General features: G+C 43.5%; 2 protein-coding genes across 3 annotated transcripts; one reads left to right on the forward strand and one right to left on the reverse strand.

Annotated features, from left to right (window-relative positions):
* Positions 1-25,633: 25,633 nt before the first annotated feature.
* SPG11 (SPG11 vesicle trafficking associated, spatacsin) lies at positions 25,634-53,114 on the reverse strand. Of its 2 annotated transcripts, XM_075207518.1 has the most exons (41): positions 52,871-53,114; positions 51,771-51,971; positions 49,747-49,919; positions 48,969-49,196; positions 48,680-48,854; positions 48,232-48,369; positions 47,631-47,986; positions 47,349-47,494; positions 47,113-47,230; positions 46,871-47,026; positions 45,412-45,566; positions 45,129-45,305; positions 44,108-44,179; positions 43,898-44,031; positions 43,646-43,806; positions 43,039-43,252; positions 41,622-41,825; positions 40,642-40,748; positions 40,336-40,481; positions 40,072-40,236; positions 39,862-39,928; positions 39,621-39,786; positions 39,303-39,511; positions 38,789-38,891; positions 37,706-37,850; positions 37,392-37,628; positions 36,487-36,684; positions 36,136-36,243; positions 35,862-36,027; positions 35,557-35,771; positions 34,107-34,836; positions 30,036-30,169; positions 29,697-29,895; positions 29,322-29,459; positions 28,997-29,130; positions 28,347-28,454; positions 28,076-28,244; positions 27,701-27,789; positions 26,956-27,111; positions 26,486-26,637; positions 25,634-26,261 (listed from the first exon to the last, which is right to left on the reverse strand). In XM_075207518.1, the coding sequence occupies exons 2-41, from the start codon at positions 51,962-51,964 to the stop codon at positions 26,081-26,083; spliced, it is 7,023 nt and encodes a 2,340-aa protein (XP_075063619.1). In that variant the 5' UTR covers positions 51,965-51,971; positions 52,871-53,114; the 3' UTR covers positions 25,634-26,080. The 2 variants fall into 2 exon arrangements, with proteins under 2 accessions (XP_075063619.1, XP_075063620.1); XM_075207519.1 differs by lacking the exons at positions 51,771-51,971; positions 52,871-53,114 and having other exon boundaries at positions 49,817-49,903.
* Positions 53,062-59,488, forward strand: CIAO2A (cytosolic iron-sulfur assembly component 2A). The gene is made up of 5 exons (XM_075207522.1): positions 53,062-53,205; positions 53,964-54,128; positions 55,212-55,261; positions 58,498-58,543; positions 59,013-59,488. The coding sequence occupies exons 1-5, from the start codon at positions 53,115-53,117 to the stop codon at positions 59,108-59,110; spliced, it is 450 nt and encodes a 149-aa protein (XP_075063623.1). The 5' UTR covers positions 53,062-53,114; the 3' UTR covers positions 59,111-59,488.
* The last annotated feature ends 1,460 nt before the right edge of the window (positions 59,489-60,948 follow it).

Here is a 60,948-nt window from a genome sequence, read left to right on the forward strand (position 1 = left end):
GTGGGTCAGGCCCCATGTTGGTTCTTTCCCAGCTCCTTACCGTTAGATCCCATAAGGAGACAAGCGATGTTGAGATTGCGTCGCTTCTCTGCTGTCCGCAGGGGTCATTTTGTGCAGTTCCGGAAGTGCAGGGACGACAGGGATTCTACTGAAACCTGTTCTTGGTCACAAAACCGGATGTTTTTCCTTCCGCCCAATTCTAAATCTAAAATCCTTAAAGTTTACATCTGCTGAAAGATTTTGCATCGAATCTCTTTGGACAGTAATAAATGGCCTGGAACCGCTACAATTCCTGGCGTCCATAGATATTCAAGATGCCTACTTGCACACCCTAATATGGGAGGGACATCAGTCCCTACTTCGCTTTACAAAAGGAGTCTCCCACTACCAGTTCAGGGCACTTCCATTTGGTCTTTCGTCAGCGCCAAGAGTTTTCACAAAGGTCATGTTGGTGATGGCCAGCTGTCTTCGTTCCAGGGGGGTCAGAATAGTGCCCTACCTGAACGATCTTCTCATCAAGGCGGCATCTGCTCATCTGTTGACGCATTATCTGCATCTTGCAATCAGGGTGTTAGATTCTCATGGCTGGATCTTAAATCTAAACAAGTCTCAGTTAATCACTTTGCCAAAGGATGAAATTCTTGGGTCTCATCATGGACTCCAGGGAACAGAAGATGTTCCTTCCGAGGACAAAGCCTGATCCATTCAAATCTTGACAACATGCGTCTTGTCCCAACGCAGTCCCTCCATACTCCTCTGCATGAAGCTCCTAAAGAAGATGGTCTCAACATTCAAGACTATACCTTACGGAAGATTTCACTCCAGATGGTTTCAGTGGGATCTTCTAACGAAGTGGTCAGGGTCTCAGACAGACAGCCTGGGAGTCCAATCTGAGGTATCTCAGGAGACCCGGTCTTCCCTTCACTGGTGGAGGGTTTGGGGACCATTTGATAGTAGGCAGGTTGTTTGCTCTAGTTCTGAATAATTGTCACGACGGACGCCAGTGTTCAGGACAGGGGGGCAGTGACCCTTCATCTTCACCTCCAGGGCCTTTGGTCACAATCAGATGCTTCATTTCCGATAAACATTCTGGCGTTGAAGGCTATGTTAATGGTGCTGAGGGGGACTCAGGCCCTTCAGGTATTTCCAGTTCGCCTCCAATCTGACAATGACACGGAAGTGGCAGACGTCAACAAACAGGGGTGAACTAAGAGTGCCAGGGCAATGCACGTGGCAACTCAGATTCTGGAATGGGCGGAACTATTTTGTTCCATTGCTTTCGGCAGTATTCATCCCAGGTGTGCTAAACTGGGAAGCAGACTTTATAAGTCGACGCACAACGCCAGGAGTATGGTCTCTCCATCCGAAAGTCTTCCAGATGCTTGTTCGCAGGTGGGGTCTTCTGGACCTGGCTCTCATGGCGTCAAGACACAACCGTCAGGTTCCCAGGTTCTGCTCAAGGGCCAGGGATCCCCTGGCGGTGGATGTAGACGTTATGACAATGCGCTGGAAGTTCAGGTTGGGATATTTATTTCCCCCAATCCCAGTTCTTCCACGCGTTGTCAGGAAGGTCAGACAGGGAGGTCGGCCATTTCTTCAGTGGGTGTTGCACATTCAGCCTCCCTATGTACCACCCACTGCTCCATGGGACCTTAATTTGGTACTTTCAATGCTTAAGTCTCCTCCTTCTGAGCCTTTACAGTCAACGGAGCTGAAGTTCTTAACATGGAAGGTGGTTTTTCTGTTAGAAATTGCCTCAGCTCGTACAGTGTCAGAACTTGGAGCTCTGTCATGCAGGGAACCATATCTTATTTGCCATGATAATAGGGCTCATCCGTACTGTTCTGTCTTTTCAACCTACGGTTGTATCAGGGTTCCACTTAAACCAAAAGATTGTACTTTGTTGAAGAACCTTCTTCTTCTTCTGGAGCTAACAAGACGGAGGTTTTGGATGTGATCAGGGCATTACGCATATATATATATATATATATTCATCGAACTGCACACATTAGACCAGGCCTGTCCAACCTGCGGCCCTCCAGGTGTTGTGAAACTACAAGCCCCAGCATGCTTTGCCAGTAGACAACCTGTTGATAGCTGGAAGGGCATGCTGGGACTTGTAGTTTACCAACATCTGGAGGGCCGCAGGTTGGACAGGCCTGCATTAGACGTTCAGATTCTCTTTTTCTACTATGTGATCCCCATAAACGGGGATGGCCTACTTCTAAGCAGAGCATTTCTAGATGGCTCATATCAACTATTAAGTATGCTTAAATCAGTGTGAACCGATCTGTGTCCAGTCGCATTACTGCCCATTCCAGCCAGTCAGTGGGTGCTTCTTGGGCAGCGCAGAATGGGGTCTCAGCGGAACAGCTAAGCCGAGCGGTTACCTGGTCCTCGGTATACACATTTACCAAATTTTACCAGTTCAATGTGTTTGCGTCTTCTGGCACTAGCTTTGGCCGTAGTGTTTTACAGGCCGGGCATTCAGAGCGTTCCCTCCCTGAGTGGGGCTGCTTTTGTAAGTCCCCATGGTACCAGTGTCCCCCATAAGGATGAAAGAGAAAACATAATTTTTATACTCACAATAAATCCTTTTCTCTGAGTCCATCTGAGGGACACTGCGTTCCCTCCCTTCTGCTCTTCTGCTGTGTGGTTTTTGGTTGGTTGACTCCCCTTACTTGGGGCTTTAGAATTACACTGAGGAGCTACAGGGGGGTTGCAGAGGGGAGGGGTCTGTCAGCATGTCACAAGTAACATCTTAACTAGTTAAGTGCTAACTCCCTCACTCCCCAACTACAACCCCATGGTAGCAGTGTCCCCCAGATGGAATCAGAGAAAAGGATTTATCGTGAGTATAAAAATCCTGTTTTTTTACAATGGTTAACAGAATTAAAAAGTCTATATAGGCATGGCTACAATGTCCTCTTATCCACATGTAATTAGAGACTGAATTTGTACTCTGGTGAGCTGGGGAATATTATCAGGGCTATAAAAAGTACATTTTGTTATGCTCCATATTTTGTGAGAAACGAGGGACAGGCTCATTGTGATATCAAACTTGTTTTGTCACAATTATATATTACATTGGGTAAGTTCCCTACTAGTTTAGGTAGAGAACAGGATAAATAAAAATGTCCCTATACAATATATAAAGTAGCTTCTCTTCCTCTGCATCTTTTCCTGTCTCTAGTTGGGTAGGTCAAATAGTGTTTGTTGTTTTCTGTAGAGCAGGGGCTTACCTACTTTGTGGTCCCGGCAATGCACCATCCATGGTGTAAGCTGAGGTCTGGCATGGCTACCTAGGGGAACACCAATCTGCTACCTTCAGAAGCAAATCTGGTGTGTTATTCAAAGCATGAGCCAGTTCACTGGCGTTTGTGCAGGAGCGTAACCACATTATGGGTCGCAGGGCGCCAAATCAGAGGAGCAGACAAGGATAGGACTTGGAACTGCTTTTAGCGTCACCTATTCCTGGAGGAAAGAGGGACTATACAGCAGCCAGATATCAGGAGCAGTATGGTGCCTGGGCCCAACCCCAAGCAGCTGATGAGAAACTATTCTAGGTAAGCCCCTAAGTTATGGGTGCTTTATTGTTTCCTGCATTGCTGTTAGCAGCATCCTTTGTACGCTTGTGTAAGAAAGAAGGAGAACAAAATACAACAGCATAGACTTTGTGGAAGTTGTGTTAAAACTTTAAATGAAATATTGCTCAAACACATATACAAATCTATGGGTATGGATGAGGAACTGCCACAGAGGCTCATAAATCCCTTTTTGAAGATTGCAGTAAAAAGGTAATAGTTTTTCTGGTAAATCAAGTGAAAGAACTTACCCATAAGGAATGGGCACAGTTCAAAAAGAATCAGTCTAATTGAGAGACAAGAAAGCATGTATCGATTTAGCGATGAAGAGGCATAGAAGTGGAGCTTGGTTCCAAAAGTGGAGGCACCTGTTGCTTGTATGTCATCAATAACAACTATGCCTCTTGAAGATTGTGGTCCTCTAAGAGACCCCATGGATAGGAAGATGGAGAGTTGTTTTAAAAAGCTTCAATATTTCATCTGGAACCACACTGAAGTGGCCAAGACTTCTAGGCTATGGGGAGAGACACTTCAAACAGTGTCCAAGAGAAAGGGAGCAGACAATAGCTGTTGAAAAATATTGGAGTTATGCAGAAAGGCATAGAATTTTTGTGTGAAGCATCTTTGGACACCATTGCATTTTCAGCAAGGTCGATGGCAGCAGCAGCTGGGGTAAGCAGAGCCCTCTGGTTGCGCGATCGGGCAGAAACCACAGAGTCCAAAAATAGTGTAGCCAATCTCCCAGATGAAGGGTCGCAACTCTTTGGAGACTAATTCGAGTTTGAGACCATGATATACAAGTCTGGGGTAAATCTAACCACTTGCCACAGTTTCAAAGGTCAAGATACCTTTACTCAACCTCGTCTTGTCAACACATCAAGAAAGTGCGATGTTATAGGCATGAAAGAATGTACACCAGACAGACTATTCTTACTACATCCAAATAGTTCTTTTGTGCATTTAATCTTAAAGAAGGGAGGACAAATCAGAGAATTCCTCAATGACTCTTGGCAGGATCAGTTCCCATTAACACCTGTAGGGGACAGAATCACCAAGTCCAGTTTCCCAACCATGCTTGTTATGTCTATATTTTTCGAGAGACAGCTTGGGAAGTTAATCAAAGACACAGAGGAAGAGGAGGAGCTGCCTTGTATCCTGTCTGGGGGTGTTTTCACTTATCCTCTACCTATACTAGAAGGGAACTTACCCATTGTAATGGCTGCCGTGGAGTATCTCAAGGAAAAGAAATTAACTAGCTATAATTCGCAATTTTTCAAGAGTGATCAAAGAAATTTAGTCTGTGAGCTATTAATCTTTATACCATCTGTAAAGTCCATGTCCCTACTGCCCTCCATCATAGTAAAATAATTGTTGAGGTTGAAATAAAGACAAATCAAGTTCAACCTATTTTGGACCTCCTGTGATCCCTCTCTTATATTTGAAATTGATCCAGATAAAGCAACTTACATTCTGTTTAAATCGGGAAATCCCTCCTGACCCAATATTTCAGTCCTATTTCTCCCTGGATCCACTACTGTCCTTTATTTTAATTAATGGTCATAACCCTGGATACCCTTTTCCGCTAAAAATTTGTCTAACCCTCTCTTAAATATATCAATTGAATCTGCCATCCTAAGCTTTCCGCCCCAGTGAATTCTATATCTTGATTGCTCTTATTGTAAAGAACTGCTTTTATTGCTGTTTGTGAAAATTCCTCTCCTCTAACCTTAGAGGGTGACTGCGTGTCCTGAGTACAGTCCTTGGGGTACAAGTTTCCATGAAAGTTCTCTTTATTGACCCTTAATGTACACTATATGGACAAAAGTATTTGGCCACACCTGTTAATTATTGAATTTAGATGTTTCAATCAGACCCGTTGCCACAGGTGTATAAAATCAAGCACCTAGCCGTGTAATCTCCATTTGCAAACATTGGTGATACAAAATGGGTTGTTCTGAAGAGGTCAGTGACTTCAAGCGTGGTACTGTGATAGGATGCCACCTTTGCAATAAGACGGTTTGTGAAATTTCACCCCTGCTGGATATTCCACGGTCAACTGTAAGTGATATTATTAGAAAGTGGAAGCGTTTAGGAACAACTTGCACTCAGCCACAAAGATGAAAACCATGTAAAATCACAGAGCAGGGTCAACATCACAGAGCAGGGTCAACAACTGCTAAGGCGCATGGTGTGTAAAAGTCGCCAATGCCCTGCTGATTCCATAGCTGAAGAGTTAAGAACTTAATGTAAGCACAGAAGCTGTGCGGCGGGAGCTTAATGAAATGGGTTTCCATGTCCGAGCAGTTGCATGCAAGCCTCACATCACCAAGACCAATGCCAAGCGTCGGGTGGAGTGGTGTAAAGCACACCAACACTGGCCTGTGGAGCAGTGGAAACGTGTTCTGTGGATTGATGAATCGCACTTCTATGTTTAGCAGTCAGGTGGGCGAGTCTGGGGTTGGTGGATGCTGGCAGAAGGTTACCTGCCTGCCTACATTATGCCAACTGTAAAGTTTGGTGGAGGAAGGGCTGTTTTTAACAGTTTGGGCCAGGCTCCTTATCTCCAGTGAAGTGCAATCTTAATACTTCCGCATACAAAGTCATTTTGGACAATGCTATGCTTCCAACTTTGTGGCAACAGTTTGCGGAAGGTCTTTTTCTATTCCAACATGACTGTGCCCCAGTGCACAAAGCATGGACTACAAAGACATGGTTTGATGAGTTAATTGTGAAAGAACTTGACTGGCCCGCACAGAGCCCTGACCTCAACCCCATCGTACACCTTTGGGATGAACTGGAATGGAGATTGTGAGCCAGGCCTTCTCATCCAACATCAGTGCCTGACCTCATAAATGCTCTACAGAATGAATGGGCACAAATTCCCACAAAAACACTCCAACATCTTGTGGAAAGCGTCCAAGAAGAGTGGAAGCTGTTATCGCTGCAAAATGTGGACAAACTCCATATTAAAGCATATGTATTTGAATACAATGTCATTACAGTCCATGTTATTGTAATGGTCAAGCGTCCGAATACGTTTGTCCATATAGTGCATTTGTACATAGTAATCATATCCTCTCTTAGATACTTCTTTTGTAAAGTAAACATGCCTTAACTGGTTAACCTTTTTTCATAACTTAATGACTTCATACCCTATCAATTTTGTCGCCCTTCTCTGAACCCTTTCTAGGTCCAAAATGTCTTTTTTTTTTTTTTTTTACAAAGTGGGGACCAGAACTGGACTCTGTATTCAAGAAGAGGTCTTACCAATGATTTATATAGTGGCAAAATTACACTATCTTCCCCTGCATCTATGCCCCTTTTATGCATGCCAATACTTTACTGGGCTTTGCAGCTCTACTGCTAAGTCTACAGTCTACGAACACTTCCAACTCCTTTTCTATTTTAGATTCCCCTAAATTTATATAATTTCATTTATAGATTGTGTGCTTGTTTTTGATCCCGAAGTGCATAACCTTACATTTATCTATGTTAAACATCATCTTCATTTTGGCCGACCATTCCTCCAGTTTATTCAAGTCCCTCTGCAAAGAAACTACATCTTGCTTTGATTTTATTATCTTACAAAGCTTGGTGTCATCTGCAAAAATTGAACTTTGCTCTCTAAACCATCACCAAGGTCAATAAATATATTAAAAAGTAATGGTCCCCTTGACGACTCCCTTTTGTTGGCCCAATCGACTCGTCAAGAAATTAAGGACGCAATCAAAGAATATTTTGAATTAAATACTTCAGAGGAAATTGCCCCAGGCATTGTATGGGAAGACCATAAGGCTACCATTCGAGGTAGATTGATAAGTAAAAGTTCGGCAGCTAAAAAACTAGCATCTCAAGAAATTAATTCCCTTGAGACCGAACTAACATAAACTCCACCCATCCACGACATTACTCACACAAATTTCTGCAGTAAGAGGCCAGCTAAATGCAATTCTTTCTCGCAGAGCAGCGAATACTCTCAAAAAATTAAATCAGCAATATTATGAAAAGGCTGACAAAGCCGACTCTATGCTCGCTAACAAACTGCGGCAGAAAAAATCTCGAGGACAGATTATACACTCAAAAAATCTTCTAACTCGCAGCCTATATATGACCCGATGCGAATCGCTCAAGAATTCCACGATTATTACAAAGCTTTATACAATCTCCCTGAGACCTCAGCCTCTGTCGAATCTCTTGATACAGAAATTACATCTTTTCTGTCATCTCTCTCACTACCACATCTCTCAGACACTGATATCACTTTCTTGAACGCGGATATCACCCAGACAGAAACAATCTCGGCTATAAAAATGATGAAATCATCATCGGCTCCAGGCCCAGATGGATTCACGGCACAATATTATAAGAAATTTGCCAGGGACCTTGCCCCACATATGACAGATTTATTTAACAATATCTTAATGGGTTCACTTTTTAACGAGGCGACGACCTTGGCCACTATCATTGTTATACCAAAACCAGATAAAGATCCTACCTCCTGTCCCAGTTATAGGCCTATATCCTTACTAAACGTGGATCTCAAAATCTATGCCAAAATTTTAGCTAACCGCTTGAATACTCTTCTCCCCTCTCTGATCCACCCAGATCAGGTTGGATTTATACCAAGCCGCCAAGCTATAGACAACACCAGACGGGCTATTGACCTCATACATTCTATTCACTCTGGTAAATTACCGTCATTGATCATGGCACTTGATGCCGAAAAAGCGTTTGATCGCATCTCTTGGACCTTTATGTCTAGAGTTTTGGGGTCAATGGGTTTCTCTGGTAAGTTTCTAGATGGCCTGTTAGCTTTATATCAATCTCCTAGAGCAACGGTGGTGGCCAACGGAGTCGCCTCTTCCCCCTTCTCAATTTCCAATGGGACGCGGCAGGGATGCCCACTATCCCCTTTAATCTTTGCCCTGTTAATAGAACCATTAGTGGCAAAAATCCGATCTAACGGGGCAATACGCGGAGTTAAAACAGGGAAATCCGAACATAAAATATCATTATATGCGGACGATGTTCTTTTGACTCTCTCGGACCCCGCTGTTTCTCTTCCTCCCCTTCTTGCAGACATCAAAACCTAGTTACATCTCGGGATACAAAATCAATCCACAAAAAACAAACTCTTGATTTCTATCTTACAGAAAGTATGAGATCTTCTCTCACTCAACAATTCCCCTTCAAATGGCACCATAAAGAGAGAAAATATTTAGGTATCTACATAACTAAACAATATAGTCAGCTTTTCCAAGCTAACTATCCTAAATTACTATCCCAAATTAAATCTGATTTAGAAACCTGGAGTAAAAACCTTATCTCCTGGATAGGACGAATCAATTCAGTTAAAATGAATATTTTGCCCAGGTTATTATATCTCTTTCAAGCCCTTCCCATACGCATCCCCCCTTATGTATTCAAATTTTTGCAACACTACACTTCACAATTCATATGGGGTAGAAAACGTCCAAGAGTTCGGCTCCTTGTCCTACAAAGGTCGACGCAGGAGGGCGGTCTGGGAGTCCCCAATTTTAAAAACTATTTCTTGGCAGCGCAACTTGCCCAATGTATTTTATGGAACTCCCCGGGCTCCTCCAGAGTTTGGGTCTCGATCGAAACCGAAAGCTTGGGTATCTACTCCGCCTCCTCTCTCCTGTGGCTCCCTCGCACTAAACGTCCTCGGTCCGCTCTTAATCACCCAATTGTATCGCATTCGCTCTCTATCTGGGACCGGGCAAACACTAAGTTTAATCTTGCCCCGGCTCCTAGTCCAATTGTTCCTCTTTTTGATAACCCAGATTTTCTGCCAGGTCGAATAGTCTCGTCCTTTGAATTTTGGAAAAGGAACGATGTTTACTATCTTAATAATATCACTACAGACGCTTCTTTTCCCTCATTCGGAAACATAAAAACCAAATTCAATATTCCCAACACTTTTTTTTTTCAATACCTACAACTAAGAAACTTTCATTCCACCACTAAATTATCTTTAAGAATCAGGCCGTTGACCTCATTCAAGTCACTTTTCCTCCGGCGATCTTCTACCAATGGCCTTATATCTCGGCTATATGGAGAGCTGAGAGTCCCTGACTCAGACACCCAGGATTCCCATGAGCGAGCCTGGGAGGAGGATCTGGGGGGTCCCTTGGATGGGGAAGATTGGGATGAAATAAAAGCCAACACGGCCTTTAGTTCAATCTGTGTGAAGCTGAAAGAAAATGCTTATAAGCTTCTTTATCAATGGTATTTGGTCCCGACCAGATTACAAAAAATCTTTCCGGACTCATCCAGCTCATGTTGGAGAGGATGCTCGTCAGAAGGGTCCTTCCTCCATATTTGGTGGCAGTGCCCCAAGATTGCCCCATTCTGGTCGGAACTACGGAACTTCGCATCTCAGATTCTGCAGATTGACATCCCGGTCTCTCCCAGATTTTTCCTTCTCCCACTTGGAATTCCATCCGCAACTAAACACAAAACAAAAATGTTCCGCCACATAGTTTCTGCAGCACTATGTCAAATTGCCACTAATTGGAAACAACCCACCGCGCCTACTATGCAGACAATTATTAATAGAGATTGGCACTCATACAAAATGGAGTTTATGACATGCATATTGCGCAACACCTCTAAATCATTTAATAAAGTCTGGGAACCTTGGATGTCATTTTTTCAAATCCAAATTCCTTTTGCCCTATGACTCCTCTAAAACACTCCACTTGATATCCCTCCTCAACCCGCTACCTCCCCCCCCCCCCACTTCTCTATTTCTTGCTCTGCTTTCTTTCTCTTCTATTGGCGGTCTGCCACACCGCCTCCTAATCTATTTTGCCCACTTTTCTCTGACTGGCCTCCTTTCTGTTTCTTTCTTCCTCTATCCCTATAGCTAAAATTTGGTCAATCTCAATATTCTCATTATGATACACAATGTTTGTATTAGTCCCTGAATGTGTATAACCTGATTGTAACAGATTTTGTCTTGGACTGATGCTCATTATTGACCTTCTCAAAAATAAAACTTAAAAAAAAAAAAAAAGTAATGGTCCCAGCACAGAACCTTGAGGTACACATAAAACTTTTGACAAATTCGAAAATGTTCCATTTATCACAACTCTGTTTCCTATTCTACAACCAGTTTTCGACCCCAGTACAAGTGTTTCCCAGACCTAGTTCCCTTATTTTTGTAAACCAACCTCTTGTGTGGAACTGTATCAGAGGCCTTTGCAAAATCCAAGTAGACGACATCTACTGTACCACCATGGGCTAAGTTCCCACTAACTTCCTCGTAGAAACTAATTAGATTAGTTTGATATGACCTATCCCTCACAAACCCATGCTGCTTCCAACTAAATCTTATTGTGCACCAAGTAATCCTGAATACTATTCCTTAATATACCTCCCAGTAGTTTCCCCACTATTGATATCAGGCTTACTGGTCTTTAATTCCCTGGTTGTGATCTCATTCCCTTTTTAAACAACGGCACCACATCTGCTATTCGCCAATCCCTTGGCCTGATGAAATTGAATGAAAATTAAGAATAGTGTTCTAGCTATTTCTGAGTTGAGCTCCTTAAGAACCCTTGGGTGCATGCTATCTGGACCTGGAGCTTTATTTGTCCTAATTTTATTCAGTCGCCTTTAGACTTCTTCCTTTGTCAGCCAAGTATTAATTAATGGAACGGTTGCATTTCCATTTTTATGTATTATTCTTACCATTTGTTCCTCGCTAGTAAATACTGAAGAAAAGATAGTGTTTAATACATCTGTTTTTTCCTTATTATCATTAATCAATCCATCCATCTCATTTCTTGGGGGTCATATATTACCTTTTTATCCTTTTGCCATTTATATACTTAAAAAACTTTTTAGGGTTTCTCTTACTTTCTTTTGCCACTTGTTTTCATTGTCTAATTTAGCCAATCTAATTTCCTTTTGCATGTTTTATTACATTCCTTGTAGATACGGAAGGACTCCTTAATCCTTACACACTTAAATGCACGCTTCTTCATTCTCATTTCTTTCCTTACCTTTTTATTTATCCACATTGGTTTAGACTTGATTCTTTTACATTTGTTTCCCACAGGAATGAACGTATACGTGTATTTTTCCAACAACATTTTAAAGACAGCCCAAGTTTCATCTGTATTTTTTTTCCTTCAAAAACTGCGTCCCAGTCTATGCACTTAATAGACTCCTTTAGCATATTAAAATTTGCTTTTCTAAAGTTTAAAGTCCTAATTGATCCCTTGCACTGTTGCTTCTGGAAACTAATTTCATTTTATGATCACTGTTTCCCAAGTGCTCCTTTACTTGAATGTTTTATATTACGTCTACATTATTTGTTATAATTAAGTCCGGTTTCTAGTTGGCTCCTTTACTGTTTGGGACATGTAATGGTCTTTTAGCTGCTCAGAAACCTGTTGCCCCTACTTTACCTCAAGTCTCAATACTCCAATCAATGTCTGGATAATTAAAACCCCCCATAATTATAACGTGACCTAGTTGTGTAGCCTTTTCAATTTGCTGTAGAAGTTGGGCTTCCTCAACCATACTAATATCTGGCAGTTTATAGCATGTCCCTATCAGCAACTTCCCTGAACTTTTTCCTCCACTGGATATTTTTACCCACAATACCTCTATATTTTCAATAATACTCTTGTAAATCCTGTATACTTGGTTTTAACACTGGCTTAATAAAAAGACATACACCTCCTTGCTTTTATTTACCCTAGCCCTCCTGTTATGTGTATCATCCCACCATGTCTCAGTAATACCTATAATATCATATTGCTCGTCATTGCTACTAGTTCTAACTCCATTTTACCTGTCAGGCTTCTGCAATTGCAAGCATATACTTAAGTCCATTGCTTCCCTTCGGTATATCTTTTTACTTTGATATTACTGGTTTTCTTATTGGCATTAATATGGACCTCTCCTTAGCGATTAAGCTTCCCTTTCCCCCCTCTCAACCCCCTTACTACTCTCAATGTCTATCCTGTAAATACTTGCCCCTCCCCCCGAAGCCTAGTTTAAAATCTCCTCTAACCTTCTAAGCATCCACTCCCCTAGCACATGAGAACCCCTCCTCATTCAAGTGCAATCCGTCTCGACAATAAAAATAGCAACTAACCGAGAAATCATCATCATTTATTTTTATAGCGCCAGTAAAATCAGACCAGTGCTCTAAGAATCAAAAACCCTCCTTTCTACACCAATCTCTTAGCCACGCATTAACCTCCCTAATCTCCCACTATTCTCCCTGGACTAGCGTGTGACACAGGTAGTATTTGTGAAAATTACTACCGTGGATGTCCATGCCTTAAGTTTGTGACCCAGGCCCCCGAAATCATTCTTTAGGACACCCCATCTTCCTCTAACTCGGTCATTGGCGCCAACATCCACCAAAACCATAGAGTGATTCCCAGCCCCCCTTCAACAATCTGTCCACCCGATCCACAATATTATCACCAATACTCATCTGGATCTTTCCCGACATAAAACATCAGTTCATTCATGTATCCTTCACTAAGCTCCCGATCAATTGTTTTATTCCAATTAATCTCTAACTCATGTTATTGTTTATAGCTTACCTGAAAATGAGATTGATTGATTCCTGTATCTCCAGTGCAAAATAGCAATATATCATTTATTGAAAAAAGAAGATTTTTACTCACCCTAAAATTGATTTCTCTGACTCCATTGAGGGACACTGCGAAACAGCCCCAGTGTCTCACAGTGTCCCCCAATGGTAGGAAAGAGAAAAGAGGATTTATGTACTTATGTTAAATCCGTTTCTCTGATTCCGTCTGGGGGACACTGCTTACCATGGGGTTGTGGAGGGGAGCACGGGAGTTGGCACCTAGCTAGTTAATGTTTAGCACTGCTGACAGACCCCTCCCCTCTACAATCCCCCCACCTCTTCCTCCTCAGTTAATTCAAAAAGCCCCAAGGAGATAGGACAATCAACCAAGAGCATACAGAGGAAAGGCAGAAGGGAGGGATCGCAGTGTCCCCCAGACGGAATCAGAGAAACGGATTTAACGTAAGTACATAAATCCTCTTTTCTCTTTCATCCAGTATGGGGGACACCGATTTACATGGGGACTTTCTAAAGCAGCCCCCTTAGGGTGGGACCGCTGTGAAAGCGGATGCGAATACATTAAATTGATAGAATTTGGTAAATGTGTGGACAGAAGATCAGATGGCTGCCCTGCAAAGCTGGTCAGCAGAAGCCCCATTTCTTGCTGCCCATGACGCCCCTACCGATCTGGTGGAATGGGTCGTAAGTCTCTCTGGCACAGGCAGGTTAGCTCTCATGTAAGCCTGCTTAATAGTTGTCGTAATCCTTCTTGCAATGGACTGTTTAGAGGCTGGCCAGCCTCTTTTATTAGAATCATGGAGAACAAACAGGGAATCAGTTCGTCTAATATGAGATGTTCTTTTGACATAAATGCGGAGAGCCCTAACCACATCTAACTTTTCCATAGACTGCAGATCAGACTGAGAAGTAGATGAAAAAAACCGGAATAACAATTTCCTGGTTCAAATGGAAGGAGGACACTACTTTTGGAACAAAATAGGGGAGTGTTCTCAAAACCGCTCTGTCCTCGTGAAAAAACAGATATGGTTTCCGGCAAGACAGAGCTCCCAATTCCGACACCCTACGTGCCGATGCAATTGCCAAAAGAAAAACAACCTTCCAGGTCAAACACCTAAAATCTGCCTCAAGTAAAGGCTCAAAAGGAGGCCCTTTAAGCATGTCCAGTACCAGGTTAAGATCCCATGGTGCTGTAGGTGGAACGTAGGGAGGTTGAATATGTAAGACTCCCTGAAGAAAAGTCTTGATATCTGGCAAATACGCTAATTTTAGGTGAAAAAAAGACTGATAGTGCCGATACCTGAACTTTTAGGGAACCTAAACGAAGCCCTGCTTCCAGCCCATCCTGAAGAAAAGCCAATAAGCGAGGGAGACGAAAGGAAGACCGGTGACATGTCCTATTTTCACACCATCTGATATAGGCTTTCCAAATCCGATGATAGATGCGAGCCGAAACTGGCTTTCAAGCTTGCATCATAGTGTTCACTACACTGGAGGAAAAACCCCTAGCCCTCCAGAGGCTGGCTTCAACAGCCATGCCGTTAAACTGAGCTGAGGTAAATTCTGGTGACGGAATGGACCCTGAAGGAGAAGGTCGTCTCGTGACGGAAGACGAAATCCTTGTCCTACCGCCATCGAGACCATATCTGCGTACCACACTCGGCGTGGCCATGAGGGAGCTATTAAAATTACCGGAAGACCTCCTTGCCTTACTCGTCTGAGCATGCGAGAAAGCATGGGAATCGGAGGAAACAGGTATCCTAACCTGAATTCCCATGACATCCTCATTACGTCCACTGCCACCGCTAAGGGGTCTCTTGCCCTTGCGCAAAACCTGTAAACTTTCTTATTGTGTCTGGAGGCCATGAGATCTATATCCGGAAGACCCCACCTCTGAACTAGAGACTGAAATACTTTCGGATGGAGTGACCACTCCCCCGGCATCATTTGATTTTGACTTAGTCGGCCTCCCAATTCTTTATTCCTGGAATGAATACTGCCGCAATTGCTGGAACATACTGTTCTGCCCAAACAAAAATATGAGCTGCAATCTTCATTGCGGCTGCACTCCTGGTTCCTCCCTGCCTGTTGACATATGCCACAGCCGTGGCATTGTCGGACTGAACTCTGATAGGGTGGCCCTGAAGGAGGAACTGGGCCCCCCAAAGGGCTAAAAGAATCGCCTTCAACTCCAACACGTTTATTGATAAGGCTGATTGCTGAACCGACCAAAGTCCCTGGAGCCGGAGGTGCAAGACTACCGCCCCCCAACCTCTCAGGCTGGCATCTGTCGTGACTATGATCCATGACCATGGAGCGAAAGACCTGCCCACCGACATGTGATCCTGATTCAGCCACCACTGGAGCGATTTTCTCACCCCCGGGGACAGCGAGATCCTCTGGAGATCCAAGTGTATGTGGGATCCTGACCATTTCTGTAACAGGTCGCACTGGAAACATCGAGAATGAGCCCGACCGAAGGGGATTGTTTCGAAGGAGACCACCATCTTCCCAAGCAGCCGCATGCACAAATTAATTGAGGGATTGGGAGAGGACAAGACCCGAGTTGTTACAGCCCGGATTGAACTGATCTTCTCCGTAGGCAGGAACACCTTCTGTCGACCGGTATCCATGATAAGCCCCAGGAAGACCATGCGTTGACACGGAACCATCTGGGATTTCTTTAAGTTTATCAGCCACCCATGGCTCTCGAGGACCGCTATGGTGAGTGATAAGTGTTGACGTAAACAAATCTCTGAGGGGGATTTGATGAGCAGATCGCCCAAATAAGGCACGAACTGAACTCCCTTTAAGTGAAGACACGCTGCCATGACCAACATGATCTTCATGAAGACCCTTGGAGCTGTGGAGAGGCCAAAGGGAAGGGCCCGAAACGGATAGTGGGAGGACCCCACTGTGAACCTTAGGAGAGACTGATGGTCGCTCCAAATGGGAACGTGGAGGTATGCGTCCTTTATATCTATGGAAGCCATAAACTGATCCTTCTCTAAGCCGTTTATTACCGACCTCAGGGATTCCATCCGAAATCTGTCCACCCGTAAAGTGCACATTGAGGTTCTTTAGGTTTAAAATAGGTTGAAAGGACCCGTCCGGCTTCTTGACCAGAAACAGATTTAAATAAAACCCCTGTCCCTTCTGGTTGTCTGGGACCCTGGAGATGACTCTTTGCGAAAGAAGAGAGGCGACACAGGCCTGTATCACCTGTCTTCTTGTTGGATCGCGGGGTAGTGGGGTTACAAAGAAACAATGTGGTACCGGACCCAGCAGGTCTATCATGTACCCCAGTGGTTCCCAAACTTTTGCAGTTCGCGACACCCTTAGAGTCTCCAAATTTTTTCAAGGCACCCCTCCAAAATAATTATTGAGCAGTCCTGTTTAAGAAGTAGTTGGGTCAAAAAAATTTAATAAGTATTTAGGTCAGGACAGAAATACTTATTTAGTTGTATGCAAAAATGCCCCCTCTGCATCCAGACACTCTGCCCTCAGGCACTCTGCCCCCTCTGCATCCAGACACACTGCCCTGTCACGCTGTCCCCCCTCCTCTGCCCTCTCTCACAATGTCCCCCCCTCCTCTGCACTGTCACGCTGTCCCCCCTCCTCTGCTCTGTCACACTGTCCCCCTCCTCTGCCCTCTGTCACGCTGTGTCCCCCTCCACTGCCCCTCTCATGCTTTATCCCCCTCCACTGCCCCTCTCACGCTGTGTCCCCCTCCACTGCCCCACTCACGCTGTCCCCCTCCTCTGCCCTGTCACGCTGTCCCCCTCCTCTGTCCCGCTGTCACCCTCCTCTGCCCCGCTGTCACCCTCCTGCTCCACTGTCTGCCCGCTGTCACACTCCTGCCCCTCTGTCTGCCCGCTGTCACACTCTTGCCCCTATGTCTGCTCCGCTGTCACACTCCTGCCCCTCTGTCTGCTCCGTTGTCTGCCTGCTGTCACACTCCTGCCCCTCTGTCTGCCCACTGTCACACTCCTGCCCCTCTGTCTGCTCCGCTGTCTGCCCCCTGTCACACTCCTGCCCCTCTGTCTGCCCCGCTGTCTGCCCGCTGTTACACTCCTGCCCCTCTGTCTGCACGCTGTCTGCCTGCTGTCACACTCCTGCCCCTCTGTCTGCCCACTGTCACACTCCTGCCCCTCTGTCTGCTCCGCTGTCTGCCCGCTGTCACACTCCTGCCCCTGTCTGCCCGCTGTCACACTCCTGCCCCTCTGTCTGCTCCGCTGTCTCCCCGCTGTCACACTCCTGCCCCTGTCTGCCCCAGTCTGCCCGCTGTCACACTCCTGCCCCTCTGTCTGCCTGCCCGCTGTCGCACTCCCTCACTCCTCTGCCGCGAGCCAGCCATAGAAAAAAAACAAAGAGCACATAAACTTACCAATCAGCGCGGCGCCGGGACCCAACAGACTCCTCTCTCCCGCAGCTGTCACTGACGTCGATGTTCAGTGACAGCTGCGGGAGAGAGGACTGTAGAGAGAATAGTGTGAGAAACAAGTAATCAACTAATCTTACATAAAAGTTGTACTTGTAATATGTTAAAACACAATATAATATCTTGGCAAGTAGAAGAACTACAATATAACCTCTACTAGCCCACTTTGTATTCAGCAAAAAACAGTAAAAATTGTGTTTAAAAGGGTCAGATACTTAGCCCATAGGCCAAACAGGGGAGAAGTTCATCAGCAGTGTTCTGGTGCCTGCTCCCTCTTATCTATGTCCTTTTCCCGGGCTTCTGCTTGGCGCCAGACCGGGCTAGTCCACTTCTCTCTGGAGAGCGGGGGAGCTCTATATGCTTTAGCTCCCCCCCTCTGATATGCTGTCTCTCTGTTTTACAGCTCCGATGCCTTTGTAAATAAAAAAAAATGGTATGCAGCGGTTTGCACCCTGATGCCCCGTTCTATAATGAGGGGGGATCTTGGTTTTGCCTCCTTCGTGTCCTCGGTCCTCCGCGGATCCAAGATGGCCGCCCGCATTTGTAATCTCCGATAACCGGCGCTCTATGCCTGCAGTGGCAGCGCAGGTTATCGGGGAGGCTCCAGGAGTGACAGCGGTCCGTGAGACCGCTTGTCACTCGCTATTCAGGCACCCCATGCTTCTTTCTCTGTCAGTGAGAGCCTCTGGCTCTCATCTGACAGGGTAGTGCCTGCGCTGCTACGCTGGGAGTGTGTTCTCTATAATAGAACACACTCCCAGGTCTGCCACCAAAAAGAGAAAAAATAATAAAATAAAAGTAAAATAAAAAGTAAAATAACAGCAGTTAGATAAAAACTTGCCCAACTCCATGGGCACCTAAAAAAAACCTGAGAGGAAGAGGCAGGGGGATTGTAGAGGGGAGGGGTCTGTCAGCAGTGCTAAACATTGACTAGCTAGGTGCCAACTCCCGTGCTCCCCTCCACAACCCCATGGTACGCAGTGTCCACCAGACTGGATGAAAGAGAAAAGGATTTATGTACTTACGTTAAATCTGTTTCTCTGATTCCGTCTGGGGGACACTGCTTACCATGGGTTGTGGAGGGAGCTGGTGGAGTTGGCACTTAACTAGTTAACTTTTAGTACTGCCGACAGACCCCTCCCCTCTAAAATCCCCCTGGACTCTTCAGTTTATTAAAAAGCCCTAGGAGTAAGGGCAGTCAAACAAGAGCACACAGAAGAACAGAAGAAGGGAGGTATCGCAGTGTCCCCCAGACGGAATCAGAGAAACGGATTTAACGTAAGTACATAAATCCTCTTTTCTCTTTCATCCAGTCTGGGGGACACTGCTTACCATGGGGACGTTCTAAAGCAGCCCCCTAAGGGTGGGACTACTCTGAAAATCCCACTCGCAAAGCATTACGAGCGAAATTTGCATCCGCAGATGCAAATATATTAAATTGATAAAACTTTGTAAACGTGTGGACAGAGGACCAGGTGGCTGCTCTGCAAAGCTGTTCCGCAGAAGCCCCATTTCTTGCTGCCCACGACGCCCCTACCGATCTGGTGGAATGGGCCGTAAGTCTCTCCGGCACAGGACGGTTAGCCTTTATGTAAGCATGTCTAATGGTTGCCGTAATCCATCTAGCGATGGACTGTTTTGAGGCTGGCCAGCCTCTCTTATTAGCATCATAAAGAACAAACAAAGAATCCGTACGTCTAATTTGCGAAGTTCTTTTGACATAGATGCGGAGAGCCCTAACCACATCTAACTTTTCCATAGACTGGTGATCAGACTGGGAGGTAGATGAAAAAGCCGGAACTACGATTTCCTGGTTAAGGTGAAAAGCCGAAACTACCTTCGGAACGAAGGAAGGAAGGGTTCTTAACACCGCTCTGTCCTCGTGGAAAACCAAATATGGTTCCCGACAAGACAAGGCTCCTAATTCCGAAAGCAGAAGCGATAGCTAAAAGAAAGAGGACCTTCCAGGTCAACCACTTTAATTCTGCCACACGCAAGGGCTCAAAGGGGGGCCCTTTAAGCATTTCCAGTACCAGGTTGAGGTCCCATGGTGCTGTCGGCGGAACATAGGGAGGCTGAATATGCAGTACTCCCTGGAGAAAAGTCCTGATATCTGGTAAATCGGCTAATTTCATATGAAAAAATACCGAAAGTGCCGATACCTGGACTTTTAGGGAACCTAACCTGAGACCTGCCTCCAGGCCATCCTGAAGGAAAGCTAACAAGCGAGTGAGGCGAAAAGAGGATGTGTGGCAAGTCCTACCTTCGCACCATCTAATGTAAGCTCTCCAAATCCGGTGATAGATGCGAGCTGAAACTGGCTTCCTAGCTTGCATCAGGGTGTTCACCACGCTGGGGGAGAAACCTCTAGCCCTCCAAAGGCTGGCTTCAACAGCCATGCCGTTAAACCGAGCTGAGGTAAATTTTGGTGACGGAATGGACCCTGAAGGAGAAGGTCGTCTCGAGATGGTAGATTATGTCCGCGTACCAGACTCGGCGCGGCCATGAGGGAGCTACTAGTATTACTGGCAGACCCCCCTGCCTGACCCGTCTGAGAACGCGAGGAAGCATGGAGATAGGAGGAAATAGGTATCCCATCCTGAACTCCCATGGCATGGTCATGACGTCTGCTGCCACCGCTAAGGGGTCTCTTGACCATGCGCAAAACCTGAAGACCTTCCTGTTGTGTCTGGAGGCCATGAGATCTATGTCCGGAAGACCCCACCTCTGTACTAAGGACTGAAAGACTTTCGGATGGAGAGACCACTCCCCCGGCATCATCTGGTTGCAACTGAGATAGTCGGCTTCCCAATTGTGTATTCCTGGGATGAATACTGCCGATATTGCCGGAACATGAAGTTCTGCCCAAGACAAAATCTGGGCTACAATTTTCATTGCCGCTGCACTCTTGGTTCCTCCCTGTCTGTTGACATATGCCACAGCCGTGGCATTGTCGGACTGAATTCTGACAGGGTGGCCCTGGAGGAGGGATTGTCCTCCTTTGAGGGCCAAGAGAATAGCCTTCAGTTCCAACACATTTATGGATAGGGATGATTCCTGAACCGACCAAAGGCCCTGAAGCCGGAGGTGTAGGATTACCGCCCCCCAACCTTTCAGGCTGGCGTCTGTCGTGGCTATGACCCACGCCCACGGGGAGAAGGATCTGCCCACTGTCATGTGATCCTGAATCAGCCACCACTGGAGTGATTCTCTGGACCTCGGGGATAGAGAGATCTTCTGGAGGTCCAGGCGTAGATGGGATCCTGACCACTTCGTCAACAGATCCCACTGAAAACAGCGAGAGTGGGCTCGTCCAAAGGGAATGGTCTCGAAGGAGGCCACCATCTTTCCCAGCAGCCGCATGCACAAGTGGATTGAGGGGCTGGGAGAGGACAAGACCTGGGATGTTATGCTCTGAATTAAAGTAGCCTTTTCGACAGGCAGGAACACCTTTTGCTGGCTGGTGTCCATGATGAGGCCCAGGAAAACCATGCATTGACACGGAACCATCTGAGATTTCTTCAAGTTGATGAGCCATCCGTGGCCCTTGAGAACCGCCAAGGCAAGGGACAAGTGATAACGCAAACAACTCTCTGAGGAGGATTTGAAGAGCAGGTCGTCCAGATAAGGCATGACCTGAATGCCCAGAAGGTGAAGACGAGCTGCCATAACCGAAATGACTTTTGTGAAAACCCTCGGCGCCGTGGAGAGGCCGAAGGGGAGGGCCCGAAACTGATAATGGGAGGGTCCTACAGTGAATCTGAGGAGGGACTGATGGCCCTTCCAAATGGGAATGTGGAGGTATGCATCTTTTATGTCTATGGAAGCCATAAATTGATCTTTCTCCAAACCGTTTATTACCGACCTCAGCAATTCCATCCGAAATCTGTCGACTCTTAGGTGCACATTGAGGCTCTTTAGGTTTAAAATGGGTCGGAAGGAGCCGTCCGGCTTCTTCACAAGGAACAGGTTTGAATAAAACCCTTGTCCCTTTTGGAATTCTGGAACCCTGCAGATAACTTTTTGAGAGAGAAGAGAGGCGACACAGTCCTGTATAGCCTGTCTTCTGGATGGATCTCGGGGTAGAGGGGTTACGAAGAAACAATGAGGCATGGGGCCCAGCAGGTCTATCCTGTATCCCCTTGATATAATGCCCCGAATCCAAGAGTCTTGGGAGGACGCTGTCCACTGTTGAAGAAAAAAAGACAGACGACCTCCCACTGGGGTTTCCCCTGGGGAAACGAGTGGTCGTCAGGACGCAGGCTTCTCCTGGGTCTTGGAGGCCTGGCGCCTGGCCGAAAACGAGGATCTTCCTCTAGAAGAAGAGCCTCGGGCATTGGGCTGTTTTCCCCTATATGACTGTCCTCTGGACAAGGAGGATCCTCGAAAGGGCTGACGAAAGGAGCTGAACCTGGGTTTCCGGCTTCTAGCCGGGAAGACCGGCAAGGAAGTACTCTTGCCCCCAGTTGCCTGGGATATCAAGGTATCTAATTCCGGACCAAACAAACCTGCTGCTGAAAAAGGAATGATTTCAACAGACTTTTTTGATTCCGCATCTTCTTCCCAGGATTTCAGCCATAGAGTTCTTCTGGCTGAAATGGATGCAGCCTGTATAGAGGAGGAGACGGCCGCTGAATTTTGGGCCGCCTCATAAATGTACCCCGATGCCTCCTTCAAATGTAAGGCCAGGGGGAGTAATTCAGAGCCCTGTAAGGCCCTCTGCCAGTTGGTCTGCCCATACTTCCATGGCTCTAGCAACCCAAGCTGAAGCAAATGTGGGTCTAAAGGAAGAACCTGCAGCCGCAAAAAATAGATTTCAGCTGGGATTCAACTTTCCGGTCATTGGCATCCGGAAGGGACGCTGAACCCGGAGCTGGAAGTAAGGTGTGTTTAGCCAAACGGGCTATGGGAACATCTACTTTTGGAATATTTTCCCAACTAATTACCTCCTCCTCCTGTAAGGGATACAAGGAGGAGAATCTTCTGGGAACCGAGAATCTCTTCTCAGGTTGTTTCCATGCTCCTTCTGCAATGTCTTTTAGTTCCTTAGAAGGGGGAAAACGGCTAGCCTTTCTTTTGGCCTTCTTAAAAAGAATTCTGTCTCTAGGCGTAGGGTCCTCCGGTTCTGGGAGGTCCAACGCCTGTCTAACTGCAAAGACCAAATCATTAACAAATTGGCTTTTAGAACTATCCTCCTGTTCCGAAGACTGAACTTGGTCAGAGTCGGAATAATCTGCCCCTTCATCCTCAGAAGATTCCTCAGAATCTGAAAGGACCCTGATAGGATTATCCAATCTAGGTCTCTTTCTTTTAGTGGGCGGGATGTTTGGGGACTCAAGCAACAAGTTAAGCTTATTTAAACCTTTAAGGAAAGCTGTAGACCATGCCGCTTCTGTGGGGATAGGGGTTTGGTCTGAAATGGAAGAGGAAGGTCCTGGTAAAGACGTTCCAATGGACCCTGTGGTAACAGGGAGGCCCAGCTGAGTGCTATTATTATCATTACTAGCCACCGAAGTAGCCACATTAGATAGCAATTGGTTAGATTGTAAAACCATCTGAGCTAAGGAGGAAACCGACTGTGTCAGGGAGGCCACCCAGGCCGGCTCCTCCGTCAGTGGGGCTGAGGACTGATGGGTTTGCAAAGTGGAAGCCCCTGCTTCACAGGCAGAACAGAGCGCCAAAGGGTCCCCCTGCCCACACAGTAATTTTACTTGACACTTTGAACAAGTGAAATATTTTGCAATAGGGCCCTTTCCCTTATCTGTCATTCTTATAAAGGAAGGCACACCAAGCACACAGACTAAATAGTTAATCTAGCTGTGTAAACAGAGAGAATAGAGAGGTATGTATGCAGAAAAAAACAGATTGCATAACAAGTAACAACTAATCCATATAATAAAAGTTGAACTTGTAATAGTTAACACCAAATGTTTGTAGGCAAGTAGGAGACTATAATGTAAACCTTACTAGCCTACTATTTTACACAGAAATAACAATATGTGTGTTAAATAAGCAGATACTTAGCCCAGGGGTCACAAAGGGGAGCAGTCCACGGCAGTTTGTCCTGTGTCTGCTCCCTCAGCTCTGCTCTCTCTTCCCGGGCTTCCTTTGGCGCCAGAAGACTGGGATAGACCATCTCTCTGTGGAAGGAGGGGGGAACTCTATGCATTAGCTCCCCCCCTTCAGTAATTGCTGCGGTGCAGCTATAGCTCCAAAAACGAAATAAAAATAAAAATGGAGCGTGGCAGATGGTGGAGACCTCTAATACAGAGGTCTCCGCAGCGACATACCCGGCGCCCTCCTCCTATGTATGAGGGGGGAATCGTGGTATAGCCCCCTTCCTCCTATCTCCTCAGCGCCGAGTCAGGCAAAAAAACAAAATGGCCGCCGGCATTTTCTGTGTCCGATAACCGGCACTCTATGCCTGTAACGGCAGCACCGGTTATCGGGGAGGCTGGAGGAGTGCAGCGGTCCCTGAGACCGCTTGTCACTCCTCGATTTAGGCACCCTTCTTTTTAGTCCTCCAGTCCCTGTCAGTGAGAGCCGCTGGCTCTCATCTGACAGGGGAATGCCTGTGCTGCTAAGCTGTGAGTGTGTTCTCTATTATAGAACACACTCCATCGCTGCCACCTGTAGAAAAAATAAAAATCAAATAAAAGAAATAAAATTTTGTTAAAAATTACACTAAGTAATAAAAAAACACTGCCCAACTCCAGGGCACCTGAAAAAAACTGAAGAGTCCAGGGGGATTGTAGAGGGGAGGGGTCTGTCGGCAGTACTAAAACTTAACTAGTTAGGTGCCAACTCCACCAGCTCCCTCCACAACCCATGGTAAGCAGTGTCCCCCAGACTGGAAGAAAGAGAAATACTGTATATCTTGCCAGGAGAGAACTTGCTTATAATGTTCACATTCCCTGTCTGCTCCATAAGAAGTTTCTGGCCTGAGCCAGATATAGGGCTTTGGTGTTCCCCATGAGGAGGAAGTGTAACACAATTCGGCGCATGGGTCAATTCAAGCCAAGGAAACACATTAATTTAAGACTTTTTAGTGAAGGACCATTTTGTGTGTAATATTCCTGCCTTCCTGACCAATTTTAGTATTGCAGTACTAGGTGTTTTTGTTATCTTAATACTGTACCATCTCTGAGCCTTTTTCTCACTTTGTTGACTGTTTTATCTAGCTGCACTCATGTGGGTTGCAGCAATAACTTGGTGGCTGCTGGTAGTGCTTCAAGTTACCTATGCCATCACTTATTGAAAGGTTGGAACACAGTTATTTGTGATGTTATTAGTGACTTTTTCATCATATTACTGTGTGTTTGTTTCCCCATCTACCAAAGAATCTCCTATACATTATTCATAACCTAGTAGTTTGCAAACGCTGACTAAAATTGCTGTGCCCAGAAGCCATATGATAAGAGCTGCTGGACCTCCCACACCAGTGACACCACTAAGTATAGGCATCCAGGACACCACAGTCAGTAAAATAAATTGACCCCTTCAAAGAGTCTTCTACAATGATGAGCAGTTAAGCCTCCAAGTACAGTATCTAGGTTTTGCAGTGGGTCAATAAAAAGATACAGCAATCCTGATGTAGTCAAACCAGATTCAATTGATTCAGTTTAGGTGGTTAACAATAGGAGTAATAATGTAGGACTAAAAAGGCCAGTTGTGCATGTCAGGACTGCCCAATTACAGGTCATACAAGTAATGTTTCAAAAACACCCACACTCTTTATGGAAGATAATGTAAGAATACTACTAAGAATACTTAGAATACTACATAAAGGCCACCTGGCCTGTATTTGGAGCTTACACTTAGGGAATTCACGTATTCCTCATTGCCAATTAGACAACCTCTTTGGGTGCACACTCAAGTGGAACTAGGCAAATGCCAGTGAGAGCACTGTGAGAGATGGTGTAGCTCATCAACTAGTGAGCCACAATGTACCTGTAATAACTGTAACATTGCAAATTCCAAATATTCATTCAATGACAAAAACATACATTTAGCACACAATCTGCTAATGCTTTTAATCAGCTGTGGAGTTGCCAAACTCAATATTAGTGCAAAATCTGGTAATAAAAGGTGCATTCAGTATCACTCCAGTAACAGACTGTGTGTCTGTCTAGTATCACAATGATGGTGTGTACAGTTGGTCCCACTAGTGATTTCACTTGCATAGTTTGGTAAAAGAAAAGGATACATTTGATTGTTAGTGCATTGCTGATTGTTGGGAAAAGGTCTATTTGCTGGTTACGTCAGTGGAGGTAGCTGTAAATATCTACAAGATTCTGGGCGATAGACTGCTCTGATAAAGAAGCTTGGTAGAAATCTGCTAATATAGATTTCTAGAAAATACTGTCTTTTTTGTAAAGTCGTCTTGTGTAGCAGTTTGTTCCTGAGGCTCAATGAGTTTCTATTATGAATTTGCAGGTCATAGCAGCTTCCAGTTTATCGCAGCAGCATATCTGTCAGACAGCAGCGTGTCTGGGTGTCTCTCATCAAGACATCAGTGATGTCATAGAACTTGTTTTCAAAGGCCAGCTTGTAACGCGTGTTAATGTCCTCACAATAAGAGATCACACGTTTCAAATTATGTAGTCCAGTGACTCCTGGAGGGTTCACCTTACACCTGAAAACACAAAATAATAATCCTTTACAAATCAAGCCTTGTTTCTTCAGAGCACTTTGCTTGCAAATCTAATGTGGATGTTCAGATTTGCTGAATCTAAGGAACTCATCAGTACCATAGAATGTCACTCTATATAATGTTCCACATTTCTTACATTCCTCTTCTATCAACAAAAACACTGTTACTTTCACCCAAATGCATCTTATCTGAGCTCCACTTCTTACTTGTTGGATAATTGCTCAAACACTCCAGTACCGAGCAGTTGGCGTTGCTTGAATTCTTCCAGATACTGAAAATCACCTCCAACAATCACCTTTGTATACAGGATCTCTGCCCAGTCTGGTTGCAAGTCATATGCTTCAGTAACAATAACTGCCTAAGAAAGACGATAACACAGAGATGAGCTAAATACAGTGACGCAAACACACACAACGTGACTGCTGTTCGTGAGATGGTACAACACTGGACCCTCTGGCTCTCCCAGTGAAATAGGAGGTCTCCATATAGTATACATTTTCAAGCACTTTCAAGAGGCAAGTTGGATATATGTACCGCACTTACAAATGCCAATTAAAATAGAAAATACCTATTAATACTAAGTAATTAGGTCCTGAAAATGTACCTACAGAAAATGTCAGACCTGTGACGTATGTAAAATAAAACTATCAATACACATATAGATATTTGCACACACCTGATAAAATCGTGGTAGTGCCATTATGGGTTCCATCAAGCACTCTCTATCCAAATTAATAAGCTTGGTTTGGTGGCCATTGTTCATTAGATGAAGTTGCAGAGTCAAAAGGCGGGTGAGACGTGCACATCGCAGTGACTGACGTACACAAGAATCCTGCATAAATATAAGATAGAAGATCAGGATGAAGTAGATAAATTACCAATAAACATTTAGGGGTATATTTACTAAACTGCGGGTTTAAAAAAGTGGAGATGTTGCCTATAGCAACCAATCAGATTGTAGTTATCATTTGTTTAGTTAATTCTACAAAATGACAGCTAGAATCTGATTGGTTGCTATAGGCAACATCTCCAGTTTAGTAAATAAACCCCTTAGCCTTTTCTTCCAACTATCTACTTCACAGCATGGGAATTTGCTGCATCATTGGTATTTCTGCTACTTCTAAATATTATCTGCACCACAATATCATAAGCATATATTATGTACAAGTTTACGGACTTCATTCAGATAATTTGCACTAGTTCTTCTCCGCCGACCGACAAAAACAAAGTACATAGTAATCACAGACATACAAGGGATAAGCAAGGTAACGGAACTGCAAATAGAAACTGACTCACAGGGCTACTATGTAAAGTCACGTGTATAACCAGCAACATACTTCTCCAAATACTAATTCACTCATGGATACATCAAAAACTCATGTCCTGTGCTGGAGGGTCAAATCAGGAGATCACTTATTTACCTTTGAGTAGCTCTCGGCAGCATCAATCAATAGCGTGAGGGCTTTCATAATGGATGATCTCAGTTCTCTCAGATCAGACATCCAAAATTCTGCAAGACACAGCACATTGAAAATGTCAAGTAACAGTTTCTTAGCAGTTCACAGCGTGTCTATGGCTTTATGTATAATTTGTTAATGAAAAACAGCCTTTAAGAACAGCTTCTACTGTCACATTATCCAGAAACTTAAATACGGTCAGCAGGAAGTGCTCATATTTCACTTTTGTTATCCACATGGTCTTAGCTCAGACACTGCTTATTATAGACAACTGTGGTCCAGTCCTTCTCTCACACCAAGCTTTAGAATCCCTAGCACACAAATCTCTAGGACACTTACCCCAAGGACGGGACTGAATTAACCGGAGCTGGATTTTTGCTGCATGCTCATGGTTGTGGCCGATATCACGGTGCAGACTGAAACAGAGCGCAGTCATGTTGTGCTTCTCGCTGTCACCCGGATGGCAGCGCTTAATATACTCCAGGAGTGCCGTCTGCAAGCCACCCTTCTATAAGTGCATCACAGGCAAGTTAGATACTATACTATAATAATTAGCATAGACTGCAAAACTGTCACAATGCAGCCTTATACAACCCATCTCAACACTCACCGTGTCAAGCTGTTTCCGCAGCAGAACTTCAAAGTGCTGGCTCTTGTGTAAAATATCAAAGACGTAAACCATGTCATTATACCGACCAATCCCAGACAGCAGTCTAACCTGAGGAACAGAGAGACAGAGGCACCGATAATAACTAGAGATGTTAGAAATTGTTTCAAAGTGGTTCTAAAGTCTAAAAATGTGTGATAAGTTCTCAAATTTTAAAATATTTGAGCTGAATTAGATCAAAGTGAACAGACTGGACTATGTTCGAGCAAGTTTGAACTTGTTTAAGCTTTAAATCTGTATAGCATATTTATTATGTTCCACAGAAACACAAACTAAATGAACTGTAATATTCAATGATCAAATTAAAATAAAAAGTTAAATATATATTAAAATTTAGTAACAAACTCAAACATGCGGAAAAGGCAAAATTTCATAGTAAATTTTAACTACAAACTTTGAACTCAGACTTTGAGTTTAAATGTCGAATTAGCACCATGATGTTTGAACCAAAAAAAGGTTTCGATACTTTTAAAATTGATTCACCCAATCGGGCAGGTTTGATTGAATTTCGAACTGGCTTAAACCGTTCAAGCATCTCTAATAATAACACATTTAGTCAATGATACAGGAGGACATAGTGGGAGTTGACGCACCATGAGGCTATATTCCTGGTTGGGTGCCAAATGCATCTCTGTAAGGTGGCGACAAGCTTGTAGGACACGCCGTATCCCCTCTAAGTGACATGTCAGACTGAAGCATTCATGAGCAGAGATAAGGAGTTCAATAACTAAAAAAGTATAAACAGCTATTATTGAGTGTCAGGCCAAGACAGTACAGCTTACAAGACAAACGTTGTGAAGCATGTAGGAAGGGGAGGCTGAGAGGAAGAGGGGACATGGCAAGAAACAATGGTGATAACTAGCAAGATGGAAGTCAGTTGTAAGAAGACAAAATATAAAATAATCAGAGTATACTGACTGCAATTTAGCTCGGTAAGGGGAACAGTCTCCAAATGGTCCAGCAAGTTTAACCCCACCAAAGTTGGATCAGGACACAGCTTTGCAAGTTGAAGAAAGTTGGATCTCTTCTCAGAAACATTATACAAATGAGACTGACCTGCACACATTGATAGAGACACACAATGACCAAGACGTGACAAAAGCTGAGAACGACGTGTGTTTAATTCATTGTAAAACAACTTGGTAGTATCTTTTATATTTTACTTATTAAACATGATAATTTTAAAAATGGTGTCAGGTCAGTAACCCTGCAAGAACCCCAACCTTCCCACCACAACTCCTGAATAACCACCAGTGGTTGGCACAATGTTACAGTCACACTCCTGACACCAACCTCCGTCCTTGTCTAGTGTCCTCCAGATTTTTAGACTCTCCTCAGCCACTATCTGTGCTACAGTGTCAGGGGAGAGCCCATGTGAGCTGATGACTGCCTGTGCTCTGTCGCTGAGCTCAAGGCGGCGGCTGGACAGCAGGGTACGCAGAACTTCACTTGGATCTCGGGAGGAGATTTCGGAGAAGGAACATCCTAGATCCTAAAGCATTGTGAAGGCAAGTAAGATTGAAAGACAGTTACAGCAACAATAAAACTAAATACACCAGAAGCACCTTCTCTCACACATATTACTAGTTATTTAATTATGCATTCGCAATCCCCTTCCTCACTTACACTTACCTGACTAAGCTCAAACATACACAACAGCTGTCTGCAAAATGTCTTTCCATGAGTACAGGCATCTTTCAAGACCTCCAGATATGTGACTACAGGATTGATGGGTGTCTGAGAAGATGTAGACTCCACACTGGAGGCTGGGGAAAAAGAGCTTCAAGTCAGGGGTTGAAAAAATAAATCAACATAGTGTTTGTCACAGTAATGTTGGGGGCAAGTACTTCCCAAAGTACTGGAGTCCCAATCTAGGATCCAGCAGTTTAACCAGTACGAGGGAGGAATGATCAGGAAAAAATTGTGTTTGGTGGAGTTTCCCATAAAAAAAAATTATTATATTTACCATGAAATCCTTTTTTGGAGACAGTAGTTGGGACACAGATGATATGTTATGTTCCACCATAGGAGTCAGAGCACTAGAAGAAACCAGACAACCCCTCTACACAATAACTCTTCTGCTTCTCCTCAGTTTCCCAACATCCCAGCAAAGTGACAAGAACAATAAGAGAGCAGTGTACACCAAGCACTGAGTATTGTTGTGTGGGCTGGCCCACCATTTATCTCCCCCTACAGCATCAGAGAAAATTATTTACCGGTAAGTAAAAACAAGAGTGTCATTTCTTCTTCTATGGTAGACAGAACACAAACACTGGGGGGGTCCCAAAACCTCTCTCTGAGGTTGAAAGTTTTACTTTGTAAAATTTAGAAAAGGAATGCGGAGATGGCAAAGTGACCACTCTATAGACTTAGTCTGTATAAAAATCCTCTTTTCTCTTTCATCCAATCCGAGGAACACTGCTACCATGGGGACGTTCTAAAGCACCCCCCTAACGCTCCGATAGCTCAGAACGCAAAACACTGCGAAAACTGGCAAGGGGAAGCAAAACATTAAATTGATAGAACTTAGTGAAGGTTTGGACAGAGAACAAGGTGGCCCCTAGTCAGAACTGATCTGCGGAAGCCCCGTTATGAGCAGCCTAAAAAGTCCCCACAGAGCGGGTGGAATGGACGGCACAGGTCAATCTGAACTCACATAATCCTACTTGATAGTGGACGTAATCCACCTGGCGATGGTCTGCATAGTAACCGGCCAGCCCTGTTTATGGGCATCGAACAACACAAACTGAGAATCAGGGTGAAGAAAGGCCGATGTCCAGGCCACATAAATCCGTAGAGCATGAATCACATTCAGGGAAGCCGAGGAGTTGAAGCCCAAAGAGGTAGCTGCATCCTGGAAGACCGGAACCACAATCTCCTGATTCAGATGAAAACCCGATACCACCTTTGGCTGAAAAAAAAGGAACTGTACATAACAAAGCCCTGTCATTGTGGAAGACGAGAAAGGGTGGGAAAGGGACCCAGAGCTCCGACACCAGGCACGTGGAAGCTATGGCCAGTGGAAACACTAACTTCCATATACAGAACCCCTTAAACCCCTTAAAGGAAAGTCTGCACCTCAGGCATAGTGGCGATTCACTGCTGGAAAAATAGAGATCGAGTGATACCTTCACGGGACTAAGACAAAGACCCGGCTTCCAGCCATCCCGTAGAAAGGCAAAGAAGCCGAAAGGAAGCCGTGTGGCAGACCCACTTGATGAAGGTATGCCACACCCAGTGGTAAATGTGGGCAGAAGCTGGTTTCTTGGCCCGCAACATAGTGTCCACTAGAGGCAGGTCCTGGTGCCAAAACGTACCCTGCAGGAGGAGGTCGACTCGAAGAAGCAGAGCCCCTGAAGGAGTGACTGTAATCCGCCAAAGGGCCAGCAGTATAGCATTCAATTCCAGAACATTTATCGGTAGAGAGGCCTATCTGACCAACCAGAGCCCCTGAAGGTGGTGGTGAAGCCCCAACGGCTCCCAGGCCGTTGGAGCAGGCACCTGTGGTTACTATGGTCCAAGACCACAAGGCAAATGACCTGCCCATCACCAAGTGATCCCGTACCAGCCACCAACGAAGGGCGAAACATGACTCCTGGATCATCTGGGCATCCAAGTGCAAAGGAGAACAAAACCATTTGCTCAAGAGGTCCCACTGGAAGGTGGGGAGGTCCTTGAATGTGGAAACCACCCAGAAGTCGCATGGAAGGGAGATGGCCGGTTACAACCTTCCTCACGGTGTGGGGAATGTGCATTGTTCTCCGGGAGAAAGACCTTTTGAACTTTGGTATCCATGAGGAGACCCAGGAATATTATGCTCTGGCAGGGAACCAATCGAAATTTGGAAAGATTAATTATCCACTCATGTTGTTCCAGTACCCCGAGGGTAAGATGCTGTTGTAGAAGCTGATTTGAGTCTGCCTTTATCAAGAGGTCATCCAGGTAAGGGACATTGCTCACCTTAGGGAATACAACTGAGTGACCTTAAACGCCATTATCTTTGTGAAGACTCTTGGCGCTGTGGAGAGAATTGATATCGTGCACTCCCCACCAGGAATGCACATTATTATTTCTGGGCCCTGAGAAGGGACTGATGGCCCTCCCAGATTGCTACATGGAGGTAGGCATTGCGAATCTTGATGGACACCAGGAACTCTCGTGGCTCCAACCCGTTTATCATCAACCGGAACGATTTCATGCAGAATTTGAACACCCTTGAGAGAGGAGGATGAGAGCCTTGAGATCGAGGACGGGACGGACCGAAACCAGAAAGAGGTTAGACTAGAATACTCGGTCCCTTTGCCCCACGGGAGCCCGTCAGATGTCTCCTGTGGATAGAAGGGAAACAACAAATTGATCGTTGATATGGGATTGCGTAAAAGATTGGTGGCAAAGAAACCATGGGGGGTCTGACCCCTGAAGATCGATCATATAACCTCCTTGCATGATCCCCAATATTTACCGATCCTGGGAGGACGCCGTCCTCGGGTCTCTGAACAGCAGCAGGTATCCCCCTACCCCACAGTCGTGAAGAGGGGCCCCATGAGGCTGCAGGTCCTCATCCTCAGAAGCAACCGGTGCCTGGACCACTGCCGAAGGGACCACTGGAATGGGAGTAGGAGGAAACACGAGAGCTGGGATCTCCGCCTATTGGGTTACCAGCTGCACAAGTGCCAATACAGACTCTGCTAGTGTAGATGCCCACACAGGATCTTCCATCTGGGGTGGCGCTCTATTCTGGCTCTGCTCAGCCCAGGCACACACCTCACAGTCTGCATAAACCGCAAGTTCTGCTGTCCAATGGGCAGTTTTGCTTTATCTTCCATGATAACTTTCCTTCTACATATCAGTTACTACTAGTTAGTGTACTGTAGTGTACAGTAACACATTGCATACACACCTTTGTATGTATATATATATATATATATATATATATATATATATATATACACACATATACACACACACACACACAAACACTCAGATTAAATATATACACTATAATACATATGGCAGACTGTAAAGAGTGAAATTAAAGGGTACTTAGCCCTCCTTGCTGGTATAGTGAGGAGGCAGGGAGGAGAGAAAACTGTCAGTAGTTCTGGGAACATTAGCGTGGGCTTCTAGTCAGGCAACTAGACAACTGGAGTATACTGGCTTCTGTAGTTCCAGCAGATTTCTTGTTTGGCTTCCAAACCAAGTCCCCCCCCCACCTCTAACGAACAGGGGACTTGGTACAATCCACTCAAAATGGCGGCTGCCACAGGTGGACTGCAGCGTTCTCTGCCCAACTACAGCGCTGGTTCTGGAGTGCAGGGGGAGTGCGACTGCTGCTCACTCAGATCGGACCTAACTGGACTTGAGAGCTATGTCTGACTATGTAGCATCCGTGTATGGGACCACAGCCACATGTGTGCCGACAGGTAGCACACACACATCCGTTTTGATTAAACAGAAAAAAAGTTAGAAAAAAGGGCAAAAAGATATAACAATATTAGCTGCAGAGCAGCCCTAGACCAAGGCCAACTCCTTGGGCATTTAAATGACACTGAGCTACAGGGGGTTGCAGAGTAGAGAAGTTCTGTCAGTAAGTTCCATTAAAGAATTAACTAGTTAAGTGCCAACTCCAATGGTGCCCTCATATAACCCCATGGTAGCCATGTCCCCCAGATTGTATGAAAGATAAACACTGTTTACACTTACAGCTCTGCAATCTCTTTCTTCTGCTCCAGACATTCTCTTGTGCATCTATGCCCTCGGTAAGGATATTCTGGATATCAGGGTGCAGCTGATGTACTGTTATTTCTCCAGAAGCAAGTGCCCTACAGCTTAACACAAGCCATAAATCACGATGAGACAGCTGGAAGTATCTGCATACACGGCTGGCTTCATGCACCTTACTGTCATCAAGTAGTTGGTCTATCAAACAGCGCAGCACTCGGGAATCTGTACTGTCATTTCTTCCCTGGATTACCTCATGCAATGGGGGCAGACTGGAGATATCAAGAAGATTAGGTGTGTTGAAGGCAGGCAGGAGGGAGAAGGAGAACTCTACAGTGAGACTAGTGAAGGCAGATGGCATTAACAGTCGTGATCCACAAGTCCTATTTAATACTCCTCGCTCAATGCGACATTTCCAGATCTGCTGCTCTAGTTCCTCTAACGTTACCAAAGGAACACATTCACTGAGAGACAGCCAGTGTCCAGCGAGAGTGTGCAAAAGTTCCTGTTCTGCCAATGCTTCCATCTGTTCTGTTACAATTGCTATAGGAACAGTATGACGGGAAGACTGAGATTGAAAGAAGTTGAATGCTACTTGTGGGGACAGCTGGTTGGTGCTGAAAGTCTTATGACACTTCTGCCAGTACTGCGCACGACTCTTTGGGCACTCCCATTGTCCAATCTCTTGAAGGAGACTTTGGTCCTGTAACACCTATTCAGAAAATAAGAAATGCATAAGTTATGTGTTTCAATTCAATCCAAAACTAAAATGTAAGTATGTTCATGCCTAAGTATAACATATTCAAGAACTATCGTTTGAGGTATGATGTGGATCATGGGGAAGCTTAATTTATTTGCACACAATTGGAAAAAAAAAAACTTTCAGAGCCTAAAACGGATCAAAGCAGTGGACAATATTGTGCACTCAACTAGAACGGAAAGGCAGATGCATCCAAACAAACAATATAACATCTTTATTGGCACAGGAGAACATTTACATATACTACTGTCTCTCACTACACCTCCGTCTAGAATGTAAGCTCTCATGGACAGGGTACCTATTGTCCCCTGTCTATTGTCTGACTCCCTCGTACATCCTGTCATGTCTGTTGCTGCTCTCTGTGTAAGTTCCCATAGCATTACTCACACTCATCTGTGCTATTTATGTGTATTACCACATCTATTTGTGACTTGCTTCTATATCTGGCTACGGAGTCTTATAAAAAAATAAATAATTGTGAATGTTACAAGATGTATCAGCTCGTGTCTTAGGTTTAGAAGCCCTACAAAAACACACAATCTATATCACTCTTAAATATGGGAGAAGGCAGCATAGAAGTGCATCAGAGATGACCTGGGGGTCAGAGAAATCAGAAGAGAAATGCATGGAATGGCAAACAGAATATTAAGATATATTTTCTCTTGAATTTACCTCTTCTATAACCAAGTTGTCAGTGGGCAAATCTGCCAGTTCAGCTATTCGATGAGCCAGAGAGAAGTGTCCCCCATCTAGCAGTATTTTCAGTAGTCTCTGGCATTCTACCTGTAGTGCCGCAGGGCTATAACTACTTAGAAGCTCCTTGCTAATGATAACAGACTGGTCTTCTAGGATGCGAGTGAGTGTATTCAGCTTGTGAATATCCACACCTACAAGATTAGGCAGAAATATAATAATAGCAATAATAACAGCATGGTGTTTAAATATATTAAGACAAGAGTACTGGATATCTATTTTACCCCCACACAAATGCTGGCTGTCGCTGTCACACAAAAGTTGCAATACTTTCTGTAACTCGTACGGAGTCCGGCTCTGAAGGAGGAGAAGCTGCAGAAGCCGAGAGGCTCGTGTCTGAATCCACAGGACAGGAATTGGATGAGGGGAGGAGCTGTCCAGAGACTGGAGCTATGGAAAAATAAACATTTTACATAATATCCTCTATGCAAATATGCAACAGGATAGGGGAGATAGATATTGAACGTAATATGACAACTATAGTTAAATCTCACTCACACTCATCAAACAGCGGTGGAAATCCAGTATTCGTTCTTTAGCCTCCAGATAATTCTTGTGCTGCAGACATAGCTCGTATGTATCAAGCAAGAGCAGAAGAGGACAATCCTACAAGACATATTACAGCAGGAGTCTTACTGAATCATACAGAGGTATAGGTCCATCTATAATTCTCTGCCTTAGAGTGATATAAGGGTCTTATCTTTTACCATTATGTTTTACTACCCACAGTTATTGGTCATTGTGTCTAGCTCTCCCATTCAATGTCCCTTCCCCTCCAGCACCCTTTTTTCGTCTCTTCCTATGCCCACATTTCCCAGATACGCTTATCCCACCTAGTCCCTTGGATACCTCCATAAATATGGTGAATGCTTTGTGCAGGGTTCCACTGTCCTTTTTTGCCAGTAAAATATCCCAAATCTGCGTGAGATCTTCCATGTTCCATGTATGATCGACAGAGCCAGAAACAGTGCATGTGATCTCCGAGTACGTGGCAGCATCCACAGAAGTGACAATCCATGCACACAGACAGGAGATACAGTCGGTATCCTAATTGGTAGAGCAGAAAACAAAGAAAAGCTTGAAAAAGGCCTATAAATGGAAGAAGTAAAGCGGATGAAAACAGCAGTCATGTTAGAACACGATCGTGCACCTACCTTCATTCCAGCATTAACATCACTGTTATAGTAAGTCTTATATTCATATATGTTATGCTTGTATGTTAGTGGAATCAAAGCATAACAATTGATACACAGCAGCTGCAATAAACAGAAGCCCAGTACCCAGTAGACCACCTGTATGGCTCTTTGGATCAGAAAGGTGTTGTCAGAAGGGAGCATTAGTTGCTAGCGCTTTTCCGGTTAGAAAAGCACTAGTGTTCATAGCAAACAATTGCTCTCACAATGACTTAAGTTACAGGGGGGGTGGGCTCTTCCCGTCCAATAGGAGGGAGTAGCTCTGAAGATACATGCAATGTTTTCTGAGCATGACTGTCCCCGTGTGACATGAGAAGGGCATTCCGCTTTCACTTCAATGGGTGATCATGGGAGCTATTGAGCACTATGAACATGAGTTCAAATAACCAAACTAGTATCATCCTTACCTGGTAGTCAGGGTGAGGGCGTTATTGACCTGTCAGTTGACATTAGTTTTATTTTCTTCCAGATTTTGTGTGCTGTAGTGTGCTGACTTTTAAAATGCTATCTGGGACCATTGCAGTTGCTAGGCATGGACAAGCGCTTTTCTTCTGCACTCACCTGTACGCAAGCAGCTAGCACACTGAACAGAGGCACTCTGCACCTCATACACTCCTTCAGAAGCATCTTTCCTGATTCTGCCATGCTCAGGCATTTCAGCAACACATGATGGACACTGTCTGGTTTTGTTTCACTGCCTATTCCTTGTAGAGTGCAATCAGTGGAGTCTATATCTTGCAATGCCAGGGCAATGTGACTACCCAGGACTGGATTCAGATCATTTAGGACCATAAACACCTGCAAGACAAAGAAACTGTTGTGAACACGGAGTGTGACGTCAGGTTGGATGAGAGATAGTGACAGTGTGCACGGACCTGCTCGGGGCTGTTTGCATGTATCAGGAGTTGCAGCCAGTCTTGTTTCTGTGCATAGTTCCTCAAATAAGTGGCGCTCATAGGAATAGAGTGTAGGAGACAGAACTGCACCATAGTGATCCATAAGCCATTGCACGGACGTGGACTGGGGGAGAACAGGGATATATTTCATAATTAAACCCTCACCAACATTTTCAGCCAATGTATTTTAGCTTGTTTTCCTCTCCCTGGCCATAAGGGAGTTGTCTTCTTCTATTTCAGTTTCCACTGACCAGTCTTGCCACTCTTTTCCTTGATTGTTGAGATAAAGATTTCCAGAAATGGCAGATCCCATGGCATTATTACACTAGCAGAAAGCAAGTGAGCCCAGTAGTCATGTAAGGAGCATAAGGGTGGTCACCAGAAGCTCTGAACGCCAACGCTTTTCCAGCTAGGAAAGCATTTATAGCACTCAGCTGCTCTTGTGCTGACAGGCTGACCCATTACTGTCACATAAGAGCCATTAAGCGCTGAAGATGCTGCATGCAATGTTTTTTGCGTGTAACCGCTCCAGAGTGACGGGAGGAATGTCCCCCCTACACCTCAATGTGGCAGCACTGGAGTGACTGAGCGCTACAAATACAGAGCTCTTCTATCTGCAAAAGTACCAACTAGTCTGATATCATCCAAACTTGTTAGTTTGGGTCAGTGAGTTAATGAATATTTCAATAGTCAGTTCACACTAATTGTATTTGCCTTCTTTTAGAATTAGTGTGCCATTGTTTAGCTATGTATGGACATTTTTCTGATTCTAACCATATCTGCCACATAAACAAGAACAGAATATAGTAACATTTACAAATTGGGGTAAATTAAATCTATATACCTGCCAATGCTCCAGAAGTCTCATGTGACTACTATCCCGCACAAGGTGCTTTGCACACTTGTTATCACATTCTCACTCACTGTACAGTTGTATTGTTCCTTTACATACCACCTGACATGTGCATGCTATCAAGTGTAGGTAACCGCTTACACTAGCTCACTCTGCGTCTGGTGGATTTTGCTTTCTAAGAAAAGTGCCAGTGTTTGGATATATCATACCTCTCCTCCTGATCTAAATCTGCAGCCACAACTTCATCCAAGCTTTGTAAAAGGTCCTTTGCGGTCTCTCTCTCGCTCTCCACTAGTTTTGTCAATCTCTGGGCTGCAGTGAACGAAAAAAAAAAGGTGAACCATTTCAGGAAATAATCTGGTTAGACACACTTGCCATATCTGCACATACCAGGCCCATGCAGTATATCCGCTATAGGCCTACTATATGTATATGATCCAGATGGCTATACATGTCGAACACATATCTGACACAAGAATATACAACTACATAAAGCAAATGCATCCGCTATAGCTCAAAACACATTGTATGTGGGTGGAATGTAAAACAATTTAATGTTGGCCACATTGGAAAGTGCCTCTTCTGTTTTAAGTTATCCAGTGCTAACTTGTGCAAGCGTGAGAAATAAATTCAGGATACAGGTCCCATCTCACTACTTTTCTTTATTATATGAACTTAACAATATGAAGATAAGTACACAAATGTAGTGATCAGCAATTATACCGAATGCCTGCATGTGAGATTTGTGTCCTGGGTCCTCCTGGAGAGATGCGGTGTGTGTCCAGATTAGATTTGCTACCTTCACATCCACGCGCAGTTTGTGGCTACTAATTCCAAGTAGCTCAAGAAAGCAAACACAGGAAGCAATAACAGATGGGATACTGAAAGAGGACAAGGCTAGAGAATACACGGCCTCTGCAGCCTGCTGAATTCTGCAAGAGAAAACGGTGAAATTATCAACCAAGCGGGATGTGGTAAATAGTGAGAGATCCAGGGGAGTAGATCATGTTAAAAAACAAATAAAAAAAACTTTAGACTTACAACTGCTGAGGAGTTTTGCTTTTCAGGAGTTGATGCACAACGAAAGTGGAGAAAGCCACTGCCGGCCGGCCACTACGTAAGTAGAAAAAGACGTCCAGCTGCTCTGCTGCTGACAGTTTATGGACCAGCTCTGGGCAGGAGCAGTGTGGGAGCACCGTGCTGGTGTCTGAAATAGAGAGTGTGTCACCAGTACTTGCTGGTCACGGTTAAATGTACTGCTGCTATGTAACAGATCACTTACCTCCTGCTGCCAGAGAATTTGTTGGCTGCCATGTGAAGAAGTGTGCCGGGTGGAAAGGGGACAAGGCCTATAAGGAACAGAGACAACATCACCACATTAGGCCCTTCAGAAAAGAAACCGTGTGATGTACAATGCATGTGTTAGCAGTGTCTCCTGTTCTACAAAGCAGAATGTATCCTACAAAGCTTTGGCTTTAACAGAGTACTGAACCTGCAGGAGATGATAGAGAGAAATGTCAGGAGGTGATCCACAGCCAGCTGGGTGCTGAGGGAAAAGAGCCGATTTCAGTTTGGGGTACGGGGCCAGCGCCATCTTCAATAGTGGCAGGTCCACGTTCCATTGACAGGGGCTTGGCTCTTCACGTTGCTCCAAAACCTGGTGGTGAAGGAAGAGAAATGTAGAAGACAGCACATATAGCAATGTAGAGAGGAAAACCGAAATAGAGAGAAAGAATTACTGAACATTGTATATTACCCCATCAATTCCACCAGGTGCATACATAATAGTTGCAAGGGCAAGTAGAGTATGCCCCTCCAGGAGCATGCTGTTCACACTAGGCTGGTAGCCAGGCATTAGCATATGAGCATTGGACAGGCTGGCATGGAACATTCGACTGGCATCTAATAGTGAGGAGATGTAAACATTAGGAAGCAGCATAGTAATGTAATGGAGGTTAAATATGGTCACAGTATCCAGAAGGAAACACACTGACACAACCTCGTTAGTGCCATTAGTATAAAAATGTCAACTGAAGAACCCAACTTTTTGGATTTTTCTTACCCTCCGTACTGGAACTGACTTGTCGGATATGCACCAAAAGCCCGAACCAGGGGTAAGTCTCATGTAAAGATGCATTGGTGAGGGCAGAACAAACTTCAGGGTATAATCTGTCAACAATCAGACCACAGTGTCAGTTACATAAAAGATCACATGTATGGCCTAAATAATTGCGCCCCTAAAACTTCTACCACCCAGCAAAAGGCATCTGTGGGTGCTGTGTAAAAGTAACACTCCACCAACACTTTACAAATATGATAGACTTATTAAAAGAAATCATATTTTATAGCCATTAGAACTGGCTTTTTTTGCCCTCCAAGATACAATGTAGAATTCTGTCCCTTATCTATAGAACCATCCACGATGCTACATATTCCTAGATATCTTCCGTAGGCTCTATATATCTCCCCAATTATACTATATCATCTGTCAGGGACCCGTGCATATTACACCTCTCACTCCTCCTTCCAAGAGGTCTTATGTCTGTAAGTTCCAATGGGGCAGAGACTGATGTGAGTGAGTTCTCTGTACAGCGCTGCGGAATTAATGGCGCTATATAAATAGATGATGATGTCACATAATTCAGTAGGTAACTCCCTCTCCCTAACTTTGCTGTCCAAAGACTCAAAATAAAATAAAAAAAATGATGTGGCTGACTCATACAGCAATCCAGAGCACTTCACAATCTTCATTTTTAAGGATATACATGTTGCTGGTTAATTGAACAAAAACAAAAGCTGGACGTATGAACTTATTTTCATATAGAAATGCATCCGACACCACGAGCTGCCTACACCAGTTTCACAGGAGCCTCCCATCACAACTCTGTGCTGATAACAATAAGATGCTTGGACTTATAGGCCTATGCTCCGCCCACTTCAAAAATGTAATTTACCCATACAGGAGGTGGCCGAGCTGAAATAATCTGTAGCCAATCTGAGCATTAGAATGACGAAGAGATAATAATAAATTATGGTCAATACCTGTGGTGATCCAGATAAGTGTACAGCAAGTACTGGAGACCGCGCTCAGCGCACAGCACCACAAAGCGATTATGGATCTCTGGATGTTCTGCAGAGCTACTTCCCTGCGCAGAGGTGGCTGGGGGCATCAATTTCCTACTAACTGCTAGACGCTCCACAAGAGACTCAAAATTATCCATGTCCGAGGGAATAAAAATGCTCATCCTGAGAAACAAAATAATGATTAATTTGCTATAAAGGCACTGGTGAATGGGCTGCAAACAGTGAGCCTCTCCTATTCAGAAGTGCTGAATACATACACAGTCCCAATTTGTGAAGAAGCACAGCTTTACAGAGACTCAAGCTGGGTATACACTACAGGTTTTTCACCTGATTATCGTGCCAATCACACGATAAACAACCGTTATGTCGGATATTGCATTAGTGTGCACATCGCATTGTTTCATTTGATTTTATAACCAAACTAAAAATCTTTACAAATGATGGAACGATGTCGGGCAAATTCTGAACTATGCATGCACTCATGACCACCAGTGTAGGCAGATATCGCGATCCTTTCAGCAGATGGAGAGCACAGATCTGAAGGTAAGTGTGTACGCGTGAATCGAAGTGCTGGTCGGGACTTTCAGCCATAGGTAAAATTGTTAAAGATATCGCATTGGGAGATATGTGTACCCAGTTTTACTAGGATAACAAACCAAATAATGGACATGACGAAAAAGAACCGTGTTCGCAATCTAAGAGGAGAAAATATAAAAGCAGGTGAAAGAATTGGAGGACATGTGAAAGGGACTATTAGCAACAAAGTGGAATAGGTAAATTGGATAAAAATTCTGAAGAGAACAAAAGGTGAGTAAATCCCATCTCTTTGTTTTACTATACAGTAAAAAGTGGGTGTATTATGCTCACTGCAAATATTTGTATAAAACAAGCATACAATACAGGTGTGGCTACATATTACAAACAAAACTCCATCTGGAAATATACTAAAACACCCAAAAACATTTATCACCACAGAGTGAAGTTTAAACTGGGTTTGGTATTTCCATATACTACAATATATGTTATGCTGATCAACTTGTGTCTACGTCTTCCTTATCTAACTAGTCTATACGTACAACTACATTTGATACGTGATAACCTGTACTAAGTAAGGTGTGGCTCAGACTGTCACTACCTGCTGTCACAAAGGGAAAAATATATTGTCTTGTAAAAAGCTAACCAAGCCCTCCTGAAACATGTCCCCTCTGTGGTTTGGCTTCCTCCCTAATATTGCTCCGACCAAGATATGGGTGGAGGGGCAAGTGCTTTCTCTTGCCCAGGGCACGGAAATGTCTAGATATGGCACTGCATCTTATCACCAACACATAAAAACAGATCAAATTCCCAGTCAATACAGGAAAACTTCCATCCTCACCTTGATAGTTTGTCCAGGATTTTCTGCCTTGTGTAGCTACAGCATAAAGTATTCTCATCAATAACTTCTGGGCTGAGAGGAGGCCAGAGTGAGTGCTCCCTGTCTCCTGTCTCTTCATAGTGTCTATTGCTTTCAATCCAAGAGACAATCCTTGGCCAATCATGCCACAAAGTCAGATGGCGCCAAAGGATTCTGGGCGTGAAAGCAGACATATCTGCAGATATAGAAGGTAAATCATTGTCATATCCCTGCTGAAGACTGACGGTCAATGACATGCAGAAAAAGCATTGCATGGAGAGAATCTATTCCAATTGGCTAAGTGTGCATAATTAAACAAAATACACTGTTAGCATCCCAACAACATTAGATTTATAAATAAATACAAACACAAATATATAGATATCAAAAGCATCAATGCCATTCAAATGCAGTTGAAATTCATCTACAAAAAATATATGTATATATTATTGCTACATAATAAGTTATGTGCAAACATAACTTATTATGTGCTTGTGATTTGATTTATAAAGAGCTAACTTGTAACCGGAACTGCACACATGAATAGCACAATCTATGTGGACAGGCATTTATTGACTCTCTCTCACACCTGTGCTATTCCTCCAAGATAATAAGACAGATTCTTGTGTCTCTGAGTCCCAGCCCTGGCCCCAGTGTAGAATCAGAATCCTTGGCTCATCGCCTAGAGAGCTCAGTGCATCTTGCAGTGCCTCCACCTCCTGAGACATGGTACAGATCTTCCACGCAGGCCTGGAATAGATATCACAGATAACATTTTATATTATGTTCTACTGGCAGTATTCTGCAATACAGATAGTGAATGCAGCACAAAGGATATCACCTGGAGTAAGCCACTATTTCTTTCTCTCCAGCAGATTTGCACATATCACTGTACAGCTCTTCAAACTGGCACACTGTATGGATCTCCTCTAGCTCGCTTTCTAAAAAACAACCCTCTTTCTGCAGCAGGTCAATCTAAAAAATAACACACAATGGGGTCAGCAAGTGGGAAACATGATAAAAGGTGAACATGACAGTATACTATACCCACCAGCAGTGTCCGGATACCAAGATCTGATGTGTGCAAACAGATACGTCGCAGCTCATCCCATACGGAGTAGCCCTGGAATAGAAATTAGTCTCTAAGAATAAATGAAAGACTTAGCTGTGCTTAAGGCCTGTCAATTGCAGCCTAGTGTGTAGGTCACATCTTTAATGCACTACCATTTAGAGTTACTCCGGGATAATCTATACTGAGTGAAGAATGTCTCAGAGCTGCTCCAATTGGCACTACTCACTGTCACATTAGGGATAAATCGATTGCACTACATAGGCTAGGCACGTCCCCATTGTTGGTTGGCTACCCCTCCCTTCCCACTCTTATGGGTGTCCAGCTTTGTGGCAGGGCCTATTGAAACCTGTAGTTCCACAACTAACTGCCTACTTCTGTTTTAAAGCAAAATTTTCAGTAACCTCAAGCAAATAGCACATACAATACACTTTTCTTTTGTATATCCTAAAAAAAAAAAGCATCTACCAAAGCAGTTATGGAATGAACGTTCAGTCACCAACATCCATGTGGAAAGAAGCAAATATTTATGAATGAGAGCCAGCTTTTGCACACATTAATGCAAAAACGGGCAATATCCTCAAGTGTGGATTCAGACAGAGATTAAAGACCACTGGATAAATGGGTCAAGCTGCAAGTTTCCAGCAGGTTAGAAAAGTGGAGATGTTGCCCTTAGCAACCAACCGGATTCTAGTTATCATGTATTTAGTACATTCTAAAAATTGATAGCTAGAAACTGATTGGTTGCTATAGGCAACCTCCACTTTTCTAACCTGCTGGAAACTCACAGCTTGATACATTTACCCCTAGGAAAACTGCCCATCCATGAGAATGTTCAGCACCCTGGCTATATATATTAGAGAATGAGAGAATAAAGTAATTTTATATACCCATGAAAAACTCTGCTATCCCCCACCTTGGATAAGCAGCAGATAAAGCTCTTGATGCATTGCAAAGATAACAATTGTATGTTTGACTGCGACATACATGTACTTTTACTGACCAGATTCTGGAGAAGCTGGCAGGCCTCAGTTACACGGGTCTCCAGCAGGCATCTGTAGACCAGTTTTAGGCCTTCTCGTTTCAACCAAGTTAGGCTTGAAGGGTGATGACCCTGCGCACGTAGGAACATTTGAGCCTCAGGAATACAATTTGTGAGGATGGCATCAGAGATTATATTCTGATCAAAAGGAAGAATAATGAAATAAAATCAGTTACATAAATCCTAATAGGAAACATACAGGAGGGTGTATAGATAATTTATGATTCTCTGACACTAACTGTACCTCAACAGACATGTTCTCCCACGCTCCATGACCTCTCTTAACATGTGGGGTCTGCACAGGAAGTTGCTGCTGATGAAACTTCTTCATTAAAGGCCGAAGCTTGGTGATATAAACAGTCAAGATTCCCACACACTGTTCCAGGCTAGGATCTGGTTCTAAGTAAAGATGCAAAATCCATACCTAAATATGGTAAACATTTGTGACATGGGACATGTCAGGTTTTCAGATCCTGAAGCCACTAGATTAGTATTTCACAAACCTTTCTGTGGCTGTGTGATGTAGATGCTGTATAATTACTTTTTTCATGACACACTAGTGTAATATGTTGTAGTAAAGAGAGATACACAAATTGATTTTGCATATTCAACTTATTTTCAGTATTTTCTCCATTACTTCTAAGATACTGTTTGGGAATCAGTACACTACATTCTATAGTGTACTACAGTCTACTATAGAATGTAGTGTAAAATATGGTAGGCTACAGAATGTAGTGTAGAATGTGGTAGACTATAGAATGTACTGTAAAATGTGGTAGACTACAGAATGTAGTGTAGAATGTGGTAGACTACAGAATGTAGTGTAGAATGTGGTAGACTATAGAATGTGGTAGACTACAGAATGTAGTGTAGAATGTGGTAGACTATAGAATGTGGTAGACTATAGAATGTGGTAGACTATAGAATGTGGTAGACTACAGAATGTAGTGTAGAATGTGGTAGACTATAGAATGTAGTCTAGCATACATTGGACTTATGACTGGTAGAATGAAAAAAATTCTCTCATACACAGTACATCATACAACTGAGAAGGAAACTGGAATGGTCTCTGGGGATATCCTTTAAGCATATCATATGGATAATCCAGTTATAGAAGTTAACTTTTAAGTACACATTAGCGGCACAGCTAAGCATATGTAATGTCACGCAATGCTGCTTTCATGTATAGTCATGCAATGCCGCATATGTCCCAAGCATAGAATGTAACAGGCCAGTAATGCAATATCAACAGTAACAGATAATAGGAAGGACTTTCCGGATGGCCCCATACAAACTCAGTGATGCAAGTATGATCTTAATAACATGAATGTAAATGACTTGTTGCATATTCCAATGAACTAGAGAAAATGATAATACTGTCTACTGCAAAACACTTGCATATGATCTTGTTGTGTGCAATACTACATTTGGAGTGATGGGCATGATTGAGCACGGAACAGTGTAAATAAAAGTCTAATTCCACCAATGCACTGCACTTCATAAATAAACATTATTAATATCAGAGTTGATTGGTCTATTGAGCATTTTGGTAAACTGCTACCACCTTGTCAATCTTGCATGACCTCCTTGAAAATAATCTCTGATCATGATTTAGGCGTAAGGGCAAAACACCCTTTAATTTGTCTGTGTTACACTGCAGAAATGCCCTGACTACTGGAACAGACATTTGTCCTGTTACATACCAGCTAGGAGATTGCAGAGTGTCAGCAGCTGTCCATTGAGGAAGTGAAGTGTGAGTTGCAGCAGTTGCTCTGAAAAGTGTTTACTCTGAGCTTCCATGTCTGTTCCATGGATGCAGGAGAAGAGAAGGTCTAGAGCTGGGACCAGATCCTGCACATCTGGGGGGGAAAGTGAGAGAAAGCCTGAGATATAGACAAAGCATGAATGACTTGTTATATACCGAGCTGCCGCTAATCATGCTCACTGTGCAGGTAGTGCTCTGACTGGATGCCACCATCTTCAGATGTCAGAGGGCTCAGGATACTTTCTTTACTCTTCAGGAAAAAATCAACTGTATCCAACTGCCTGTTCTCTAAGCCAGCCTAAAAGAGAGACAATGAGACAGACCTGCAGGTATATCCAAAGGATGGAAAGGAAGGAGGCGGGGGGTGGGAGGTAGCAGAGAGAGTTAGCAGAGAATTTGTGAGTTTTTCTTTTTACCTCCAGTGTGTGAAGAGGGACAGAGCAGCGCCCCCAGTTATTTAGGTGGCATAGGATGTCTGCAGTACTTGCGCTACCATGAATCATTAAGCGGGTCAGGAACTCATTTTGTGACACAGCAAACAGGACAAGAAAAAGGCCCCGATCTGATGAGAAAGGGATGGGGAGATGAAAACAAATCACAAGCTACTTCACTTTTAGCAGTCAGGTACACACTGGGTTTCATGGAGTAACATCTGCATCTGAAACTTTTATACAAGTCCCTTTCCAGACCTGGCTTACCTGTGATCACAAGACAGGCCTCATCCTCTGTACAGTCCACACACAAAGCTTTCCCCACAGCATGATAACCAATGCCTTGGGTTTCCATGTCCCAGTGTACCAAGGTGGTATACCCATTAATACTCCGCAGACTGAGCAAAGCACCAAACGAAGATACAGACCAGATGTGAAGACTTAAATCATCCTTCATATTATCCGTCATGACTCTAACCCAGCCTCCACCTACAGCAGACCAGCTGAGAGGGGCTCCAGAGGAGATGCTCCTGGGCAATATACCTGGAGCCTGGGGGTGAACAGGAAGGGCTGAGATACTCCTTGTCTCATGGAAGATGGAAGATAGAGTGGCATCCCATGACCTTTATAGAGGAGACAGCAATAGTGAGGGGAATGAGAAGAAGATATGTGACAATGCAATCGTAAAATGGCCTGCAGCATAGCAAGGCAACAAAACATGTATAGAGATTACAGGACTCTATTGTGCAAGGACTGGTTTACCAGAGTACATAATTAGAGAAAAAAACAGAGTACAATGCAGAAAACAGAGGTCTTAACATGCAAGGATGAGTTAAAAACTCACTTTCTGAATCATATATCCATTTACCTGTCCATTCGAAAAGCATGTCCAAGTGCATGCTCATGTATGTCACAGCTGCTCATTCCAATGTCACTTTCATCTGCTACAGACTGCTTAGAGCGCCGTTTATTACGCCAAACGCGTAGTGACAGTATGACGTCTTCACTGTATGAGAGAGAGAGAGACCATTCATTCTATACTTATCTCAAACACCTAGGGGAGATTCATTTGCTGGCGATATGCAGTGCGGATATCACAACAATGTCCAGCTGCGCACATTGCCGGCCATTACTGTAGGACTCTCCACTCATTTATCTGCAAACCTCTATGGGTTGTGAGGAAAAATGAGCAGATTCCTGCCATAACATTGACGAGATGTGCCTCTGTGGAAGTTCCAGAAACACATCATGCTGAATTTAATCCCCGATTGTTAATATTTTACAAAACAATGATTTTGAAACAAACAAAGATTTACCTGAAATTGTCACTCAACCTCAAGGGAAGAAAGCAGGAAGAGCCAGAGGAGACCACAATTAGATCTAGGTTTGGAGAGACACGAATGCTGTTCAGTGGCTCAATTGCTTCAAGGTCTGGTTTTATTGGTAGTTCTATCTCAGCTACTGGAGACCCATCGAGAGTGTCAAAAACATCTGCAGCATTTTGTTAAGGGATCCAAAACACTAAAGAACTTCATATTATACATACAATCCAGATATATACCATTTAGCTACAGCACAAATGATCCAGGTTTGCAGGAAGGATACGTATGAACCCCAAACTGTCCAGAAGAAACAAGAGTCTGTGGTTCAAACATACATCTGAGATGCGCTCTGCACTATCTGGATCCAGCTCCAGACAGAAGCAAGCCACAAGTTTTGGCTTCTGCTCCTTGCCATTACAGGAAAGATGCATAAGGACTCTACTGCTGAACAGAATGAGAATGTCATCACCATGCAGGAAGAGAAGACGGACAGAGGGTAAGGAAGGGACACCTGAGAATAAGCAATAAAAAAAAGAGATTATACAGACTGCACGCAGCTATCCTGCCACTTCATGACACAATTAGCTTACTATTGCAGCACAAATGAAATAACATGACTTTGTACTAAACTGAATTGCTGACAGTGTCATAAAATGATTCACTGTGCCTTTTTATAAACATCAGGGATTTGGCCAAATATAAACAATTTTATATAAAAATAAAAAAATTAGAAATTAGTTAAAAACAAACAAACAAGACAGCGCATTTTATTTTTCACATTCTCTGTTGTGTTAGCCCCATCCTGGTAACTGCAAACTGGGAGTACTGTAGCTCGTTCCTCTAGGGCAGAGTGTTTGGGTCTCTTACACCTGGTTTCTTGGTTTGTGATTGGCTGTTCTCTGTATTCATGCATGAAGAATTTTACCAAGAAAAAGCACAATTTATCTTCACTCCTTTAATGTTATTACTGTTAACGGCTCCTTAAAGTGATATTACTAACTTACTTAGTTATGTCTGTTCTGCACATCTGAAAGCAAATTCACACAAGAACTCATACTTACAAACATGATTATCTACACAGAGTTGTCTCAAAGAGTTCTCATCAAAAAGGCAGAGAGTGGTCAGATTCACCTGTCCCTTTACAGTACACAATTCATGGACACACAACTCTTTATTCTGACTAAGAGTGAGGAGACGTGGATTCCGTGGGGGGCCGGCATCTTCCAACAGAAACCTAAGTCATGAAGAAACACAGGTTATTACCAAACAAATCTAGATCCTGGTTCATGGAAGCTTGAACACGGACCACTGATGCTACAAATGTTATTACCTTTTAAACTATTACACAGACATAAAAAGCACCACACATACTGATATAATGATGACTATTGAGACCTGAACTGTGATTTACACCGAGTAAAATGCTATAAAAAGTAATAGTGAACTGAAACATTAAGGGCTCATTCACAGTAGTTACAATGAATGGCTGTTACCTGGGGTGCAGCCATCTGTGTCCACTGCACGGTTTCTGCTGCTAGAACAAGTATTATTCTATAAATCCTTATTATCTGTGGTAAATGCATATCCAATGCTCACTTAGATAGTTCTTACATTTCTAGTCACAACAGCGCATACTGTATCTCAGGCATATCTTGCATTAAAGTACAAGGGATGCATTTACTCTAGAATCAGAAATTATTATTATCCTTTATTTGTTAGGTGCCACAAGGGTTCCGCAGCACCTTATACTTTACAAACAGTAGACTATACAGGGTAAGACATTACTGAACAATAAATACCAAAACTTCAGAGGCTCCAGGCAGGCTAATGCAGTAAGGACGGAGCAGAAAAACAGGTATGGATACAGGAGGGAAGAGGGCCTTGCTCAAATGATCTTACATCCTAAGGGAGGGTGAACAAGACTCACACAAAGGGAGTCAGTTGACGTATATAGGAGAGAGAAGGGACCAGGAGGAGAGAGGGGATAACGGATTAGGTGGAAGGATGGTAGGCTTTAAGGAGCAGGTGAGTTTTAAGTGCCCGTTTGAAGGAGCTTAGATTGGGAGAGAGACGGATGGAGCAAGGGAGGTTGTTCCAGTGAAGGGGGGCTGCATGGGAGAAGTCCTGGATTCTGGAGTAGGAAGAGGTGACCAGGGTGGAGGAGAGGCGACGGTCATTGGCCGGAAAGCAATGATCTCCATAATAACACACGTTCTAGCTGCGGCAACCTTGCAGTGTTTGCAGCTGGCTTCACTGCAGGTGAAACACATTCTATCTAGTGCAGTGTAGGCTAACCTGTGACAATCCAGGTGTTGTGAAACTACAAGTCCCAGCATGCTTTGCCAATATATAGCAGCTTATTGCTGGAAGGGTATGCTGGGACTTGTAGTTTCACAACACCTGGAGTGTCACAGGTTAGCCAACACTGATCTAGTGTATATGACTTTGAAGGAAAGACATAGCAAAAATAAGATATTTAATTTAATAAACTATGACTACAATATTTCCCATTATACAGTACATAAACACATATTAGTCACAGGTCTGGCCAAATCTGGTTCACTGGGTCTAAAGAAAATTGGCCCTAACGATTGGATAAAGTCCCCCTCCTTTTACGCACGTTACCTCTTTTCTGCACTGGAGATGGACTCTGGATGGCAGCCCTATCTCTACTGTACATGTCAGCATTTAGCTTGTATACACAGGCTGGTATGTTGTAATTTGTGTGAGGCTTGTGTGTATGAATTTTGTGGGGATACATTGTGTGATGTAATCAGGACACAAGCTGGTGTGTAAGACATCTGTGTGAGGGCCCTGTCTTATGTCTATTTATTTTTTCAAATCTGTATTAACTTTGCAGGCACAAATCCCAAAATAATCAAGTCACAGGTTGGTGTTATTGATTTGGGGTGGCACAGGATGGTGTAATCAATTTCCATTATTGCTGCTGGTCATTGTTAGATATCAAGTTGATATCTCCCAATATGGCGATACCTGCCCAACCCTAAAATTGCTGGCTCCTAACTGGTTCCAGGCCTGGTTATTTACATGTATAAAACAGACAAAGCCTAGAGAAAGCTCTTACTGTGTGAACGGTCCGTTCAGATTCATATGAGCACCCCGGAGGGTTCCGGAGGTGAAGGTGGTGAGACGAAGATTTCCTTGTGGCAGAAGGCTGCATAGGGTCAAGTTTTTTTGCCTGATCAAGGATACTCTCACTGGTAGATCAGTCCAGTCTTGAAGATTTATGCCAGGATCCAGAAGGATGCTTAGCCCCATTTTACAGCTGAAAAATAAATCTAAACATTGTAAAAGTGACATTTTAGAAGTTGTGTATTTAAAAGACTATATCTGGGAATAACCTGCATGCACAGTATAGATGAGGGATACTAATAATTTTTTTCATTTATGTATTTTTTGTTTGATTAAAAACAATTGTAAGCATGGAGAAAGTGTTTGAGAGGTGCCCCTTTAATACAGTAACATTTCTTCACAACATTCCTACACTAACTACTCTGACCACCACCATTACCCTAGGATCTTCCTTCCTACTTATAAGATGTGAAATGGACCCTCTGGCATCTATATATTCTATAACCAAATTTGTAGAACTTCTGGAATGTGTTGTTAACTATCAAAATACGCGTAGAGTCGGCTATAACCATTCTGCTGACCAGTTGCTTTTAGCACTGTGTACATGTATGCTGTAAAAGACAAATATTGTCACTGCCATTTTTCATTATTCACTTTGCCACAAAAGTAGAAAAAACTATTCTGGTCTACGGTAGAAATTGTATTTATTTATTTTTAATGATGGTCAACATTTTACTTCTTTCATCCACCTGCCAAAGAGATCTTATTATAGGACCGGCCCTGTACTGAATAATATATACTGGAAAGTAACATTAGAGGTCAAGGAAATGCATTATTCAGCAAATGACTTCTATTACATGGTATGATAGTGTAGTAACACGCAGGTATTGCGTGCAAGGTTGTTTTGTGGTATCTGAGCATTACAACATGCTAGACTTCACGCTTGGGCAATCTGCAGCTATTACTCAATGGAAGCCTTAGCATGTCCTGTAGGCAGAGCTAGAAACTTGTACTTCCCACATCTCCCACCACCCCATGTCTTGTGATGTTTCTCCACCACTGTATCAGTATAAGAAACTGTGTCTCAGTTACCTATCCCCCTACAGAGAGTCCTCTCAGAGATCTCCGCTGCACACTGTGGACAGTCCGTGGCCTCTGTTTATTTACATGTCTCTCTGAGCTCCACTGGACGCCGCCATCTTTCCATGGAGTCACATGACCGAGCTTTTCCTGGCTGGGTCACGCCGGGCTGTGTGGTGACGTCATCACAAAGTATTAGCAGGCCGGGTGATTGGGCAATGGGCTGCCGTGACGTCACTGGGTGGGTGGGGAGAGTATGGAGCTGCTGTCCGGGCTGCTAGCTACACTACGCGGGGGACCGAGAGGACGAGGCCGGGTCATGGAGGAGCGAGCCCTGGAAGTGTATGGTAACCAGGAGTGTCTGTCTGTTGTGCTGTCTGTCTGTCTGTGGGTGACACTGGTGGAGTGTCTGACACTTCCGGGTTCTGGGGGACATGTCAGAATATGGTCTAGTCCCCTGTCATATCCGGGTGTGTTATATAGGTTCCTTTATATACACTGTGCACTTGTACATTATGTGTATATAACTTATATAACTTATAATCTGCAAGTGTGAAACCAGATCCACCCCTGCCGACCTCAGCCATAATATTGTCCAACTTTTTTCCTCACTAATTGTTGAAAGAACTTCATAACACTCAACCTATACTATCTCAGGTTAGCAGAATTATGTGTATGGTATGTTAGAGGTGTATTGGCTATAACAGGAATAAATGCATACTTTCCTACTTTTCATACAATCTTTCTTGGGGAGTAGGGAACTATGAATTACTGACACAGCTGTTGTATTGCAATATGTTACACAATCTGTTCTTTGACCTAGATGAAGACAATTTAAAGACTAAAAATGCTTAAACTGAGGCATCCATTTTGTGGGCTGAAGCTCTACTAAATTGTAAGCAGGATTAGCAGACGAAGATACAGGTCTAGTATACCCAAGCAGTGTGCAATGTATCTTTTCACCCCAAGTTTACACTAAGTTTATGTCCACTACGTTATGTACCAGAAAACGCAATACATGTATATAGTCTGACTTCTCTATATTTTCTTTTGTTCTGCGTTGCCAAGCAACAATGTTACATCGATAACTGTGTTATTTCCACAGATATAATCCGAAGTATAAGGGATCCGGAAAAGCCTAGTACACTAGAAGATCTCGAGGTTGTGTCAGAGAGTTGTGTGACTGTGGAAGACTTGGATAATGAATGTTTCCTGGTCATCATAAAGTTCACACCTACCGTTCCACATTGCTCCCTGGCCACACTAATTGGTAGGAAATGACATATAACACCATAGATCCTCTATGTATACAGCTAAGTGATCATTTTATATCATTCATTTTTTTATTATTAGTTATCTCCTTATTTTTCCAAGACTAAACTAATCATGCCCCGCCTCCTTCACCAGGGCTCCCTCACCTCCTGTCATCTCTCTGTTACTAACACCTAACACTCCCCTCCTTTCTGTCGCTCAAGTCTGCTGCCTCGGGGTCATATTTAGAAAAAACAAAACAAAAAAAAGCAACTTGTATTCACTTTTGTTTCTGCTATTCAGCTATTGCATTCTCCAGCTTAGCTGTTGAACATTGTAATGTGTCAGGACGACAGTGTTTCCCTTAGAAATGAGAGCTTGCATTAGTGATGTGATTTATTTTAGTGATTATAATGACGGATATTTACCCAGTTAGTTGTCAACTCCCTTCTCTTTAAGAGGACCATTAAAATTACAAAAGCTGGTTAGAGAATAATGCAAAATAGAATTCTGTTTCAATATACTTACAAAAAGTGTCAATTTGTCACTAAATTAAGTCTGTTAGATTCTCTGATCTGACCACCGGGGCAACGATTCCAATTGTCAGGGCTGAAAGATTGAGGCCTTTAGCCTCCATTCACTCCAAAAGTAATGGTTTCTCTCTGCCTGATGTCTGTTATCACAAGGCAACTGTAAACACGGAAACCAGTCGTGCATCACTTGTTATGTTAGTATTGTAAACAGCAAGGTTCTTATGGACCTTTTAAAGTCTTCAAAAGGAGTGAGATATGGAAATATTTTTTTTTAGTAAAAGACCACTAAACCTATCTTGTATTACAATATTTTCAAAAAACCAATTACAACCATGCTCAGTCCTGAGTATATCAATTCTGGGAATTTGTGTAGTGATGAGTGAGATCTCAAATACGTGGTGTATATAGAATCAGGGGGAGTTTTGTATCCAGGTACATTGTAAGTTTATATCTCATGACTAATATCCTATGGAATGCAAGTCCGTTCTTGTTTCCGATACTATATTGCTGAACGGGAGGCACTACCTGTTACGTGTAATTGTCATTCACTTTCCTTTATCTCTGCTCAGGTCTGTGTTTGAGGGTGAAGCTGCAGCGATGTTTATCATTCAAGCACAAGGTAAAGAATGATTCTGTTGTCTACGGCAGTAGTCATAATTCCGATGACTAAAATGCTGACACCAATAGGAGTGACAGTAAAATGCTGACACATAAAACCGAGACGTGTAGGAAATTACTGACGTTCTTAAAAGCAACATGCCAGAAATCCCGACACCAGAAATGACTACATTTAAGAAAGTGCCGACAGTGTGATTGCCAACACTGAAAATGGCGACAGTCACACTATCGACTTTAAGGGGGCAATGTGAGCGGGTCCAGTGTCTATACAGCTGGATTTCCTATGGAGTGGGATCCGCAAAATAATTGTGCGTTGCCCCCGCTCCAGTAACACCCAGCCTGAAATCTCCGGTCAGGTCTAGCCCATGCCTCGCTAAGCAGGTTCTCCAAATGAGCGGGTGATGGAAAGGAAGCAATCTGTTTCTTTTTCTCCTTAAACTGCGAACTGTAGGGAATATCCGATTTCTTGTTTCCCTTAATCTCTACTGTCTGCCTGACTGCACGCACAAATCATCCACTAACTGTCCAGGGACTGAGATGGCAAATGGGGAGGAGAAGGAGCGGCAGCTCCCAAGAGAGCCACGGTGTCTCTTCTAGAGGGCTTATCTGACTGGGAAGCCACACCAGGGTGGAGGTGCTGAAGGGATATTGCCTCCTCTCAGGACAGCTTTATTAGCCTCCCTATGCCTAGTGTGGGGCTTCGATGAAGGGCAACCCCTTTCAATGACACTGAGACCCTAGGCCCACTTCCCGTATGTAGTTCCTGGAGGCACGGGGAGCATGGTTACTGCCAACACAGGTCCCCCAGCTTAAGCAATCCAATGTTTGCAGTGGGCTGTCTGCAACGAGGAGGAGCCCATAAAATAGAAACCTAACACCTGCGACCCGCTCCGAGGACAGTGGCAGGTGCAGAGTTTGACTCAGTCGGTACACCTGTCAAACCGTATCGCTGGTGTCCTAAGGCGAGCTCAGGGAGGCCAGAAACCTCCTGTGGATAAATTAAAAAAAAAAAATAATTAGTGAGCCGCTGCATAGGCAGCCATAGAAAACGTGCCCAACTCCAACGGGTACTGAAAGACTGAAGTTCTTGGTAACCAATAGGGTAAAGAGGGGGGGTAGCTTGAGATTTTGCGGGTAAATTTACAGTGCCCAAGCTCCTGTAACTGCACTTTATAACTCAGTGTTCGTGTCCCCCATTAGGATGAATGTGAAAGTAATGAAGGATGCTGTACAAACTATATGGATTGGTTTAAAAACCAAGAACAAAACCTAGGGGTTTATTTAAGTGAATTGATTGTTCAGTCACTGCATACTGAGGACGGTGATCTTATTTGTGCCCCTCATTTAAAAACAAGAAAAAAAAATGAATGCATGTGAGGTCAGTCATTAATTTTTCTTCTAGGAGTAGCAGAATATCCATGTTCAGCAGATGTGCTTAACTGGCTTAGTTGTTTAGATACACCATTTAGCAAAGTATCTAACAGCACCTTGATCTGAAGACTCTCCTTTTCTGTGGGAGGGAAATTGTATGTGGTCCTCTGTAGAGCTATGGACTGTATATCTGCCTGCTGTCAGGTTTTGAAACACCCGCTATGAAAAGCTTTTATTCCAGGGGATTTCAAAATCACTGGTGATAGATGCAGAGGTGATGGCTGGACTGTGTACAGTTACTTTCCCGCTAAAGAGAAGAATCTTCAGCTCTAAGTATCCTAGATACTATTTTGCAGAGTGCATCTAATCAATAAAACATGTTAAGCAAGGAGTTCTATTTAATTTATTTTGATTATAAGTATTATAGATTTGTCATTTTTAAAAATCCTCCTTTGTATTGTATAAAACTAGTGACTGATAATGTGCGTGTGCAGTTCTACAAGTTCTCTTTTAGTTAAAGTAAGATTATATTGTGTCTGCTGTTGCCTATAGGCAGTTCAGATGAGTAACTTTGTTACAACTTTGTATCTGGGGCACAGCAGTAGAGAAATATAATGTTGTGTAAAGTCTATTACATCTGATGCACCAGTGACTAACCCTGCAGTATATCATCAACGTAGGATGTATTGAATATATTGTCACCCATAGCAACCACTCAGATAACGTTCATCAGTCTCACTGAACTAGCTCTGGTTACAGCATAATATCTTTAATTTTTATTTTGTTCATTAAATGTAAAAAAAAACAAAAAAAAAAAAACCTCTCCTCCCCGGGACTTCCCCTTCAGCTGGCTGATGTAATGACATGAATGTTCCAGCATTCACATGTTATTGCATTGACCTGCTGAGCAGTATAATGAGGTGGGAGTTCTAATATGATATAGATGTCATTGGCTGTGCCCACAGCGCAGGGGAAGGGGTTCCCAGGGGGGTAGTCCATAAAAAAAGTGTAATAAATTATTATAATAAATGAATTGGGGACGTCAAAAACCAAACACATGTTACATCAACTGATCTGCCACTAAATGAGAGGACATGACTATACATATATTTATTTGACTGTTATATGATACTGACACTGTAATGGCCTAATTATACATACCTGTTGTCAAGTAGTGGCACAGGAAACTGTCACAATGGCACTTTCTTATTAGTTGTTCAACAACCTTTATTATGACCCTTTCACTCAATCTGAAATGCTTTGCTCTTGCACACTCTGCTTTCATAGTAAAACAATGTATTCCATGTAATGTATCACTATGCAGGATACTGAATTTTTATTTATTTATTTTTTTCACTGAAAAAACATGTTGTTGAGTAGTGTACTGCAAGACAGAATCTTTAGTGTATTTCCCACTTGTGTTTCATAAAATAAAACTAAATCTTGCACAGCAACCACTGCAACATTGCTGTCTCTCCACCAGATGGCAGTGTATTCACTAATTTTGCAATAGAAATCCTAGTGCCTGTGCGGTTGTTTTAACCTCTTAGCTGCTGATGGATTAAGCACATTGCAAAGCAGAGGAATAAATTACAAATCCTGATTTTACACACCCACAGTTCTGGCAATAAAGTTTGGACCGCAGGGATATCTGGCAGGATTTCTGCATTCCTGGCTCTTCCAGACAATCTAGTAAAGTCCTGACCTGTAGTTTTTGCAGTGGTTTCCTTGGAAAAGCTAGTGTCATACAATCCTTTCACAAACAATGTAATACAATGATCTAGACCTGTACCTGCCATGATATTTTGCTGCTTTGATCCCACGATCTCCTGCAGTGGGTGAGTTCATGTTGTTCTGCTTTTCCAGCTGGAGATCTATATTTCTGAAGGGACTCATTCAACGGAGGAGGATAGTAAGTTACTGCTTCTTTTCCTATCCGGGCAGTGGGTATAGGGAACAGCTTCCTACAGTTGGAATACTGGCTTATAATGTACATAACAGGGGAGGGGGCAGCTCCGTTTATTAAATAATAGATTTTGTAACAACCACACAGGCTACAACGTGTCCCTAAGTACAGATAATCTATTGTTTTGGTGTGAGGTCTTTGAGAACCACTGTTCTAGGTTCGTTACCATAGCTCCCAACCTCAATTACCCCAACAGGTCACGTTTTAAGAATATCCTTAAGTACAGGTAAATACATGTTATTGATTGGTTCAGTACTTTTTCTACTGATTCCCAGCTAGAGATACTTAAGGACCAGGGTGTTCTTTATGACACCGACTCAGCATGTTTTCCTTAATAACAGCAGAGGGAATAACTTTATTTTTTATGCAGTCTATGAGCAGCACCACTAACTATGACTGGTCTTTTATTTATAAGTTAACAAACAGATAAATGATAAGGAACGAGTGTCTGCAGCCATGGAGAACCCAAGTCTGCGAGAGATAGTGGAGCAGTGTGTCACTGAACCAGATTAGATTGAAGTGCATGAAGAAGTCCACGCTGAGGTGTAGAAGAACATTGGGCACAGAACAGTGTCATCTCTCCAAAGAGGCAAAGCCACTGGCCATGCATTACTTTGGACGTACACATTTTTAAAATTAATTCTGGGCAGTAGCCTCTACTGGTCACCTATGGTGGTTGAAACTCTCTGTGGTGGAACGTTCTCGACAAGATAAAGGACCAGACACTAGCTAACTGGAGACACCACAATGGAACAATTAAATAGTCTATGTGCCTAATCAAGAGGTGATACTTCTGGTACTCCGAACACGTAGTATGAATGTTTGTGAGCCAGGAGTCTTCCCAGCGTTATTGCACGTACAGACAGGAATCCTAAATAAAACTGTTTTTTTTATGACACTTTCTTATTGGTGGAACCTAATGATCAAATATATGAACATCTGTGCAGGGTTGTGTATATATTTGTTTCTACAGAGGTTTACGACTACAGTACCAGTTCAGGAATATTTACTCTTTTAGACAACAGGACCTGTGTATTTAGCAAGTGACCTGTTAAATGACCCATAAAGAACTCTGACACTGGTCGATAAGGGTGCTGACCTCATGTTTCAGGAACTTAATATTGTTTTAGGTTGGTGGGGGTCAGATGGGCTTTATCCAGGCTGAGAAAACATGTCATCCAAAGCCTAAAGGACCTCTAAGGGATTAGGGCTTCAGGCCCCTGCAGCTTTTCAGTCTCTTTTTAACTATTGTTTAAATGTAAATACTACTGGGCTTTTTTTTTGGTTGCTGACAACCATTTGTAATCAACTTGTCACCCACTTATTTGAAGGAAAAAAAAAAAGTTCTGCTTTAGAGTCCCCGTCAGCTATTTTATGTTCTTCACCAATATTCAGCTGGGAACTGGTAACATCAATGAGGCACTGTGATGTCACTAGTAACTAGTGAAGGGATAAGCTGCATTCTGATTGGTCCATAAACTGGCTGCCTTCACTGCGTGTTGGTGATGTCTAGCGATACGCTTATTGTTGTAACATTCCTTTTTATCTGCACTCCAGAGAAAACGAATAGATTAAACATATTCCAAACAGTCAGGCTTTTGTAAGGTGAAGTCCTTGGGATAACTGTTTAAGTCATAAGGAGGATGAAAAGGGCCACTGTTTATGAGATTGCGGAGGAAGTGGGGAAGGCCTGTCAGCTCATGTGGGACTCTGTCCTTTGTTTCTTCTCATTTATTTCCATATATTTTTGCACATCCGACTAATCCGGAGATGTGTGTGGCTATAAATACACCTATTGTGTTTATGTGTGGAGTGCTGAGCAGGGCTTCTCTGGGAATTGGAGTGATCAGCGTGTGCTCCAGCTGCGTGTAAATGAAGCCTCATTTCACCTGGCTTCCCCCCATCCCACACCTCAGACATAAGCTGAACACAGATTTATAATAATAAAAACATGTAGTTCCAGTCTCTGGATTGTGTGAGAACTGTCTAAAAAGACAACATCCTGTCATAACAGTGGGCTTTGCAATATCTTAATTTTGAGGAAATAAATGTAAATCTAAAGAAACACAATTGTCAGCAGACAGCTGTGCAGAGAAGGTCATGTTCCACATAGCAACCTATCAGAGCTTTGTTATAATGGACTGTACTGTGATAGAGAAATGGCAGCACCAATCTGGTTATGGCTACAGGCAATACCACCATTTCTGTCCTGTAACCGTTGGAACAGGTTTCATGACTTCTCTCAATTAAGAGGTAATTGGGAAAACACTGTTATGTAATACAGTACGCGAGATATTTATATGATGTAAACCTCAATATATGAATTACTCATTAGTTTTACCTTCTCTCTG

The sequence above is a fragment of the Mixophyes fleayi genome, chromosome 4, assembly GCF_038048845.1.
Source record: "Mixophyes fleayi isolate aMixFle1 chromosome 4, aMixFle1.hap1, whole genome shotgun sequence".
NCBI lineage: Eukaryota > Metazoa > Chordata > Amphibia > Anura > Limnodynastidae > Mixophyes > Mixophyes fleayi.

Bases quoted from the DNA above. Each gene is read 5' to 3' on its own strand.
- CIAO2A (XM_075207522.1), top strand. From the start codon at position 53,115: ATGGAGCTGCTGTCCGGGCTGCTAGCTACACTACGCGGGGGACCGAGA. The intron at 55,262-58,497 runs GTAAAGAATGAT...CTGCTTTTCCAG, and splicing joins GTTTATCATTCAAGCACAAG to CTGGAGATCTATATTTCTGA. The intron at 58,544-59,012 runs GTAAGTTACTGC...TTTATTTATAAG, and splicing joins TCATTCAACGGAGGAGGATA to TTAACAAACAGATAAATGAT.
- SPG11 (XM_075207518.1), bottom strand. From the start codon at position 51,964: ATGGGGCTAAGCATCCTTCTGGATCCTGGCATAAATCTTCAAGACTGG. The intron at 48,855-48,968 runs GTATCCTTCCTG...AAAATGCTGCAG, and splicing joins GGACAGTTTGGGGTTCATAC to ATGTTTTTGACACTCTCGAT. The intron at 27,790-28,075 runs GTAAGTGTCCTA...TGTGTCTTGCAG, and splicing joins AATTCAGTCCCGTCCTTGGG to AATTTTGGATGTCTGATCTG.